The following is a 68891-nucleotide window of genomic DNA, read 5'->3' as shown; positions in this document are numbered from 1 at the left end:
AACACAGCCAGATTCAGATACACATCATGGGATTAGCAGCGTTCAGTGAGTCCTGCGGTCGCTTTGATTGTCCTGAAGCATTTCAGGTTTTTGTGACAGCCAGCAGCAGAAGTTAATGTGGGATAATTTTCATATTTTAACCCACCACGATGCCTTCTGCCTTCTAGACTCATGACAACAGGGAGCATTTGGCCATGATGGAAAGGATCCTGGGTCCAGTTCCTTCAAGGATGATTCGCAAAACCAGGCAAGTGAACAGATCAAACACATCCGACCAACATAAACGTGCATGTTCAGGTTGAGCGCACGCTAAAACGCTACTCTCGTTTTTCATAATAAACAGGAAGCAGAAGTATTTCTACCGCGGCCGCCTGGATTGGGATGAGAGCTCTTCGTCAGGAAAATACGTCAGAGAAAACTGCAAACCTTTACGGGTAAGTGGGAGGAAATGACTTTTTATTAGATTCGAATTTCAGCCTCGGTACTGATGCCCGTTTCTGTTTGTGCTCCCGTCAGCGGTACCTGCTGTCAGAGGCGGAGGATCACCACCAGCTGTTCGACCTCATCGAAAGCATGTTGGAGTACGAGCCCTCCAAGAGGCTGGCCCTGGCCGACTCCCTCAAACACCCGTTTTTTGAGAACTTGGGCTCCAGTGAGGCGGCAGGCAGCAAGAACTGGGAGGGGAACCGGGACATCAGCCGGTGACCCACAGACTTTAAAGACTGAACCACGGGAGAGCAGTCGCAGCAACTGAGCTAGCAAATAAACTGGGACTTTAGAGATATTATTTTTTTGTTATTTGTCGTTAAAGCATGGACTTCCTACCTTCCTGCTCCTCCGCCCTGCCCCTTCCACGTTCACCTCTGCAGTCACGTGAGGCATGTTTTTTGCACCATAGAGACCAAAACACCCAGTTAAAGGCTGGAAAAGACTCACAAATCTTTTCTAGCAGCCACAGCCGGTTAAAAAAAAAAAACAGGCCGAGAAAAAGAAAATCTTAAACAGAAGATTGTTTGTTTTTTTTTTTAAACCCAAAGTAGCCCTCTATGCAGCTCCCGTCTTCCTTTAGACTTGTGAACACCTTCTCGCCCTTCCATCGAAGAAAATAAAATCCCTCCAAGGAAACGAACAGTCCCACAGTCGTCAGATACAACTCGATTTTGGAGCTGAAACCTCTTCCAGTCCACAGAAAGGGTAAAAAGAAGATTAGAGCTGTATATTCAGAGCAAGTTCTCACCCTCATACTTTTAACTACGGGGAGCTGTAAGATATGAAAGTGAAATATTGCGTTTCCGTGGAAACTCCTGAGTATCTCCAGCATTGACACTTGTCTCAAGTTTTGTTACGTTAAGTGAGCACCTGCGTTGCATTTCTTTTTTTTCTTTATTTTATGCCCTTAAAAAGAATTTGCCCTGAATGAAAACCGACCTGGCTGACGGTTTCGCTCTTCTCACCAGCGAGATGACGGCGATGGACACTCCACCCACGCAGGCTTCTCTGTAGCCTGACTCACCGATAAATATATTTGTTTCTGATGTTATGCAATGTTTTCTAAGTGTGAGAGTGTGTGTGTGTGTGTAGGGACGGGGTGGGTGACACGTTCATGTTTTGCTTGTTGGTTCAGTTGCGCATTAGCCGTGGGATAATTCTCATACGTGTAAAAACTTAAAACTGCCTTTTCCACGTTTGACGTCAGAAGTCTCTAAATCGAGGTTAAGCACACCTGCTGCTGTTGATGGTATTTATTTTGAGTTTCAATAGGTCATCGCTCCCAATCCCTTCCTGTTTGTGACTTTTTTTGTATGAAATGAAAGCATATAAAACTGTATATATGTATTATTGTGTAGAATTAAAGTCCTTTTTGCCAAAGGTTAATAGTGCTTTCAGTAGCGTTTGGGTAGATGACAGGAGGCGTCCTGTCTTTAAATACTTCTGCTGTTTCAGCTCTTAATAATTGAATGTGTCAAAAGGCTCCTTTTAAATGTGGCCTTGTTTAAGTTATTCTTTAACTCTTTAAAGGTCACATGCATTTTAGTTTGTTTTTCTAAGCTGGAACCGGTTTGAGGAACATGAATTTATTTTACAGTTTCATATTTCTGGGCTTCCCAAGTTAGATTTTTCCCTCAGGCTAAACTTTTTTTTTTTTCCTTTAGATCATTCTGTGCTCACCGCTGGTATCCGGTTGTTTTCGTTGGAAACTAATTTCTATTTTATTCCCTCCCAAAACCAAGCTCAGCTGTCACACCAGCTCCCAGAGACGATCTGCTGCGACAGGTGTCCTGGTGCGCCCGCCGTCACGCGAGCTTCCCCCCCATCTGTTGGTAATGTTCCGGTTCGCTCTCCTCGTCCCTTCCGCTTTAGGCCGAGCGTTGCTGCGGAGACCACCCCCCTCTCCCCGCCACGCTTGTTTACATCTCTGACAAAATTAGAGCTCTGCTAAATACTTGGCTTTGTACTAAAAATAACGCAGAACCTCCTCTGCTCTGTATGAACGGGTTAGTTTAGTTGGTAACGCTGGTTTAGAACTAAACGATAACTAGTAGCTAAAGTTCGGCAAAGCTGACAATCATATTAATACAGACAAGATTCATGCAGAGGATTTAAATGTTGGAATATTCACTTTATTTTATACAACTGTAGACTTTTGTTTCTGCAGACGTTTCTAAGCAGAATTTGTGGACTGACAAAAAAGCAAAAATCTCTCAGGGTTTGATTCATCCCAGTTGGGTTTTTTTGTGAATGAATGTCAGCGAGTCATTCATCTCTGTGACTCCAACACTTCATGTCTTCTTTTAGGAGGAGAAGAACAAAGAAATCCTCTCTGCGTCATCGAAGCGTCACACTTCCACCTCGGAGTCGTTCCTCGCTCCATCTGTCAGACTTCCGCTGACATTGTTTCGCCAAATAATCCCATCCCAGTGCTCCTTATTCAAACGACGGCAAAAAAAAAAAATTCCATTTTAAGTGAGAATGAGAGTAAAACGCCCCGAATACAACCCAAGCTTTCTGATCTGAAGTACTCAGCCGTGAAGTTAAATCGTAGATTCTTTCAGCGGCTGAATGTGAACACACGGGTCAGATCTGTCTGTGACTGATAATGAGATAAACGTCTTGTAATTCTTCAGGTAATCCTATTTGAAGGCCAGCTGGGTCATCGGTCGAGTCCTCTTAAGTGGAGCCAGAGAGATGTTTTAACAAACAGAAAGACTGGGAGCGACACGGAGGAAGCAGAGAGCCACATCTACCTCACAGGTCGGCCTCCTTTCCTACAAATTAAAGGTAAATTACTCATAAAATGTCAACATATTGAAGGTTACTGTAATGGTGTTTTTTTTTTTTGTTTTTTTTTTGTTTTTTTTCAGATTACGACAAATAAACGCCTGTTTGTCCAACACCAAACCAGCGGGCTGACCTGCGTGACCCCACATGCCGACTCTGCCCTGAAAGCAAAGGCAAACGTTGTCTGTCGAAGCTGCGAGGATCGTTCTGGAGATGGACTCCCTCCTGTCTCTGGGTGCTCCTCTGAAGCAGTTCACCAGCTGCATGTCTGCCACCAAAACCTCCACCAAGAGGAGCCAGTCGGGCCGCAGGTGCAGCTTCACCCGCAGGAAGAGCGTCGGCAGGAGGAGGAGCCTTCCCTGCAACAGCCAGAAAGTCCCCGACTCCTGGCTGCGAGTGTATCAGGATGAACTGAAGAGAGAAAGGTACTCCAAGTTTCACCCATTTCAATCCATTTGAACACCTCTGAAATAAGTATTTAACTATTTTCTGATACATTTTTGTTCCAGCGGGGTATAAAAATCCCATTAAATGTTTTGTTCTCTGAGTATTTTGGGATTGTAAATGTATTTAAAGACACCAGGGTGGCTGTGGTTGGAGCAAAAACACGTTTGATTCACTGGTAACTCTAAATTGCCCCTGAGTGTGAATGGTTGTTTGTCTCGATGTGGTCCTGCCCAGGGTGGATTAAAAGTTACCAGTTAGTGACTTCTGCTCGGACAGGCCAGGCTTAATAAGGATCAGGCTGTTTGTCACATGAATAAGCTGTTTGCCCATGTGCCACCCCCTGACGGTGCTCTGTGCCGTTTGCCAAAGGAAACGTCAGCAAGCCAACCTCGCCAAGAAGAATGCAGAAAGGACCGTGAGGACACACTTCAGGAGCCACCACTGCCTTCCACGGGTGAGCGAACCGTTCAGATAAGGCCGTGATTTGGGTTTTTGTTTCCTTTTTGTCACGATTATCCCCCCGCTTTCTGTCTGCAGCACACCACCGCTGCCAGGAAACCAGCACCGGCGAAGGACGAGTCCTTCTTCGGAGCCTTTCAGGGCCTGAGTCTGGACGGACTGATGGGAGGCGCCGCCGGATCTCCTGCCGTCTCCGCTCCGTCTGCAGGCGGAGGAGGAGATCCGTGCAAAGTCATGTGACGTGTTCTCAGAGACCTGGATAAAAGTGAACTAAAAATGACTGTAAGGTGTGACTGCTTTATTCTTCCTTTAGCTACTATTATCTGTTTTTGTACACTTCTATCTCAGGACTGTCTGTATTGAATTGTTTGCCAATTAATCGCAACTCTTTGTTTTTAATGGTTCAAACTGTATCACTTTGTGTTCAAACACCCAAGGAGCTTTAAACCCACAGAAGCTAAAGCCAGTGAAAGATTTTATTTTTAACAGACAATATAAACGGTAAACACAGAGTTTGGTGTTTTTATTTGAATACATTTGATATGCCGAGTTAAAGAGGTGTCCATACATGAAATACTGAGCTTGCATTCATGCAGTCGACTCAAAAACAAGCTGGCGTTATCCTGCTCTCACTGCATATTTGGTTTGAAACCAGTCACTGTGTTGGAGAAAGACTCATGCCACATACCTTCAGATACCGCCTGTTCAACAAACGTTACACTCAGCCCTGTAGATCGCAGCAGATTAGGCTCGCCAAGACCAAGCTTTATTAAATAAAAAATAAAAGACAGACCCCACATTTCTCAGTTACAACAGTGGAAGATGCATCGCCTTTTTTCTTACACAAAGGGAACGCCGCTGGCTCCAGACCACAGATATGTACATTAGAAAATGAAGTACAAAACTATGTTTTTCAGGGAAAGTAACCTGTCATACGTGTCCCGGTGACTGACAATTACACATCTGACTACAAACAACAAGGTGAGGGTACACGGAAAATGGATTTTTTTTATTTCTCGACACTTTCTCAGCATCATTCTCTCTGCTCCATCTTAACTTTGGGGGGCTTAAGGAAGGACCTGCTCTTCTTCTCCTTGGTCTTGCCTTTGGACTGGAAGGTCCTCCAACTGTCCACCCGCCCGTCTCGCGATTCCTGCAGCACGTTGCAGCACAATAATCAATGATTAAAAGGAGCCGAGGAAGCAGATATTGTCTTTAAGCGAACACACTGAAGGAAAGTCTCACCTCAAAGTTTTTCTGCCATTCTCTCTCCCGCTTTGCCTTTTCTGCAGCTTCAATTTCCTCTTCTCTTGCCCGTTTCCTAATTTAAAAAACGAGTTCATGACATTCAGAATAAAAAAGAAGCTTTAAGTGTTACTAAAACGTGAGTCTGGGGCAAAAGCAATTAGGTTGTAATGACATGGTTATCTACCTTTCATGCATTTCCTTTGCTTCCCTTTCCTTCCTCTTGATTTCGAGCTCTGCGAACAGCTTCATGGTCTGTTTATAAACTGCTTGTTTAAACTGGAGGAAAAGAAAAAACAAACCCTGTAATTCAAGCTGATCAAAGATATCAACATAATGCAATCTCGACTGGATTTGTGGCACTTGTTTTAAAAATGTTAAGGATCACAATAAAATGTCTTTTTGACAAACTCACTACTTCTGGATCATCCTCCTCCACATCCTGTGATTTCCCGTCCTTCTTCAGCTGTTTCTTCTTCTGCTTTACCTGAAACCAACAGACAAAAATCATGGAGATTAACTGAATTAATTAACATTGAGACCCCCCCCTTCATATTTACAAGTAAAGTTCCAGCACACCAACCATATGCTCCACATATTCCTTTCCTGCTTGGACCACGTCTACGGCTCTCTTCTTCTGCTCTGGTTCCAGCAGAAGTTTGTAGGCTTTGTCCACAACTAAAACATGAATAATACTGAATCATGTCGATGGAAAACACACAGACACACCTGCAGCTCCTTGCAAAGCTGAAACTATTACATTCAGGCTTACAAAAGACTTTTAAAAATCTACAAAATTAGTATTTCTACCTTCAAAGGCTTTCTGTGCTCTTTCAGGGTCACCTTGATTTTTGTCTGGATGGACTAAAATGGACAGCTGGATGGTAAAAAACATAAGATTTATTTAAGCTAAAGCTAATATAAATATAAGTAAACTTGTTTAGTGAGAAAGCTAACACATCTTTGTTCCTCACCGCTCGAAATCTTTTCTTCAGTTCATCGTCTGTTGCTTCTGGATCAATCTGAAGTACCTGAAAATTAAATGAATCCCTGAATTAATCTGTTGTTTTCTTACAGGTACCAACAACATTAGTATAAATAAAAACACTAAGGTTGTTGGAAGTATTATGAACATAACTTTAAATAAGATAGTGAAAATATAAGTTCAGACAAGACAGTCAGTCATATTGATTTAGTAAAAACAGCAGAGTTTTAGGTTTTGAAACTCAGTTTTATGTGATCACGTTGCTTTTCTTTTAACACTGAGACAGTCAAAGTTTGAGTGTGGAGGAAAAAAAGCTACAATCACATCATTTTCTCCGCTTTTGCTCGATCCCATGATGCTTAGAACTGAGTTAGGATAACCACGAGTCTTGATTGAACTAGAATACATGAAAAAACAAAAACAAACGTTCTGCGTTAACGTATTTATTAGCACCTGCACTCACTTATTGGTCTGTCAGCAAAACATCTCATGAGCTGCTGAACAGATTTTAAAGAAACTGATCATTGGATACACCTCGACAAGGGATTTTGGACAAGCTTTTGGAGCCAACCTGATCCAAAATGGCTGCCACAGCCAATTCAACTCAGTTCTGTTTATATATATATAGTGCCGGTTCACAACTAAAACAGTCTCAGTGGCTTATAAAATAAAACAAACACTAGTTAGTAAAACGTTTCTATCTAAGGAAGGATCTACTTATCAATCTAACAGAGCTTAGTCAACACAAAAATGTCTTTTTTATAGATATTAAGCCTAAAACTGCACTGACAGTAGCTGAGTCAAACCCAACACCTAATCCAAATGCTAACAGATTGTGCAACATTGTAGTTTAAATTGTATCCATTCAAGCGATCATGCATCCCTATAAGAAAAGCTTTAAATAGGTAAACAGTCAAAATGTTTGAGCGTTACAGCCACCATCTAAAGCAGCTATTGTCTCTTTTTCACTGAAGCTGTTTGACTTTAATATCTCACCTGATTATACAAACTTTGTTGCTGTATGCTATTTTATGTTTACTTGAGACCTTGTGCCTAAATATGGTTACCTATGTGATTAAAAGGTAAAATAAAAAAGGTTCGAGATTAGACGTTTAATGCCTTCAAATATCAAACAAAAAAACAAGTTTTACTTGGATTTAGTTACCTCAAAGGGGTTGAGATTAAAGTATGATGATCCAGGTCTGAGCAGTCTGTCAATCTGCTGCTTGGAGGTTAAAACCGAGTCTCTTTTCTCTATCTGCTTCACCTGAGGTATAAAAGCAAACAAAGTGTTACACAAAGCCACCTCCTCCGGGAACAGAACAAGAATGACTGTCCAGTTTGTGGAAACTGAAAGGTGTGCTCCATCTTTTCCTGGGACCTCGTTAGTTTAAAGTAGGACCTGTGCTGCTGCAGGAATGGCTCACAGCACCCGAATAAAAGCAGCTATTTTAGACACTGTTTAAGCAACCCGTAGCTACATTACAGGAGAAGAATGGCAGGCAAGTTCTGGGAGTTTCGAGGGCGCAAACAAAAACTAAGACTGCAGCCAAACATCTCCCACGTTAGCATGTACTCATTAGCTGCAGGCCTCGTATTTCATGACCGAGGTGGGGACCCGCTGGATATTTTAGGCAGCTTTAGTGTCGCAGCCGAGGCGTCGAAAAATCAAATAAAAAATCTGGGTCAAATTCTGCCTCACCTCCGTGTAAAAGTTTAGAAATAATTCATCCGACACAGTCTGAGTGGAAGACTCTCCTCCGGCGGCCGCCATCTTCGAACGGGTTTACATGTGACGTCACGAGTCACGTGACCGCGCCTCCCCTAGCGTCACGGAGCCGCTTCGCTCCGCAATAAAATAAATATTGCGTTACAAAACAAAAAGGAAAAACAATAAAAATAGGCTCTATGAATAAACGAAAACGAAGACACCTCTAACTTTTCGACACAGCGTTTAACACAAAGCTAAAACCTCCAGGAAAAAAACCATCTGAGCGCTTTAATTCACTGCAGCTGTTGTGTAAATGAACAAAAACAAAAACCTTGATGTGTCACCTATTTGAGTGTTTGCTTGCTCAGAATCCTAAAAACTAATTTTAGCCTTTCACTGTGAATGTATAAGGAATTCACTGGTTATTGTCCAAGCTGCACGGCCTGCACATTTCCATCTCTAACCTGAAACATTTATGCATCCTTAATGAGTCATTAGTTCTTACATTGAGAACCTTTACTTTAGTTTATTGTGTTATCTGCATTTCCAGGCGTTCTGCTGGTGAGGCGTGCAGCGAAGGCCCCATTTACTCCTTCCTAATAAACTGACCACAACTCAGACTACTTTAAAAACAAACAAAAATAAAAAATTCAACATAAAATATCCCAAAGGTCCATGTTGAAATTAAATGAATTTGCACAAATTGACATTTATTTGGGTAATAAATGCTGTACATTCAAAAACTTGGATATTTCTCCTCCTTTTCTTGGAGTACATCTTGAAGCGGGATAAGGAAAGAGAAGCTGGGCGCCACGCGTCCTTTTCCTCCTAAATAATAAAAACAAAACAGAATATTCAAACTGTTGTGATTCACTCACCCATCCTCTTTTTATTTTTTGTTTAATGTCATATGTTAAAAATCAAAACAATCAATATGTTGATTAAAGCTTAAATTTCGTACCCATGTTGTGCCGTCGACAGGAAAGCCGGCTGGACCTCAGCGACGATAGGTCCACTCTGGGGAGTCTGAAAACCTGCAGCGGATCCGGTCTGCACCCCTCTGAAATACCTGGAACTAAAGAAAAATGGCCACAGAGACAAACACAAGTAGATAATTCTGTTTCATCATGAACATCAAACCCACATTATCCGAATAATAGATGCTACAGCGTTAAACATGAGATTATTTTGAAAAAAGAAAAGAAAAAAAACAATCTATTTACAGAACTCACTTGCTCTGGGAAAGTAAATTTGTGACATCCAACATTATGGTTTTGTTAATAAACTGTATCTTTCTGTGCATTAGTTGATAATAAAGCCTTACCAATCAGTCCCTTCCAACTCTGAACTCATTCACACGGATGTGGGGCAGCTCCTTTACTGCCTGGTGACAAGAGGCAACATATAAAAACAGTTCTGACATGAGAAACTGTTGAAGGACACTGAAGCACGTCAAGAAGCTTTTTCTGCTGGGTTTCTGTTCGGTTCCTACGTCCCAGTTTCACCTGCGGAGTAACGCAGGCCTCATACTGCCATCTTGTGGTTTTAAAAACCAAAGACATCTGCGCTGAGGTGGGGCCATTGTTTGAAAAAAAAAAACAGCCAATTTCAGAAACATTTTGTTCTGATCTCTCACCAAAATGTGCCGGAATTTGAAACGCGTCCCTTGAGGTTCACGCAGGACTAAAAGATTACGTCCCTCCCCGCTCCTAACGTGGACACTAAATGCAGCGCAGAATAAAAGAGACAATAAATTACCAGCAGTGCTACCTCTAGTGGCACATGAGGGGATATCCCCCGTTCTCCTCCAGCGCTCCGTTCACAGATCATGTGTGCAGCTGACGTGATTTTTGGTGCAGTGAGCAGAGACGTGCAGCAGGAGTTTGCACGGTTTCAGATTTAGTTTGCTTACAAAAATCTGTGACTGATTTTTATGCATTCTTAAAAAAAAGAGCCATTTGATTCCTAAAATTGTGTGTGACCAGTTCTGCTTTTAAGTAAGTTTCTGTTTTGTAGGGGGGGTGAATGATCCATCAAATATGTGCTTTAAATGACCCACACATTTAGGAAATTGCATGATTCTTCTGTCAATTCTCACGCCTCGTCTTCTTCAGTGAATGGAAAGGATAAATCACTCCCCTAACACAAAAACCTTCTGTCACAGGAGAGTTTATAAGTAGGGGAAAAGATAACAAAAGCACAAAGTGTTACGTATTTCAGTGATTACATGTAACTACAGGAGAGGAGACAGTACTCTGTGCAAGGCTAGCTCACCCTTGAGTACCGTTCAGGTGAGTTCCTCATTCTAGTGGTGCCGCGGTCTTTGCTCCTCCACCTGGGCAGGTTGGAATAAGAGGATAAACACATGAAACAAAAAAAAACAAACAACACCATGATGCCAACAGGTCAAGTTTAAAGACTGCTCTACTCTGTTAGGCCCTTCCTTGCTAAGGGTTTAAGCACATTTGTAAGAATTTTAACCCTTTGGATGGACAGATCCTCGACGTCTTCAAAAGCAGAGAAAAAGACGGTTGAAGCGACATGCCGATTTTGGAAGCAACAAAATTAAAAGTTGAAACAGCTCAGCATACAAACAAGAGACCTATTTCAAGTCAAACGTGTCGCCTGTTTGAGCGATTTTATGGGTCTCTTTAAAGTTCAAGTGACATCTCACCATTTTCCAAACTTGTTCTTGATTTTAAATTTCGTGTGACGGAGTGAAACATTCTGCAGATGTCAGCCCATCTCAGACAAAACTGCATCTACATGAAAGTTGTGAGTTTAAAAAATAAGGAACTCAACAAAAAACAGACTGGAGTCTTATGCACTGATATAATCTTGCCTGAGTAAATCAGGTTTATGCTCTTGGTCGTGATTAGCTAAGATTATTCAGTGAAAACAGGCTGAGATTTACTCAGAAGCTCTACAGACAAATGGGAACAATCTTGGGGAATGGTAAGTATGGTCTTTTTTATTATTGGAGGTATTCATGAAACATTCTGTGTGGCTGGATTCACGGCACTGAGCGCACACCGGAGAGTAAAGGGTTAAAATCCAGTTTGAGCACTGTATCATCCATCTTTGGCTCTCTTGTCCCATTTTCTGTCGAATTTCAGTCTTTTGCGGTTTTCCTTTGAGGGGAAAAAATTTGGCTTAGGTGGGGGGAAAAAGATGAGAGAATTGAGGTTATGAATCAAATCACACTGAATTTGAGTATTGGACAGTCGACTGATGCTCAGCTGAGTTTTATTGAAACTGAACAAACGTAAAAGTTATAAATACAAATAACATCAGAGAACAAACTGCTATGGCTCTTAAGGTAAGCCAAACCAAATTCTACTGGGCAGGTTTAATGAAAACAAGGAAGTTATGGTATCAGTTAAAAAAAAAAAAAGAAACACAATTTGTCTACCTCTAGAAATGCTAGGCATACACTTCGAACATTACAAAACTTTGATTTTATTCCTTCTTGTGGATTCTTTTCTCCACCATTGCAAAAAAGAAAAAAATGAAGTATGAAGCTCTAACCATATGCATTTATTTACAGGCAAGTTCCTAAGCAACTACGAGAAACCACAAATTAAGGGAGTACAATAAAGGGAGGGGAAGATGGGGACATGGACAAAAAAACTTTCTGCAAGGCCATATGCACTATCTGATGTCCTCTCAAATTTTTGAAAATGTCCACTTTGTTTGTCTTTTTCTTTTAGTGAATGTTCATTGTTGACTTTAAAATAACCAGGAACAAAAAGTAACAATAAAAGTGTTTTTGTATTTTTTTTTTCCTTTTTTTAAACACACGTCCCAATGTAACTGTAGGAGGAAGAAATGATTCACCACAACAGTTACGTTCATTTCTTCAGCCAAAAGGATTTCCAGCCAATCATCTTGAGCCAATTCTACAGTCTGTCCATATTTTTCTGGGATACATACAGATTTTTTTTTTCACAAGAGATGAAGAATAAAAAGTCAATCAAAAAATTGTGGCCAATCTCATGTTTTTTTTTTTCTTTGTATTGTTGTTTTCCTCTTTTTTTGTTGTTGTTGCCAAATACCTTTTGGTGCATCTACTTCCACTGTTGCCCATAAGAATCCTGTGAAAACTCCATGGTGTCATTACTGTAACCATAGTTACCGGAATAGTCGGCCCCCTGCTGCAGGGGCTGCTGGGCGATGGGCTGGGACCCCCAGTTCTGTTGGTTGTTGGTCTGGCGGCGCTTGGAGTCTGGCTGGTTAAACACGTCTGCCTTCCTCTTTCCGCCGACGTTCCCCCCGCGATTGCCCCTGGCACCGCGAGGACCACGGCCCCTCTGGGGCTGGAAAGGGGTTCCCCGGCCTCCCCGAGCACCTCGCGGACCACCAAGGGGCGGCCCTCTTTGGGCAAAGCCGCCTCGGCCTCGTGCTGGCGGAGCCCCGCGTGCTCTAGGTGGTGGAGGCCCACCCCTACTGGGGCGAGTACCACGGCTCCTCATGCTGTACACATCTTCATAGCCGTAGTAAGGGTCCTCATAGCCACCACGGTAGTCATGATAGTCGTAGCCATAATAGTCATCATAGTAGTCCTCATAGCCATAGTAATCTGGTGGATAGGCATAGCCCCCTCGGCCACCACGCCCCCTTCCTCGGCCTGGTGGCGGCATGCGAGGAGGTGGGTAGTAGTAGTAGTCGTCATACCTACAAAGAAGAGGAGTTTTACGCACTTGATGCTTTTCATAGGGATCAGTCAAGCAACTGACCAATTACGTGGCTCTGTCTGACTCACCCGCCACTTCTGGTCGTCTGCCGGGCTGCTTGGCGCTCTTTCCTTTTCTTGTCCGGGGGCTTTGCCAAAACTATTTCAATTTCCTCTCCTCCGAGCTCCTTTCCATTCATCTCATCCATAGCCTGACGACGAAGATGAATTTATTACCTCAAGCACAGAAAATCCTCACAAACAAAAAGAAAGTGCGTCAACCACATCGCGGACACCAACCTTTACAGCAGCATCTCTATCTTCAAAATGGACGAAAGCGTAGTCTTTTAACTTTTTCACTCGTTCCAGCTTTCCAAACTGAGAGAAGGTCTTCTCGAGAAGCTCTTCGGTCACAGCGGTAGCCAGCTTTCTTACAAAGAGCACCTTGACCTATGACCACAAGAAGCACTTTAATCACAAAGAACAGAGGCCTGGGTAACTGTTTTTTATATAATTATTTTTAAGACTACATGTGGATTACAAACCTTGGCCATGACTTCTGGGTCTGGTTCAGCGACAGGGTCAGCCCACTCCACTGTAACAGGGTTCCCCCACACTTTAACCTTCCCGCTCATGAGGCGGCGACGGGCCTGTGCTGCAGACTTGTGGTCCTCATACTCCAGGAAACAAAAACCACGGTTCTTCTTCTTGTCATCTGGCTGGTGATACAATATCACGTCTTGCAGACCCTCTGTAACATAAAATAACAATAAAATTAAATGCCAGCTACATTTATTAAAAATGACTACCTCCTATTTAAGGAGGAGTTTCCACAGAAAACCCATCACTGTGCTCCTGAAACGAACCTGTCACTTTGCCGAAGTCTTCCAGTATACTTTCTCTTGTCTTGTTCTTTGGAATTGATCCAACAAATAAGCGATTGTTTGCAACAGATATACAAACCCCCAGGTACTTGCCAGGGCGGATTTCATGGTTATCACACTGAAAACACAACAGAAAAGGTAAAAAAAAAAAAAATAAATAACATAGCTAAGAGTTTCACATAATACATTTTGAAGTTAAATAAATAATTTTCAAAAGTTGTGAAAATAGTTTCAAATAATAAATAAAGTTGCATTTTAACTTTACGAAGGTCAGGCAACACAATAATAATAAAAAAAAACTCGATATGCATTATTGTAATGATGAAAATTGCAGTGGCGTTGTGACTTGGAAGGCAAAACTACTCACGAGCTTCACAGCCTTTTGTGCATCATCCTTATTGCAGTACGTGATGAAAGCATAACCTCTGTTTTGACCAGACAGAGGGTCCATCATTAACCTGAGGTCCCAGATAGGTCCGGCAGACTCAAAGAGAGGCACAAGTTCATCTTCATACAAATCCCTTGGGATTTTTCCAACAAACACCTGAACGAAACAAGAGAAAGACCATTTCAAGATTGCTTTATTTTTGACACGTGTCGTGTAATGTTTGTAGATCTGCTCTATAATGGAAATGATATCATGCTTAAATACACACCACTTTGTAATAGACTCCTACCTCAGTTCCGATCCCTGGTTGTGAGCCTGTATATATGCTCTCAGGTGGGGGGCCTCCATATTTCCGCTGCCCTGTAGTCACGTCCAAAGTGTATCCTGTCCTCTCCAACAAAGCCTAACAAACACATAAAAAAAAAAAAAAACTAAACTGCAGCTGCAGAGCCTAGTATGACTCCCCAGTGTGCCCAGAAAGTGACAGTCTACCTTGATTTTTGACTCATCTGGGCCCTTGGTGGATTCCTGCACCTTGTTTCCTTGTTTTTCTCTTTGCCTGTACGTCTTCATGACTCCGCAAAGGAAAGCACTTTTGTTCTACAACAACAAACAAACAAGATAAATTACACGCACCATTTCTCAGCAACAATAAATTCAGCTGAAGCAAAAATCCATGTGGATACCTGCACATGAGATAGGTCACTCTCTTTGAATTGCTGCAGCACAGTGAGCGCTCCCTCTTCGTTGAACTCTCGCAGAGCGTCAATAGCCCTCTCATCCAGGTCAACATAGGCCACCAAACCTGCGATAAAGAGACGCATTAATGAACAATTAAACTACTGCAGGAAACTGTTTCTTCCTTTGGGTTCAGACTTGAAGAACAATCGGTTACCACTTACCTGTCTGGAAGATGTTATCTAGACTTTCGGCCACTTTTTGAGGCAGCCCGGCATCAATGAGTGTTTGGTAGTTTTCTGTGTGTGTTGTAGTTACATCCATGGGCTCTTCTTCCTCCTTCACCGGAGCCGAACTACCATTCACCTCAGCGGCAGCCATTCTTCTGTAAAAACAGCAAAAACAATAAAGTCAAAATAGAAAACATATTTTCAGTCTACAGCATTAATTTTCAGCTCTCCTTTAAAACTGCAAGGGATCATAACATTAGCTTGCATTTCAACTTCTAAACCAATCTTATTGCAAACTAAAAAGTTTGTCAAAATGGACCTCCTGCTATAGGTCTGCAGTTTATTATTTCAGATATTAAAAAGCATCTGTAAAGGTGGGATTCTGTGCATGTGGAAAAGTACTGCAAATACTGCTTAATAATAAACAAGGAGGTATTTAGTCCATGTTGAGGTAATTTAACCCGGTTTTCTTAAAAAAATCCAGTCCCGCCCCCCTCACATGCAGCCCGCTAACTCGTCATTTGAATACATTTCTAATATTTGGAATACGCACAGGCTTTTACCAAGCAAGTAGAAATAAACACTTATAGAAAACGCAGCATTTGTTTACGATTTCAGACCACGGGCGCCCAATAAATCGTGTTTTAATTATGGAGAAAACGGCGCTACCAGTTAGCTAGCATGCTAACGCTCGGAGCCTGTGCGTAGGCCTCGCCGTGCCGACAAACACATTTTAACGTAAAAAAAACCGCATAAAACGGTCCAAAATAAATAGTTAGCGAGACTCACCAGCGAGATTCGGGAAACCAACCGCGGCGTTTCTTGGGGCGTGCAATTATCAATCCGTCGTGCGTACGAAAAAAAGGCCTCACAAAGAAGGAGTGTTTATATCAAGACCACGAGACAGTTTTTTTCCAGACAACCAGCGGTCTCGTCGGCTCGCCCCGAACAACGCAACCGCTCGGGAAACATCGCGTGAACTCGGCGGAAAACGAGAACTCCGTGAAGGGCAACGGGTGCGTCTCTCGACAAGCTAACAGGGAGTCCCCCACTCCTCCTCCTCTTGTGGCGCGATAAAAAAGACACAAGACACGTACAGGAGGGCGTAAACCCTATCAAATAACGACAAAACAAAAAAAGAAATGTTAATGAACGACGACGCAAAACCTTTGCATTGTGCGGCTGATTAGTCCCAGACTATCTTTGCAGCACTGTCTGTCTTTTTATGACTTGTTTTTCTCAATTAATTTCATTTTTATGTTTTAATTCATAGTTAGAAATGGATTTAGAGTATTGAAGTAAGAATGGCCACTGTCCGAAACAAAACAACAACAACAAAAAAAAGTTTATGCTAAAAGCAGTTGCAGCTGCTGGAGTTATTCTCAGTTTTGGCCCATTTTCTCTAATCTAAAAGACATTTGATTAGATAATTTGGATACCAATTTAATTCCCACCTTTTCTCCAACAATAACCGTTTTACATTTAAAGGAGTAATTAAGAAGAAATGGCTCGTTCCCAGCAGTTCAGAAGATGCAAATGCAACCACCGAAACTGAATTTTGACCGTTTTAGCCTGATTAAATTTACATTTTTGTTCTGCAAACTCAAAGCATGCTGAATAAACACCAGCCAGTTTCACAATGCTGGAAGAGGAATCACTTTATTGTTTCATTATCATGAGGTCAAAATCTCATGATGTTTAAGACCTGCTTTGACAAGCTTAAAAAAAGCGTGATAATCATGGAGTTGTTTACAAGCGGTTCCACTCGGGGAAATGAACGACAGCGGGCGTCTCCGCCTCAGTCATCGTGCGAGAGCTTTCTGATCTTGCCCTTGTGGCGGTCGATCTCCTTCTGTAGACGCTCAATCTCCTTTTTGTGGTGGTCGATCTCTTCAGAGTGATGTTTCCTCAGTGCCTCCAGCTGTTCCCTCTCCTTCTGCCTGCAGTCGAACACAAAGCAAAGAGAGTCAAAAGAGTCACGAGAGGCACGCCTCAAAGGCTCCAGCATACTTGAGACGTTTGTTTTCGCACCCAGAACTCCCGTAAAGCTCCTCCTGCGGGGTTAAAACAGGTTTCTTCCCACCGACTTCTCAACCCTCCCGTCCTCGTACAGATTTTCGCTTCCCTCACCGCGACAAGGCGTGTTTAATAAACAGACTGAGACAAATATGACGGCGCAAATTATCGAGGGAACGTGTCCCGACGCTGCCCGGCCGAGGTGCACTTCCTCCCGGTCACCACAGCCACGAAGAGCCGCCAGTGTCTCTGCGGTTCAGAGGTTTAAGTTTTGCTGGATCAGTCGTAAAGACGGCTGGATTTTCTAACAGCCTCCAACTGCTTCTCAGTGCAGAAGCAAGATGGCTCCATTAAAGCTCATAAACACGCCCACAACAACTTCGGACCAATCGCACAGCTCGACGCAAACCCCTGTGAGGAAAAAGCTCAACCAGGGCCCTTGTGTCAAAAAGCGGCAGGCGAAGCTCCTACGAGAACAAAACCGACGCCATTTATGTCACGCGACCACGTGAACGAGCGTCGCCTTCGTGACGTCTCCTGGAGGACGACAGCAGCGTTTTTGATTTCACGTCCCACTTCTCACCTGAAGTACCGCTCCTCCTCCGCCGCTTCTCGCTTTCCGAACGCACCTCCTGCTGACCTCACGTAGCCTCCTCCACCTCCACCTTTCCCCGCTCCCTTTCCCAGCTCACCGAGCTGGAATACAGAGAAAATACTGAAATTTAATACAATTTTCCACAACAGAGGCTCAAAATGTGCAGCTTCGTTTACAAGTCTTTTATCAGTAAAGTTAGGGCTGCTATGAAAGTGCTTTAGCTTTTTCCACGTAAGAAATAATCCATACATGAACACAAAATGAATTATTTTGATGTATATAATGTATTTTATTATGACAACATAGTGAACACTTAAGGTATATTTTAAGAGTCATGTAAATACCATCTATAAACACTCAGAAATATTTTTACTGTTGCACATTAATGCTTCATCCAAGAGTCCTGATCTTCTCTGAAAACCATCCAAGTTTCAGATCAGAATCTGAAACTTGGATTCTTGGATAACAACCAAATCCAGATGGATTAGATTAATCCTGAGTTTCTCTCATTGCGTCACTTAAATAAACACCTAACTTTCCTTGAAGAAATGCATATCACCCGCTGCCTTTCATTAACCTTTTTAACACCATGATAATAGATATATTTATTAAAACACCTGGTCTTTCTTGTCTAGTTTTGTCAATAATTGTGTCAAAAAATGTCCTATGTGTAAATAATTTACACCCTTTTTCCAGGAGAAGAAGAACTTTTAAAATCTGTCAAATCTGTTACCATTCTTATGTAATTAAAAACCTTAAAAACTGTGTTATAAGAAGAAAAGGACAAAAACAGAACTGGATTTTCTTCCTTTTTTTTGCATTATGAATGATTAAGTTGCACAAAGTAGCGAGGAGTTGTAGTAATTTCAAATACACATGAGCTGTCACCGGTGATACTTGTGGTTTTAAAACTAGGATCATCTTATCTCACATGATCCGTTAGCACCGAGCTGAGGATGACTCTCAGCTACTACCACATTAAACTTTAGCTCAATATCTGTAAAACCAGCTGAATTATAGCCTTTGTTGTGTTGGCTAAGGTCAGTTAGCTTGAACGTGGCTGACTCAGTTGTAGACGTTCTTACAGTCTGGGAGTTTCATTAAAATGCATCCACTGATTCACAGGATATTTTGCTAACAACACAGACACGGGCAAAAACACCTTCAGCATCTGGAAATAATACGAATAAATCAGAGTAAAATTAAAAAGTGGGAAACAAATACGATTTAGAAATTTCTGCTCACCACAAGCCAATTTGAAGATATTCCCTAATAAATGATCATTTTAACTTATTTCACTTCATGTTTTCTTTGCTCAGATGAGATATTCAGGTAAATCAACAAAACATAGTAAAAATGTAAATGAAACTAAACTTCATAGCCTTTTTTAGACTGAATGCAACTGAACTGCAGAGCTGTCGGTGGTAAGCATTTAAAAATAAACCAAAGATACGCTCCATTTTCAAAACACCACAAAACCCGCGTCGTCCTGCTCAGGCAGTTCACTTTTACTCCACTTTGCCCTGTGTGTGTGTCTGGGTGGACACCTCATGTGTTGCTTTCACACAAGGTCAAAGTTCAACTTTGTTGTCGTACACACCTTTACTTTCCACTCCTTAACAAGAGAACTTTATTTTTGCTCACATTCAGCTACCGATTAAACAAATCTACTTGGTCAAATTAGCTGTCGCAAAATTCAGAGCTCGTCTTTACTACGATAATTACAGTAATAGCCACACATGAATTTCCCCACAATGTCTGAGCTTTTTAAGCAGATCAAATTTCTTCAAATGTGATATAAATTTGTTCATTGCAAAGACTTTGGGGTAGAGAAAATGTCAAAGAAAGACTTGGAAATCTGTGTAAATTCAGCTGGCAACTGAACAAGCCTTCCTCCTGCAAGAGAATGTTTAATGGGCCATTCAGTGTGTGTGTGTGTGTGTGTGTGTGAGAGAGAGAGAGAGAGAGATGGGGGAGGGGCTGGTGCAATGTGTGTCAAAGGAAAGAGGTCGATTTAAAGCCATGCACACAAAAATAAAAACAAATATGGCAAAACAAATAAACCTGAAGTAAAGCTGCAGCAAACAGTCGATTATTCAGGCAAAAAAAGCAACTTTTAGTTTAAAATGTACGTTTTTCCCCAAAAGACTTTGTAAAACTGGTAACAAATATATCCTTCAATGAATATAGTGTGAAAAAGTGAACTTTTAGTAAACTTCTGAATTAAAAAACAACACCTTTCTATGTTTTTAAACTCAGAATCATGATCAACATGCTTAATTGATTTCCTAATTTAGCCGATTTAAAAACATGGCTGCAGGGCTGTAACAATGAAGCTGCAAACAGTCGACTCAGCAGGGGTTTTTTTGTTCAACATTACGTGTCACAGATCAATTCAAAGCTAAATGCTAACACCAAAAGAAAAAAAAAAAAAGAATAAAAAAGTCCCCAGTCCTGCAGGTTTACCTGATCGGATGACATCCTGATCTGAGAGACGATGCACCTCCTCAGGTTTCCCGTCAGGAAAACTTTCGCCATGTCCCGTCCGATGCTTCGAAACCTACCGACACAGACGGGTAAACTTGCAAATGTCTCTTGTAGTCCAACCCGTGCGTCAAAAAGCGGAAATTTGTAAGCTGTGGTCTAAAATGGGGGCGTGGAGAAAAACTGTGGCGCACATGTCGACTCGGTGCTGCCACCCCGCGGTGAGGAGAGGAACTGCACCATCCATGTGCTGGGTCTCAATTAAAACCACTTTAGATGTAGTTTTATTTTCCTTTTATTACACTTTTATTTACAAAATTTGCTTTGCTATTACGTTTTAATTTTTTATAATTACAATAGAGTTATTAAGCACAAAAAACACATCAAAGACTTTTTTAGTAATTTAAAAAACTGAAAATATACAACGTTTCTCTTTTTTAACTTTAGTTTTTTAAATGTTCACTTTTGTGCTACTCCCAGAATTTTCTGTAAAATACTGTCAGCTATATAGCTGACCTTATCTCTTGCACAGTAGGCTTCAGCTCCCTGCGACCTGGAAACGAGAAGCCGGTGAACAAAATTAAAAGATCTTAAATGATCTCCTCGAGACAACTTATCTCTCTTTTCTTGTTCAGATGATCTATAATGCGTAGTCACAGAAAGACTGAATGTTGCCATTGTGTAATGCTCATCCTGATTGTTCTAAAGCTTCAACGTTTAATTTCCGAAACACAAGTTATGTATTGTAGAAACTTTCCATTTCTTTTAGCCTACCCGCTGTGTGCTCAGTGTAATTTTAAGGCTGCATTTCCCTACAATTAGCCTCAATTACTGTGCACAGGAAGGAATCTTTTTGCCAGTCATTAAAAATGACAAACTGATGCACTCAAGCACGTCTATTTTCATAATGATTGCGCAAGCTGTGTTTAATTTTTATGGTTACGCATTCTTCTGTTCCCCGCACAGATTAAATTTGACGTCCACCTTTTAGTTTCAATCATCAAAAACAGACATTCAAGAATTCTTTCACCTTTACAACTAATTATTCTGCTTCAGGAACATTTGGTGGTTTGAAACTACTCTTTTTTTTGTTTGTTTGTTTGTTTTTGTTTATTTTTTACGCAGATACAGAGCTCACATAAGCGTGGAAAATGTGTTTTTTGTTATCGATGACAGGTTCGTACCTCTGTCTGATGCGGTTGCACTGACGTTTGAAGCAATACAAATTATTTACAGCGGGTGCTCTGATCTCTCAAGTGCTGGATGAGACGCATTCAGCAGCACAAAGGGAGGCTTTGCACGGTGAAGATCGTAGGTGGGTGTTCGGTACAGATGAGTCATATTGGAGTTCCGTTGATGAAGAGCCCCCCCTAAAAGCCTGACAAAGCCCGTCCCTGCACAGTGCTGCATGAGCTCATCCCGGATGAGCCCCATGCTATCGTCTGAATCCTGCACAGGTGAGGGTCAATAAGTGAGCGTTGGCGTGGGGCTTCTGCGATGACGTGCTGCGTTGTGTCGAGCTATTAAACCCGGCAATGGCCCTGATGATGTGGAAGTGCTCGCTGCTTGGCTGTTCTGTGCAGCATCCTCGGTCTGTAAACCCAGAGGGGAGAAACACATCGATTTAACAACTTGTAACCGAAAAGCGAACAACTGTGGTCTTGAGAAATAATTCCAGCTGTTACTTGCTTTTCCAGGATAAGCTTAATATTCAAGAGGGATATTTTAATATCGCCGGGGTTCATTTTCTCACCAGCAACAGGAAGTAGCCAAGATAAGGCAGTACCAGTGATGCAACAAATGGTGGCAGTGTGCACTCACAACTTTAGGCTAAACTACTCATCAAACATCAGTTAGTTAGGCTTTGAATACATCTGCAAATCTCATAAAACAAGATTTAGTTCATCAATAATATCACAGCATTGAAATTCAACAGGCATCGTTTACATATTCAGCCATGTTTAACTGAAACACTTCCAAACACAATAAAACAATATAAGGCCTGAAAATGTCCCAGAAGGACAAACATTGCTGACAAAATCCCAGCTTTCCTCATTAACCGGGGCTTTAAAGTCACGTACAACGACCGTCCTCTGCTGCATTGAAGCAAATCAAGAGCCGCTCTCTTCTTGTTTCAAACGGGGAGGGAAAGTCTCCCAGTTTACAGATTGGTAAATGCAGCAGTGCAGCAGCATTTACTGGCTAAAAGGCTGCAATGTCTGCAGATGTAATCAAATCTGCTGCGGCAAAAAGAGAGAAATATCTCCATGAACACAACGTGCATGCAATCATCTCCCACTGCCAAAAAAGTGAAGGTGAACAATTATGTTTTTGCAAATGTCTGTCTGTTAGCAAAATATTTCATGAGCCGCTGGATAGATTTAATGAAACTTATAGGAAACAATCAGCTGTAGGTACATCTAGAACTGATTAACTTTTGGAGCCAATTCAATTCAAAGTGGCCGCCACAGCCAGTTGACCTTAAAAAACACAGAAATTACTATAATTCAATTGATTTTAAAGCTATTGACCTAGAATCTGGTGTGGTAGTAGCCGAGACTGATCCCAAACACATATTCTGAGCTCTAATGGCCTGCACAAGATCTTAGTTTACCATTTAGCCATTAACTATTTGGGCTTAAGTCTGTTTGTCTGTTAGCAAAATATCTCACAAACCACTCGACAGATTTCAATGAAACTTTCAGGAAACAATCATTGGACGTACCTTGAGCAATTGATTGACTTTTGGAGCCAACCTAATTGAAGATGGCTGCCACAACCAACCGAACTTAGAAAATACAAAAAATGGCTGCAACTCTGTCAACTTTATGCATATTGTGCTCACATTTGGCGTTGTTGTAGCTGAGAGTCATTCACAACCCGTACTCCGAGCGCTACTTGTTGTGGAGGATTTTTGTTTAAGACTTTACCATCAACTATTGGTGTCAGCCTTGTTTGTCTGTTAGCAAAATATCTCACGAACCACTGGACGTAATTTAATACAACTTGCAGAATGTAATCACTGGATGTGCATCTATAACCGATTCACTTCCGGAGTCGCTCCAATTCAAGATGACAGCCCCAGTTATCAATGTTAGCCAGCACAAAAATGGCTGTAAGTCCGTCAGTTTTACAGATCTCGAGCTAAGGTTTGATGTGGTAGTAGCTGAGAGTCATTTACAACACGTGCTCACATGAAGTTGTGTTTCCAGGTTTAATCGAAACAGCGACAACTCTTTCTTTTCTCAGTACGAGATGATCTCAGTCTGAAACACAGGGATGAAAGGAGGCGAGTAATCTGCATTCCTCCAAGGATTTCTAAGCCTTTAATTTAAATATGCTTACATTTGAACATCCGATAACCTGCTGAGGGCATGCTGGATTGTGTCTGAATTTGTTTTGCGATTGGTAAAAATATCAGCTAGCTGTAACCTTATTTTGAAGTCTGTATTTTGTGCAGCTTTTCTCTTTTTTTGTGCTCAGTTTTCTTATGGTCATATATGGAGTTCCGGTCCATGAGATGCACAGCAGCCAGTAAATGCTTTCAAAGCCGCTCACCTCAGTGTGCTGCAACAGGAAACAGTTTTTCTTTTTTTTTTTTGTCAACAGAACCTGAGCAAAGACACAGTAAGGTCATACAGATATTATGTGCTGCAAAGCTGCTTTATGAAAACTTCAGCTTCCAAATCTCTGCCTGCAAGGGCATTTATTTAAACTGCTTCTTTTCACCACCTTGAATTCGTTTGTATTGTAAATTCATTTGCATATACACGTCTTCGTTAACGGTCTTCACTGCTGCAGGCTTTAAAGAGTCATGTTTAGATGTCATCCATTAGCCTGGACATCAATAATTTCACGAACCAGCCGTCCAATTATTATTGTACCTGCAGGACATGCAGATATCTTTGCACATACTGAAAAGAAAACTGCACCGTGTCGGTCTGGAGTGTCTGGAACGCAATCCTTTTCTACAAAAGCCTCAAAACTTACAAAGCCTGTTTGTACCCCTCCTGGAATATAAATGTATGAAGCGGTACGGAATGTAAAAGACCTGAATTTAAACAATTAAGTCAAGTTTAAATAATTGCTCTAAACCTCAGTTTGATGTAAAAGCTTCAACATTCTGTAAAGAATCAACCCTGAGTAGTGTTTTGACGTCTTGGTTTTTCTTTCGTGCGTTCAGCTCTTCTCAATTTCCCAGGGTCTGCTGGAGCTGAGACGCGCTGTTGTTAATAGCCCTCATGGGCTGCCTGGATGCTGCACTGTTGCCATGGCAACCACCGGGCTTGATAAAGGGGTCTGTATTCTTTGTGTTCTCTGCACACAAGGTCTTTTGTCGAAGTCACAGCGTCACATTTTACCCGCTGGATTCACAGGCAGCTTGACAATGACTCAAACAGGACTTTACCGTTCTGATTGAAGCGTGCGGGCTGGACTCCAATAATCCTGTTAATTATTGTGAAACAGTGGGGAGATGTCCAAGCACAAACTTGCATTGTTGCGCTAATCACATTAGCATTATAATGTGAACTGTTACACTTAAATAAAGCAGCTTGTTTTTATTCTACAACAACATTTGTAGTGCTTTTTTTTTAGCTGTAGTGTTAAAACAGTAGCATGCTTTCGGTTAAAGATGAGCAATGAACAACTGCAAACACGCATCTTCAGAAATATTCAAACAAAAACCATCAGACAAAAAGTTATGGTGTCATGCTCAATTTATGCTGTTGGGGACATGAAGTTTAGGAATCGCCACCAACTCACCCATCATAGCTAAATCTGTACGACAAATGGTGTCTTTTATTACAGTGGATGTAAACATCTGGTTTCCTTTGTCATATTATGTAAACATACATATTTTTATAGTTCTTTATTCCACAATAACAAACTTTTTTATTGAAGTACATAAAAAATAAGTTATTTTTAATTTTGAAGGTTTATTTATTATGAAAAGGGTCAAAATGGGTCATTTGAGTAAAAGTTTCATTGACTTCTGGTGTAACAAACTGAACAAGAGAATCAGGTTCGAACCCCGGAGGAAACTCCTTTCTGTAAAATGCTAAATGCAGATCAATCGTAGGCACAAGACTTTTCCTTTCTAGTAAAATGTATCAATTTAATAATAATAATAATAATAATAATAATAATAATAATAATAATAATAATAATAATAATAATAATAATAATAATAATAATAATAATAAATCCTTCTCCCTAAGCTAGCTTAGCTGGACTGAACCAACTCAATGGCAAAGAGGGGAGGTCTAAAATTGATCGATTTTTATGACTATTTAGTTTGTAACTAAAATAGTAAAAGTTAAATCGATTAACATTGCATGCGTTTTTCTGATTGCTGGGAGTCATATCATTTTGATTTTTAAGACAAAAAGTCGGGGAGCAAAAACGCAAGCTTACACCCCCACTTTACAAAACGGCGGATAAGCTGCTCCATTGATTACGTCAGCCCACACACCGTAATTAATATAATAAATAATACAATGTAATATAAAATAATCTAATATATATATATATATATATATATATATATATATATATATATTACCTAACTGTGAAAACGAATTAACTATCCTGCCCCCAATAAATATTTTCAAAAAACGAACTTAATTTCACTTAAGCCACATTTGTAGGCGGATCCTTATTTGCCTTTAGTCCTTTGATGTGATGACGTCACAAACAAAACATCCCTTCTATCATTTCATTTAAAAATTCATTAGTGTTTCACTGCACACACGCGCGCACACCTGTGAGAGGTGAAAATGAATTTTCTTGTCCAACAAACCATCCAGATGATTAAAGTTGTCGTGGACAAATTGATCAAAATGACAGAGAACAGACAAACCGGAGATGTGGAGATCACAAAAGATGAACGCCATCTTCAATCTGTGGACCCCAAAGTTACATCTTCAGGAGATTTAAAGTCTGAGAAAGCCCAAAACGTCAAGGTCTTCAACCGCAAACCAAGGGGCAAACTTCCTTTGGTCAGGTATTCTGTAAAATACCGTCATGGGAGAAAAATCAAAGTCAAGGTGGGTACGTTACCGGTCATCCCAGAGGAAGACACCTCTGAGATACCAGAATCAGAACTTACAAATGTAGATAAAAATATGTCTGAGCGAGAAATAAATATTTTGGAGGTTGATCAGTTCATTGCTGAAGAGGACAAATCAGAACGTAAAAAGTCAGAAAAAATTAAGAATGATCTCAGGGAGGTGGACGAGTTCATCTCAGAGGAGGAAGAAGTGCTCAGGGAGGTGGACGAGTTCATCTCAGAGGAGGGAGGAGAGCTCAGGGAGGTGGACAGCACATTCACAGAAAATTTTACCTCAGAGGAAAAGCTGTTAGAACGCCAAATGGTTGAGAATTTTACCTCTCAGGAACCAGAATCAGCATTAATGGGGGATGAAAAGTTAGTCGGAGAAGAACAGGGATGTGAAATCACACAGGTGGAGAAATTTGTACCCGAAGAACAAGAGAAATATGAACTAACACAGGTAGAGAAATCTGAGCCTGAGAAACCACAGAAAGTTCCCTTCGTGGGTCTCCTGTTCTTCAGGAGGCCAGCTCAGCAGATGTCCTCACAAAGCAGAAAAAAAAAGAGATCCTCTACAAAAAACGGATCCGCTTGATTATTGAAGAGAATATCGCAATAGCTCTTAAAAATAGTAATAGGCCGCCTCCCAAAAACTTAAAATCCGTCAACAAACGCCTCTTTAATAAAATCTGGGCCAAACTTCAGGGACAGGACCTTGACATCTCGCTCAAAGACTGTGAGAAACTCAGTGGGAACATTTTCAAAAGTTTCTGTAAAGAGATGGGTTTTCAGGAACAATTTGGCTTAATATTGATATCTATAAAAGACACCGAACAATTCTTTGTCGACGCATTTGTGAAGAAAGTCACAAAGAAACCCAGCAGAATCAAAGTGTTCTTTGCTTCAGTGGGCAAAGCTATCTGCAAGCCCTTCAAGAAACTCCACAACCTTCTGAAGAACATCTGACGTGGTTGTTGAGAACCTATTAGGCTCCACACCACCTCCAGAACCACCCCGATCCAGGGTGATGTGGTTCTGTTCTGCACGGATGTAACGTTGTTCCCACTGTCGCCTCACAGCAGGTGCTGGCTTCGACCCGGACCGGTTCTGTCTGTGTGGCTTTTTTACGTTTTTCTCCGGTTTCCTCCCACATAACATCAAAAAAAAAAAAAAATACACAGAAGGTTAATTATCTAAATTGGTCCCTTGATGAACTACATTTAATAAACTTTTTACAAATCAAAATAAATATTGAATAGAATTGAACCTGATTTTGACTTCAGATCTCCTTTATCTCACAGTGACGGGTTTTTATGAATATTTAGACATTTAAGGAAAAATCACATGAATTTCTAACGTTATGTGAAAACTGAACATGTAGAAAACAATAAAGCAATACATGAAGCAGGCGAAAAACATGCGACTGCATGGGTTTTACACATTTTCATGGTAATCGTGTGTAAAAGGTGCCTTTACACATGAACTTCCAAATGCAACACACACACACACACACACTTTTATTTCATAAGCTGATGAAGAGGTTTTATTAAACTATCCATGAACTGAAACTTCAGATAAAAGGTTTAAAATGTAGAAGAAATTAAAGCCCTGGCGCTGCCTTCCATGACACCTTTCTCATTTAGTGAGAAATGATGTTATGAGTCATGGCTGCTTTAGGTCAGAGCTCAGACTGTGTGTTGGGATGTCTCTCAGCTACTACCACCTCAGCTTTGAGCTCAGTATCTGTAATGTTGCTTAGCTGTAAGCAGCCATCTTGAATCGGTTTGAATACGTATTTCGATAGGTTGCCAACGAGTCGATTCATTAAAGATGCATGAGCAGCAACAACCGATAAGATACGGTTCAATATGTGAAACTGATCACCATAACGTCATTTACAAGGTTTAACGAAAACATCTATAACTCAACATACTGAGAGTCAATGCAGGATAACACAACCAAACAAAAGAATCTGTTAGTTATTGAGGCTAACTATTTACTGCCTGATTAAAAAATGGCCGCTCACAAAGAGGTCTTGTTTTAAAACCTAAAAACTTTCTTAAAACATCATTTACTTTTAATAAATGACACTAAAATGAGTCTGAGCAGATTAGAAGCCAAGCCTCTTAAAACAAGGTAAAGGATTTGAAGAATGTTCTTTGAATTACACATCAGAGTGGCTCAGGTCTATCTGGAGGATCACTGCTCTGTACAATTTAGGTTTCAGTCATGCAAACAGGTTTTCTGGTGTGAAATACTCATGTTGTTGGTTGTCTGAAGGAGCTTTACATGAACGTCTGGCAGAACTGAGTCCAGTTTGTAGGATGCCACAAATTTTCTTCAATGTGCTTAAGATCAGGTCTTTGTAATTGCCACTTTAAAAAAATGACAATGTTGTCCTTAAGCCGCTTTGCAAATAATCTGACAGCTTTGACTCACTGCTCACTGAAAGGATCCATTTGCAATGGCTGTGGTATTTGCTAAAATTGTTCTTTAAATGCCTTCCTAGCGACGTGTTAAGGACACGTTTGTCTTGCAGGAGGCAGAATTATGACTCTCTGGACTTTGAATGAATGCCTCAGTGATGGATGATTAATTTCTACTCCTAAAACAGACTGCAATAAACATATCTGAACCACATATAAAAATGGAGGCGTTGGCTGTGGCAATTGGACTAAAACAAGTCCCATACTTTACAATAAGGCTTCAGAAGATTGAATCAGCTTCTGAGAATACAGGAAATAATACGTCTCCTTTAGGGATACAGCCCTGGTGGGTTCAGCTATGTTCCTTTTTGTCTTTAAGGGTTTTACCTCATTTTCAACTTCCCTGGGCTGGCTTTAGACTCTCTTCAGGTGATTTTTATGGTATAAAATGTCACTTTCAATTGCGTGACTAATAATCCCAAAGATTGTCATTAGTCTCCATCAGTCCAGTCAGCCCATGGGGTTAGTGTAGCAGGAAACGACTCTCGAGAAAGTTATGACGCACGTGCACAGTTGCAACCCACCTCACCTGGCTGCTTGCCATTCAGATGTAAAAGATCCATATAAAAGGAGGCCTATTTTTCATTGCACACCACTGTTTTATTTCTTCCAATCAGGAGGGAAAGAACAGGGAAATGAGAAGGCGTGCATCCAAAAGAAACAGATACAGAGAGTGAATGTATAAATATTTATTTTTAAAAGACCACTTTTCATAATAATGTCTGCTTCCTGTGCTGATTCCAGGAGTCTTCTGTGATTGCCTTAAACATGCAGAAAGTTTCTGCTCTCAGAAAGCCACATATTAGCGACTGGAGCAGCTTCAAGTCTGAAAGAGATGAGCATGAAGTGAGCTGAAGGACCGTCTGAAGAACTGATGCTTTGTGTCTCAGTGACAGTTTGAATCCAACACAGTTTTGCAACAAACCAAAGAGTAGCTTCCCGTGAGCTGACATTAAATTGTAGCTATTAAATTGTCAGATATAGGCTGAGATCAACTGCTCAAAAGTCCTAATTCATATTTTGCTTCAAAGAACCCAAATGTCCTGCTTTTGCTCAATAGTTCTTCAGGCTCTCTGATTTTTTTGTATTAGGACTTTGGCTGCTTTTGCACTTGTTTTCATCCCAGAACCTGACCATTGTTAAATAACAGTTTTCTCTTTTTTTGTGCTTGTTTTGTAAGCCACTTAACTCTGACTCACGAGTTGTTCAGACAAAAAGGCTCCTAAACTGATTAACTCATGTTGTGTCGACACATAACAGGCAACTTATCACAGTACCAATATTAAATGGGATCTTTAGGCAACTTTTTTTTACCAACAGGCAATCTGTTCTCATGTTTTTAAATACATTTATAAAAAATAACTCAGTTTAACACATAAAATAGTATGTTAGCACCAACAAGGTGATTCTGAAAGAGCTAGTAGCTGAAAACTGGTCTTACAGGCGATCATTCAAGTGTGATGCATCTCTGATAGCAACCATTACAATCAAAGAGCTTCTTCTGCCCCTTCGTTCAGTAAATAAAATGAGTCCAGAGCTGGACTTGCTGGGAGATCTTTTCCGACTATTGTCTCAAGGTTTGAAATAAAGATAACACAACTCATTAAGTGTTATCCTAATATTTAATGTATAAAAATCTATTGTTTATTGCACTGTAAACCTGAAAATCTATTATACATTTTTTATATTTATTGGTATTTTTACATGTTAGGACAAAAATAATCATATTCATGTAAAGAAGGAGAACTAAACTATGTAGGCCTGTCCTTTCTTTATTTGTGATAAAATTAAATAAGGAAACAATGTTGAAACAATAAAGCATACAGTTCAATTAAATACATAAATTTGTCCATTTTGTGGGATATTTAGCAAGTAATTGTAACATTGATTTTTTAAATAAAAACATAACCTCAGTTTACTTCAAATTTGATTATGTTTTTATCTAAAGTAAGATTTTTTCGTTCTAATAATTATTGTTTCCAAGTCATCTTGCCATATTTTTGCAGATCCCCCTCATTCAGTGGCTTGCAATCTGCACTGTGTTTGCAAAACTGCACTTGCTTTAAAGGTATTTTAAAAGATTTTTGGTTTTCTGGTAGATTTAAGCCACAGATCACACTTTGTGGCTGGAAGTTAAATCAGTGAAGTGACTTTCACTCCTAATATTATTGGTATCATTCAAATAGTTGCAAAAAAATGGACCGTAAAACTGCAAACACGAGTCTTTTCTGTTATAGTTATAGAAATCAAAGCTTCTTTATTGTTTCTGTATTTTGTCCTTTTGTTCCTCTGTATGCTGGATGTTCAGTAACAGTCACTTGAAGGCTAAAATTCATCGGTTTGCTTCACCATTATTGTTGTTTTTTTAATGATAGCATTTTTAATGTTTGCCTTCTTGAACACTGTAGAGCCTGTTTTGGCAGCAGAACAGTCTTAGGATGTCATGAGCTCGTTTTTATAATTATTATCTTCTGAAAACTTGAATAATTATCTTAACTTCAACTAAACTCTCATCCCACGTCTCTTCTTATAGTGTTTAATTTCCTAAAGCTTCTCATCTTTTCCCGTCTCGATCATTAGTATCTGACGTTTCCATGGCAACTTCCCTCAATTAAGAGGCAGCTTTAATCTCGCTGTTATCCAGCAAGGTGTTAATTGAAACTGGATTTTACACTGAGTGGGGGTCGAGATGGGAATTATAGGTTGTTTCTGTTTAAGATTGATGTTAGACGAGCCTCAGGGTGTTACTCTGTGTTTTTTCTTTTACACGAACAAGCTTGCACAAAGAAGAAATGCAGATATATGCGTATAATTATTGTGACTTTAGATCAGATCTGGCTCTTTAGATGAGAGAATCTGTATTTTTACATATAGAGGATGAGAGAAAACATGTCTGCTTTTATTTATATTTGTCAGCCACACCTGAAAGGTGAAGGTGGATGATCATTTTTTTGCCTTTATCCATGTGTGTGCGTTTGTGAGCGTGTCTGTTGGCGAAATATCTCACAAAATTTAATTAAACTTGCAGAAAATAATCACTGGATGTACACCTACACCTGGTTAACTTTTAGAGTCAGCCCAAATCAAGATGGCTGCCACAGCCAACTGACCTTCTTAAACCCAAAATGGCTATAACCCAGCCAATTTTACAGATATTGTGCTAAAATTTAGTGTGGTAGTAGGTGAGAGTCATTTACAACTCATACTCTAAGTGCCACTCATTGCGTAAGACCTTTGCTCAAAATTGTTGTATTATCTGTTGGAATTAATCCTGTTTGTCTGTTAGCAAAATATTTGGGAGGATTTAAATGAAACTTTCTGTCAGGTCGAGGTGGAAAGCTTGCGGTGAACCCAATACACAGACTCACCGTAAAATAAGAACTGATTCTTTAATAAACAAAACAAGAGAAAGGAAAGGCTGACCTGGCAGCAAGAACAAACAAACACATGGGCAAAAACGTGGCAAGGAAAAAGAACATAAAGACAAGAACTGCACAACAGAAAGAATGAACTGGCGAGGAAGTGGAGAAAGTGACCAGGTTTTAAAGATGGGTAATCAGGGGAAGTGAGCACAGGTGAGTGATTAGAAAACCTGGGACAGGTGTGGATGGGGGTGGCATGCAAACAGGTGATAACCTGAGGAGAAGTGAACGATGACAGGAGAACCAAAACACAAAGAGCAAATCAGAACTGAGACCAAACAAAACGGAAAGACGACAAAATAAAATAAGAAACAAATAAACCCAAACTGAAACATAAAAGAACACATAACCCCTGAAAACAGAAAAACAAAGCACCAAGACTCAAAGCCAAAACAAAAACACTTGAATTCATGACACTGATTGGATGGATCTACAAATCATTAACTTTTGAAGTTAGTCCAATTCAACATAGCTTCCCCAGCTAATTGACATTGGCCAACCTAAATATGGCCATTACTCAGTCAATTTAACAGATATTCATCTGAAATGTGATGTGGTAGTCATTAGGAGTCATTCATAACAAAAACCTGGGACTCACAACATCTCATAACATTGCATGAGATTGTGCTGAAATGTTATTTTCAAGGTTTGACCAAAATGGCGACAACTCTGAGACGATCTGAGTCTAAAATGAGGAAATAAAATGAAAGGGAGCAGGCGATCTGCATTCCTTCAAGGAATGCTGGTCCATTTATTTTTATATTTGTCTCTAGCAGGTACCTTTACCTTATAAGGGGGATGTTATATTTCACTACAAACCAGAATGTAGACATAAATAATTTATGAGCAAAAATGAGCCATGCCTTTTCTGCTTTAAACTCCCCTGTTAGCCAGCCAGTTCTTTCCCTCACTGATTGCAACGTTCAGCAGCTCATGACATGAAAGAAATAGAAACGAGGGGGTCACAGCGGCGCATGGAAACTAAAAAAAAAAAAAAAATTATCTCCAGTTTTAGTTCCCTGAATCACCACCATCATCATCATCATCATCATTAGCAGGCTGCACAGATATTCACAGCGATGGGTTGGGGTGAGAGAATAAATTAGCAGAAAATGTTTAAATAAGCAAAAAAAAAAAGAAAGAAGAAAATTATGTATTCAGAAGAAAATGGTGCACATCGTGTGATGCAGCAGCACACAGTGAAACACAGAATAGGAGGTAAAGCACCATTTGCGCTGCGGCTGGCCTGCTCTCCAGGTGACCTCAGAAAATGAGCAGCGCTGCACAAATGGATCATGTTAATCTCTTTTTATGCTTGTGCCTTGCAGCTAAATTATGGTGCACCGGTCGAATTAAAACAAAGAACGAGAACTGATTAGGGAGAGAACAGAAAGCAGGGAGGCAATATTGAAGATGAAGTATAGGCGCAGCTAAATTCGAGGTGTTAAGCCTTTCCTATTTTTAAATATGCTTCTGTCAAATTTTGTTTTCTCATTACTCAACCTAACACATCTTTTTTTTCCTTTACTTAATGATGATTTGCCCCCCTTAAAAAGATGGAAATAGAACGCTTTTATCATCGTAGAAGATTGGTTTTCTGTGAACCTGCAAATCACATCTATATTTAGGGAGTGAACTGTTTGCCTGAGGCTTTAATGTTAAGTTTCAAAATGTTGTCTTTGCTTCCACCAACTGCTGCATCTTCTGATCACTTCTGTCACTTATTTTTATTTTTAGATGCTGTTTTTTAGTCAAGGTGCTCGCTTGACTCCAAAACAGAAGTTGCTCCGTTGATCATAAAGCCTGTCAAAAAAACGATCGCAAGCGTTCACATTATGTAATATAGATTTGTTTTTATTAGAAAGAAGTCACATTCATTTTTGTGCTGTGAAAACTGTACATTTACACGGATAAAACGGAACATAGAAAACAATGTCTCGACGTGAAAATACAATCGGGTGTTCAGTACAAGTAACTCAAGTCAGGTTTTTTGGGGGTTCAGGACAGAGGAAGTTGAAACGGTCAGGGGAATTGGCTGGTAGAGTGCTGAGTTACAGTAACACACTGTTACAGAAGACATGAGGTTCTATTACCCATCGCAGTACAGCTGAGAGTAATAACAAATATCCTGAAGCACATTTAGAAGATAATATCATTCACTCAATATAATGTTTGTAGTAGAAGTACAATAATCTACCGGTCACAGAGAGCTCCAAATATGGAGTCTTGTGCAAACAAATCTCTAACCAATAAATTCCTTTGATTTTCTAATACAGATTTGTCATACAATATTCTCATAAAGCATCGATGTGCTCTGTAAATATATGGAAGATGGTATAAAAGTTTTGAAATATCGGTAGGAAAAAACTCTGCCTAAATCATAGTATCAGTCTTGCTTGAGCATCAAGCGCCCATCATATTGCACTATTTCACGCTGATGGCGGAAAACACAAATGTGTTGAAGGTTTTCGAGGACCCGGGTCAGTGCCAGGAGCCTCTGCTCAGTCCAAGAGTCCTGCAAGGCTGAGAAACAAAAAAGGGCGATGATGAAAGGCCTCGCTGATCTCCAGTAAATCCGCATGTACGACATGGAAGAGCCTGCATCTTGTGCCAGTTCCAGCCAGCGTTTCCCAGAATGCACTGCTCTTCCCGTGCGAGAGTCTGTGTTCATTCCTGGTGCTGGTGTTTTGGTATCAAAGCTGAATACTGTTGAAACCAGGAAATGTTGATTAGCTAACCACCTCCTCCATCACCACTCCGCATGTTTGTCCCGATGCAGTCCATATGGGCTCACAACACATTATGGATGCATTGAATCCTTTTAGTTTTTGGAGAATTATGTTCTAGGTAACAGCACACAAACAATAAATCTTGTGCCTCAAAGTAATGAAAAGATAAAAACAAAAAAGAAACTCTAGTCCTAATAATGAAAACTATAGTGGCAATAATTGTTGGAATAATAATAATAATAACCACGGTGTTAAAAAAACAGTGAGAAGCACTATCATCGTAATGAAGATCGTCCTCCAGAAGAGGAGTTATAATCTCAACAGAGTTTTATTTTTCTGCTCTGGAGTGACGATTTCATCTGAAAAGCAAATTCAGCAAACACACAAAATAAAATAACAGATGTGATAAAATAATCCACTGTACAAAAAAAAAAAAAAAGAAGAAGTGTGTGCCCATCTATCAAAGTGCACAATACTGGAGCATAACATGTGTCCCTTTTCCTTCCTGCCTTGTCTTGTTTTGGAAGGTAACTTTAGCTGTAAGGCGAGCAGCCAAGAGTTCAGGCTGGCCCTCCCAAGAAGCAGGGAGGACGCAGTGTTTCATTGTCATTAAACATTTTCTCCAAAGTTGATTTGAAGGAAGAAAAGAAGCACAGACATGTCGAGCACATCTTCTGAAACCCAGGCTGCAGGGTTCAAGAAACTCCCAGCGAAGCATTAATGGAGCCACAGACAGTCCCGGTCCATGGACGCCACTGATCGCTCCACTAACCCTTTTGACCTTCAGAGCACTCTGATAAGAGTCCACACCGAGAAGCTACATTAAACATCCCGTTTGCATTCAGCCCCACTCCTCCATCATTCCTTCTCTCCCCACCTTCTCGCTCAGGTTGAGGTTTTGAAGATAATGATTTGAGGACCTACTCTCCACCCTTTTTTGGCTCCTCTACTCTATCCATAAAGGATCCCATGCCCAAACCAAAAAAGGTGACTGAGGTGAAATTAGGCGGCTTCTCCAGCCCCCTTCCTCCCCCTCAGACTTCTGTTTGCAGGTCAATAATGTCCTGCCCCACCAGGGGGATGGTAGTGCTCGTCTTCTCCCACTCCACAGAGTGCAGCTCCAGAGGCGAGGCAGCTAGGGGCTCCAGGTCTTTACGCACCCATGCAGGGGGTGACTGAGGTATTCCCCGGACTCCTTCCCATGGCCTCTCCATTGGAGCCTGCTGTTTGTCCTGTTGGAATACAAACAAAAGGCAATTAAGGACTGGTGTCTCTCATTAGCCCTGAGCAAATTTCTGATTGAATCAAAAATGAAGTGAGCGTCATTAAAGGTGATGAGAATAATTTAGCTATTTGGATTAATTACTTTTCCTTGAGGCATATATATACTATCTAATGGTGTGTCTTTTTTTGAGAAGTAAATTCTGAGAGTGAGGTTGAATATAAACACTCACGCTGTGGTTTGTTTTGTCACTTCCTCCAGAAGACACACTCCATCTCACAGACTGAAGAAGGAAGAAAATACATTTTTATTCAAATGACCTCAAGGTACCAACAATCCTAGTTCAATACACTGTTGCACCTTATTTTTTTTTTTGGTCATTTTTACTTTGTGTAATCTTTTTTATAGTACTATTGCCTCTGTATTTCTTTTTTTATTATCTCAAAATGTTTAGCATCTCTGGAAAATAAATGTTGGTGGGAATAGATGATGAATCTATTATGACAGATTGTTACCTTGCTGTCAGAAGCAGGAGACTCTCTGTCCTTCTCAGCATGATGCATCTTCCTATTAAGGTCCTGGAACATGTTCTGGTGGCGTTTCTTGGTGTGCATTATTTTCTATAGAAGACAGAGAAGCATTTTTTTTAAATTAGTGGTTGCTGAGATGCACATAAAACACGTCACAGGTTTGTTGAAATACAGTATTTTCACAAAAAGTAAGTCAATAATATTCACCTCAAAGTCCAACTCAGCGTAACGGGATTTCTGTCGCTGCAAGCAAGAAGAGAGACAAAAAAAAATTTTGTTTAGATTTAGATTCATGTTAGGAACATATTGGAAGAATGCATAAAATAAGTGCATCTCTTCTTACCTCCAAGGAGCTCATGGACAGAGTGGAGATGGTCTCGCTTTTAGACATCATTGAGTTCATGGACTCGAAGGTGTTCTCCAAGCTGCTGTGGGTGATGTGAGATTCGCTGGACATGTTGTGGATGTTCTGGATTGGCGAGTCTCTCTCAGAGTAGGACACGCTGACCTGGTCGGGAGGGATCGACGACATCCCGAAGGCGGCCTGGGGCTCGGCGAAGGGCCCGCCGAGGTGCATGAGTCTGGCCTGGGGCAGCTGATCCACGCTGATGTTATATTTTGTTGGGTCGTCTTTGGGCTTGGACCTCAGGGTGGATGTGGTGTTGGGCATGACAACATAGCCGCTGCCGTCAGAGAGGCTGCCCTCGGCCTGAGCCAGGGCGAGGTCCGCGTCCAGCTGCTTGAAGAGCTCCCCCTCGCAGACGTACACAGGTTTCCCGCAGGACGGGTCGACTCCTCCTGCCAGCCGGCTTTTCTCTCTCTTCAGGGTCAGCGTGTGGCTGGAGTACTCAGGAACCGCCTGCATGTGGCTGCCCTTGGATGGCAGGGTGTGGAAGTTGGAGCCCATGGGAAGGGGCAGCTGAGGAGGAGGCATCTTTTCCTCAGATGAGCTTTTCATTCCTTTGAGGAAAAAAATATAAAAGAGGGTTAAAAATATTTAAAGAACCATGCCTTCTTTAACAAAACAGATCAATAAATATATGATGTTTTATCTAAAAAGATGTTTAAGTGCAAGGCTTACATAAATTGAAATGCAAATTAAATAAGAATGGTTAGAGGCAAGAGAGGAAAGTCTGTAAAAGGGGCTTACCTTGTCTGCTTGAGTCTCCATCCTTTTCATTATCAGACTGCATATAAAAGAACAAAAACATTCCATTAGGGCCTAATGCATGCATATATCCATTTAGGAATAAATACAAGAGGCACTCAAGACATTAAAAAGGCAATCAGCCAAAAAGATTTACCATATGCTGGGGGTGACCATTGTGAAGAGAACTGCCAGAGTCTCCATTTCCATCGTCCTTGCGGTCAACTACTCTGCACTTCACTGCCTCCTGAACCTAATGGATACACAAAGAATTCAGAAAACTGTTAGCCATGTTCTGGTTCAAGTAACCTGAAAACAACCAAATCAGCCACCCTTGTAATTCTCATTCCTTCGATTAGGTAGGCTTTCTTACCTCTCTACGCAGGATGCAGTGCACCATGACGATGATGAAACCCTCCAGAGAGTCGAAGACAGCAAAGAGGATCTGAAAGAGGGCAGAGCGGCGGTCCGTGATGGCCAGGACAGCAGACATCCAGGTGAGGGCCAGGAGGGGCAGAACCACGCAGGAGCTCCACAGTGATGCCCTGCAGGGTGAAAAAAAAACACACACCGGGTCAGTCAAAACCGCTGTTTGTTCGATTATCTGGCTCAGTGATCAAAGCACATGATCGATAAGCCTGTAACGTGATAAACATAACACCCAAATGTGCAGCAAAGTTCAATAAGACCTACCCAGCTCTCTCCTTCAGTTTCACATCAGTGATGCCGTCCTTGGATACAAGCTTGTTGAACACGAGGATACCAATCACCATATTTACCTGTTTAAAGAAAAAATATATATTGATGAGATAATGTAATGATGGGTTTAAAATCAGACAATGTAACCTGAGAGACTGAAAAGTCAAAATAAGAATACGAACCAGAACGACAGCGGCAGCAGGACCAACGAAGGAGTAGAGGAGTCCACCCTCAAGGGACAGCCAGCAACTAAGAGAAGGAATAACACCATTAGTGCTTGAGCTAAAGAGAAAAGGTTTTCAAATTAAATAGAAAAAGAAGAGGCAAATGAAAAATATGAGACTGAACTTACTAGTTGACGGTGCCGTATCCTTGAGCTTTGGTGAAACCAACAGAAACGGCCACTACCAGTGCAGGAAGACCTGCAAAAACAGAAAAATACGCATTAAAATCTGAGCCCACAGGATAAAAAGCAGTGAAGAAAACTCTGCAACTAAAAAGATGTGTTTGAAATGTTGGCTCCTTACCCCAGCCTAGGCACAAGAAGCGCTTGCGGATGATGCGGTTGCGCAGACGACCAGTGACAGCCATGTAGGACTGCCAAGCTTCAGTCAGCACCCAGCAGAAGGAGGAGAGGAAAAAGAAATGGAGGAGAGCAGCTACAAGAGTGCACACCACCTGTGGGATCCAAGACAAAACAGATAGAGAGGTAAGATAAGAAACCATCGAGAGTTTGAGAAAAGTTTTATTAGACCAACGTTTGGGTTGACCAGGAGAGGACCTTACCTTGTTGCGAGCCTGGGTTTGTCCGATAAGAATGAGGGCATTTGAGCATATAATGGAGAGGCAGAAGTTGATGAGGATGACAGAGCGCTCTGAGCGAATGTACCTGAAGATTTAAAACAAAAAAGAGAGAGATGAGAACAGGGCTGAGCAGAACGACGAGGGAGAAACCACAGACCGTAATGTTAGAGGCTGATACAGCTGGACTTTGCTCGTAGGGTTACTTACTTCCACACGGAGACGTAGATGATGATGAGGAGCAGCAAGGTGAGAGAAGAGACCCCACAGCCAACGATGAGAGTCACGGATGGGAGCAGTGCCTTGTCCATGATCTGCAGAGGGAAGACAAGACCAAACATGCCTCTTAGTGATGATTATAAACACAGACATAGACAGTCATACAAAAAGCAAACCAGCAAAGAGAATCACACACACACACACATCATAAAGAATAGGGAGCCTCTGGATGTGTGCTATCTGGGATAGCAGGCAGCTCCCTGAAGGCAAACAGCTGAATGGCACAATCAGGCCACAGCTCAGGCAAGGTGAGCCCAAGGTGAACATGTCAAAAAGATGGAATGGCTAACTAACAAATGATTACTGCTTCCATTTGCGGGGCTTTTGAGTCGGCAAACGAGGAAACGCTGCTGTTTTTCAGTCCTTTATTTGATCTGCAACAGCGAGCTTCTAATCACTACCAGCCATATTGCGCGCCTTTCTATTATTTTTTCCCTTCCAGTTTGCAATTTTCTCACTATTTTGGTGTGTTTGTGCCAAGCAGCAGCTTGTTGTTGATCCCCGGAGGGGAGAAAAACAGGTGGGCTATTATCACCTGTGCATTAATCTGCCACCATCAGCCCTTCTGATCTCTTGACAGCAGTTTAGCGCCTGCTGTTGCCAGCAGCGGTGACTGTCCCATGTTTCAAACAGCCCTGGCACCAAACTTCAGGTGGATTAAACACGGGAGGGGGGTTGTTTCACTGCCTGTCGTCCCCGCTGCTCATTCACCCCGAAGGCCAGTGGGTCACTCCGGTGCACACGGATCTCAGCTCCCTGGGACTTCACAACATGGCTCACACACCTACAAGCCACCAGCAGGCAATTGCTGGTTTGTAATCCACGAGTGTGTCATACCTACTCTTCCAGGCTTTAATGAGCCTTTGGGTTATTCTAACACCTCTGATCCAGTTGTCATCACTTCAAAGTGTGAGCTGGATGACAAATCATTAGGCCTCCCTCATCGACAAATACTTTAATTATATTCCTGATATTTTGAAAAGCTGAACAGATGGAAAACCAGACATGTGTCTTCGAAAGGTGTGTAAGAAACACCCTTTAAGGTGTCAAATTAGCACGGCTTGAAGGGCTTAAAATAGAAACATCTTTCATTTGATTTATGATGGTGGTATATTTTTTGTGTTGCAGAACACTAACGTTCTGTTCTTGTATAGCTAAGCCTGTGGAAGTCTAATTTAGCGTGGCAAATGTGTTTCAAAATCCAGTTTAGAAGCTCCCCCAAACAGATGGCAGATAACAGAGTGATAAGTTGCCTTTTTGCCTCAGTTTGTGAAGAATCTGGGGTATAACACAGTTGATACAGACTGTCCTGTTCCCTTTCCTCTTAGTCTCTGTATCTGGGTCAAATCTTGCTCCCTTGGTCACTAAGTAAAATTTAGATCATTGCTTGGACCTATATGTGAAACCTGTCCTTGACCAGATCCTATATTCTCATTAAAAAGAAGTAAAATAAAAAAGTGTGTGGGCCTTTTATGTTTAATTATAGTTCTTTACATTTAAATTAACAAGAGTCAGGGGCAATAGTGCGTTGATGTTATGAGGAAAGAGCGCTAACACACTGCAGCGTCTGATGCCTTTAATCTTGCATCTCCTTTCCGTCTCTGCCTTCATAACTCTCGCTCGTGTTTCTCGAGGTGGAAGACGTTGCCGAAAATGTCCACAGCCTACATCAAAGGACGGATGGAGAGGCAAGTGGGAGGGAAGAAGGGGAGGAACCGCCAGTGCATGACCAGACGTCTGTCTCTCATTGGCCTGCCTCTTTGGCATTTTAAGTCCTGCTGCTGTGGCCGGAGAGGAAGGAGGAGAAGAAGGAGGCGGGTGGGAGTTGGAAGGGGAGGGGGATGTATGTATGTAATTGAGAATTCAGAGATATTGGCAGAAGGAATGATTGGCTCAGCTGCCTTTTTTTACTGTCGCTGGAGGTTGAGAGGAGTGTGTGTGTGTGTGCAGCCTATGACAAATAAAGGAGGCGGTGTTCAGTGACAACAGCAAGACAAATCAAATCTGGGATGTAAACAAGTTGGAGCATGAACAACTAATAAAACAGGGATTTATTGGCAGAAAAACACTGCAGTACAGTTCTTTGCTCCTATTTACTCACTGAAATGAACTAAAAAGGGAATGTGTGTGTGTGTGTGTGTGTGTTGCAGGGGGATGGGGGGAGTGCATTTTATTAGGTTTTAGTAGTTGGATAGATTTCTCCCTTTGTGTTTAGGGCGGTGGACTGAATGTTTCTTAGCCCTCGGGATCTCACTTATTAAAAAAGATCACAGCAGCAGAGCTGGTGCTACAGATGCGGTTACCATGGCAACTGGACAACCATCAGCTTTCGAGGCTGCACAACTCTATAGGGGGAAAAAATAGATGTTTTTTTTCCCCCCTCTGCTGTTTTTGCGCATAAAACGAAGCGATGCATAATGATCGATTATGGTGATCAGCACACAAAGCATGCCCTCCAAAATAATCTACCTTCAAATATTCATAAACAGGTGCACGAGCAGATATATAAAACACGCCTTGGAGCATAATAAATTTAGATATGTTTTTGTCCAGGTTTTAAAAAAAAAATCTTGCAAAAACGAGCGATTTTGTCGGTTTGCAATAACACAGTTAATTACAGGCTGTCATACGTCGAATGATCAATCCTGCTGCAAAGAACGACATGTCGATACGAAACCGCTTAATCTGAGAGCAGAAATCCAATTTCTGCACATCAACGTGTTGCTCGGCTTTCGGATTCCTGAGGCAGGTCAGAAAATCTGCCGTCAGCGGAGACAAAGGGAGCGCTGCTGCAAAGCCCTCAAAAAAACAACAACAACATCATGTCCTCACCGCACAGCATTCACGCGCAGGAAACAGTCAACATGCACAAGAACGTGGGCTTAAAAAACAAACAAACAAACAAACAAAGAGGGGGGGGGGGATGACTTACCGAGTCGAAGTTGACGCGCGCTAAAATGGCGAAGGTGGAGAGGCTGTCACACACGCATTTGGTTCGGAATGAATGAACGGGCACCGCTCTGCAGCTCCGAGCAGACCAAGACCCGAGAAGAGAGGAACTGCACAGGGAAGGAGAGGAGAGGAGAGGAGAGGAGAGGAGAGGGAGGGGGGGGGGGAAGAAAGGCAGCGAAGAGTTAGGAGAGGAGACATCTGACAAATCTGGGCAAAATGTGTCTTTATGGAAAAATAATAATAAATATATGTGATGGAAAAAAATCTTAAGCCAGAGAATGATGAGGATGAATGTGCACAATCAAGATGATAACTTGCTAAAAGGGTTTTAAAAATGTAAGGAAAAATGGCATGTTATGCAACTTCATGGGCTAATTTGCATCTTGTGCATGTAAATAATAAGCATGTTTGCCATAATTAATAGCGATGGATCAGTCCAAAAGTCACCCGTAGTTAAAACCCGTATAACTTTTGGTTTTGTGCGTCTTTGTTTTTGCCAAAGACCATCTCAGGAGAGACGTAGAACAACATGTCCCTTTCGTGGAACAGAAGGTGGAGATCATAACCCTTTTAGAGGAGGGCTGCATGTGTGGCAGCGGATGCAACACGAGGAGCATCCTCAGGGCCTGATGGAACTTTTAAATTTAAGGTGGCATCACAGACAGCAGGTGCAGGCTGGTTCAGAGTGTCATGGGGGGGGATAGGTGCAGAGCAAAATCATCCTGACACTTCATCAGAGTGGTATCAAACCAGGCCTGGCTGCACTGTGAGATTCTTAAATGCTGTATTAGAATCTCAAAGCAGGCTTTGACAGGCATGCATGATTGTTTGCTTTTCAGAAGATGCTGCAGATTATTTTATCTGTAACAATCTGGATGCAGACCAGAGATGCAGAAGCCATTAAATAGTGGCACACAAGTATGCAAATCTATCAAAATGCAAATGGGAATTTTGAGGGAGGGCCAGTGAACTCAGAGCTGACAGATCCAGGCCACCTGATTAGAAATATAAATTAAGATTTGATTTATTTGTAGTGCTTCAGGAAACTGAAGCAAAGTGAAGGTGCACTGCAGCTGTCATTTTTTAAGTCTGCCTTGCTGTAAGTGTGTCAGACAGCTGATTGAAGCATCTGGCTGAGGGGTCAACATGAATGAGCTGTGATTTTCTTTTGTCCCCCTTGTGGTAAATGATTGACGTGAAAAATAAATGACAAAAAAAAAGAAAAAGAGATTGCTCTCTTCCTGCTAAGTGTGGGACTTTGGAGGGCTAAATGCTTCACAAATTGTGACAGATGCCTGACTGAAAAGCCTGACAAAGGTAAACACCAGATTAACAAGCACGAGCGATGGTCAGGTGTGAATTTGAGACGGAAAAACACCCGTCAACACTTACGTTTCGCTTTCGTCCCATGAGAGGCAGGTTTCATTGACTGTGCCCTGCAAAGGAGAGGCAGATGGAGAAGTCAGTGTGAGGATTCTCTGCAGAAAAGGGAAACACGTAGGCTGGGACACCTTACTACCAACGTGTGAGATGCAACAGCTTGCTAGCGGCCACATACCCACATTTATCACCCCTCTCCCTTGTAAGGCATTCATGAAACTAAAAACGGCAGTTGTAGAGTCTAATTATTGCGTTCTCATCATCATTATCATCATCGAGTGACCATTTGCTTGCGCTGTGATCTTTGCCGAGTTTCAACCGCCACAAGTAAAAGTCACAGTGTCACAGCAAATGTCAGCAAAATGTCAGGCTCTGTGCACCGTGGTGCGCAAACACCCGCAGGGAGGGGCTGATATTTTGCATACATTAGTTTGCGTAAGCATTAAAAACTCACGTTGTGGAGATGGGGGAACTCGATCTCGACGGGGGATGACAGAAGAGTCGGGGAGGGTTTGACAATTACTGTCACCACCTTGGAGTTAAGTAAGGTGCTGTTGCTGTAGAAAAAAAGAAAAAAGTGCAATGTCAATAATCAGCCTCAGAGTCCTGCAAGAGCAAGCACCATCTTGTGAATAGAAAATATGTATTTTTTGGAACACCACTTTCACAGATATAAAAGCAGGAAAACTCTATTACCTCTGGAAGGGCATAATTGAGGCAAGGTTTCTGTAGAGGACGATGCCGGTCACAAAAGCATCATTGCCATCTGAAAAACAGAGTTTCACCTTAGACTCTAATTCCTATTACAGCTCATTGGTTCGTCTCTTTAAAAATGTCACATTTGTTTAACCTTACCAGACTGTTTCAGAGACAGAGCATCACGGGACACAGAGATCTTCTCCTCGGAGGTCCTGACCCAATCCAGCATGCCTCTCCAGCCCTTCACAGGGAAGGTGAAGTTGGAGCTCGTGGTTGTTGGGCGCTTGTGGATGCTCAGAACTGAGAGGCACAGAGGGGTGACAGATGGGAGGTTTAGTCAGTAAAACAGCACTCAGAAATGCAATGTTTTCCAAACTGTAATGGACGAATAATTGTCTAAACTGTCTGATAGTTTCATGCGTTGTGCAGCTGAGAGAACGTCACCTTTACTGAGAGAAAACAGCCGCACAACTCACGAGCTGTTCAGTGTGACGTTTACATTTCACACCCAATTATTCTTACAATATCCGACAGATTAATAAGTTTGTGTCAAAGCCATATGGCACGTCTGTTATGCCAAATAGACTCGCAAAACATCCTGAGATGGAGCAAGTAGCGCGGCGGATGGAGTCGGCAGTCTGTCAGAATGATAACTGATGCGTTCAGCTGCTGCTTATGCAGGACTCAGATTAAGATTGATGGACTCTCCGGCTGAAGAAAGGACAAATCATTCTGACTTGACATGAGCAGGGAGCGACTTGGCGGGGGGAATCGGAGCTCACCTAAATTCTCAGTGACTTCGTAGATGTCCTGAAAGCCGCTCATTTGCATACCGATCATGTTCACAAAGTCCTCGACAAGGCGGAGGAACTCTTTGATGTTGGCACCCATCTGGAAGAGAAAAGAATCCGTAAAGGAGGAGAGTTAAAAATATGGAGAGGAGCACTTGTTTATTTGTGCACTATAGCATTGATTTTTAATAATTATTTATGGCTCATATGTGGATGGTTTATCACTGAACAATTCCACCTATTTATTCTTTCAATACGCTCGACAGCGGACTGTGAAAAGAGGAGAAAAATCCCACTTCTTGCTGCTATGCAACCTCAGAACTTCCTTACGGCCATAAATGGGCAGGCTGTTGATTCATACTAGGGTGTTTTTTCTGTTCTGTCTCCTTTTCAGAGTAAGGGAGGGCTGCCTGACTTGCGTCTCTCTGACGCAGAACTGCAGCGATGTGGGCGCAAGGTGTGTGCTTGCATGTGATGTTCTGTCTGTGTTTCTATACAACAGCCATCAGTATGTAGGATGGCATGGAGACTCACAGATTGCAGAGTGGGAGTAGTGATTTTCCCTGATTCAGAGATGCAGTGGCCTTGGTAACTCACCCTCTTGATTTCAGTTTGTGCACAAATATGTGTTTATTCGCTACTGTAGGAGTTTTCTATTTTTTTCAACTCTTTTTTTTTTAGTCTCGTCTTTCTTGCGAAGCTTGATGAGTTTCAACAAGAACAGTGAAAGAACGTCATTAGAGTGCGAAGGACATTTGTCAACAGGTGGCCAAACGAGACCAAGTTCAGTTCAGTCTCATGAAAAGTGACCTATTTAGATACTTTTGTACAGTTTGTGATAACTTTTTTCTTGTATTTATCCTCATTCCATATACATAACATTACCAAAAACTACTTATTTTTCTCTTTTGCTCTCATAAACCCTCACATTCACACCCTCTTATCACGTACCAGTTGTGCCTCTTCCCATTTGTCACGATGTTCCTCCTTCAGTAAGTTGCTGATGGTCTGGACATAGTTCTGCAGATTATGGAATAAAGAATCAAAGGTGTGAGAAGATACAAAATCTACCCTGATTAAAGGTTATTTTTATTTATCAGAGATGATAATAAACCATGTCTAGTAGTTCGATCTTACCTCGACATCAGCGTTGCTTAGCCTCAGCCTGGTTCCCTTGTACAGCTCAGTGGTGTTCTTCAGGATTTCCATGACAGCCAAGAGGTCACCGCTGTATACGGCCTTTTCATCAGAAGAGAATCTCAAGCGTGAAATCACTTCAGCGACGCCATCGATGCTTTGCCCCATCTGCGCTTTGGAGATGTAGTCCTTTGACTGCAGACACAGAGGCGCAAGGGTTAGTCTGAACTTTTGACTGCACACAACTTTCAACAGATTCAGCCTTGTAATTGTGTTTTTCAGGACTTACCAGCATCTGAATGTTCTCGTAGTTCTTTGAGACACACTGAGTGTAAGTTGGGTTCTCCCAGGAGGCGAGACCTACAGCATCAAGGGTGCAGCGGCGTAGAATCAGACCTGTTGATGTGGAAAAGTGGTTACTCTTTGTGGACAGAGCCGAAAAACACCAAGCAGAACCGGTCAGTTTCCAGGCTGTCACTGTACCTGAGGCGTCGGCGGGGCAGGCGACTGCAGCCACATCTCCAGCAGGGGTCTTCTTCCACACAACATCACCGGTGTTCTGCTCAGCACAGATCTCATGGGGCTCTGAAGAATTAAAGTAATCAGATGCGGAGTGATGGATGAGTTTTCTGTTTGATTTTATACTGAGGCTGTATTTTTAACGAGCTTTCACTTATTTATTGTGTTGGAGCCACTAACCAGGGCATCTTTTCTCATTGCAGCGCTTCTGCTCCTTTGTTTCACCGGGGCAGGGTTCTCCTCCAAAGAAAGGGCCCTCGCAGACTCTCTGTCTCTGCTGGATGCCTCCACCACAAGTCTTACTGCAGCTGCCCCATGAGCTCCATGAATGCCAGGTTCCATTAACTACAGGTGGAAAATATTTAACATCAATAACTCAGCACTGTTTGGCAGATTTATTTCTCTTGTATATGGAAACTCAACCAAGGGATCGTTTTTATTTTCTTACCAGGGCAATCTTTCAGGAAGCAGTTTGCTGTCTCTTTCCAGCTGCCGTGGCACTCGGAGCCCCCATAAGATGGTCCGTTGCACTCCCTTGTTCTCTGTCTGGTGCCATTGGAGCAAGAAGCAGAGCATGAAGTCCAGGCAGACCACTCATTCCAGGATCCGTCCACTAGAGGGAAGCAGAGGAGCGTACACACCAAAGAGTTACGGCCAGTGCAAGGACAAGACAGACCCTCAGGCTGCAGACATCATGACAAACTCACTGCTGCCATTTCACATGACCTACTTAGACTGAGTTTAAGTGAAACGGAAAGTTGGAGCTCAGTTATCTGCCCTTCAACCATGACTGTATGTGCATCTCAGCCTCTGAGATCAACTCTTCTTAAAACTAGAACTAAGTTCAAGCCCTTATGGTCATTGATTGGGGATTTAAGTGCACTTGATTTGGCTAAGCACTTTCATAATAAAGAGGTCAGTCATTTCAGTCATATTATGGTATTAATTATTGAATAAAACACTATATCTGGGTTATTTCAATGAAAGACAAATAAATATAATGGATAAGGAATATTATCAGACTGCTAAAAGTCTGGAAATATTAAAGAATATAAATAGAAAATCAATTTGTTGCTATAAAAATCTTAGATGAAAGATGGTTTTAAAAAGGAGCAAAAGTTTAGGTTCTTGAAAAAAGATGGTCCAAAGAAAAATTTCTATCACTGCCAAGATTGCCATTAATCATAACTTAATTTCCCGAAGCCTTTCAGGTTATCATGTTTCCAGTAATGAGTTTGCTCCTTTTCTCTCTCAGACAAAATCAGTTTTTTTTTCATGTGGTAAACAGAGACACCTGCTGGGGTCATCACGCCACTGCAACAAGACCAAAATCCGAGTCGCTTGAAATAAAAGCATACGTCTGGTAATGACGACAGTAAGATATGATAAGGGCGAAGTGAGAAACAAATCTAGTGCAACTGTGACTTCAAAGTTTGACATTTCTGCACATGAGTAGGTGGCACAAGAGGCGAAAACTTCTGGGCTGAGTGACCACGAACACAGCGTGAGTCACAGGCAGCTGTTATAAAGCCACTGACTAATACCCACAGGCACTTTTGTTCTGGTGAGTCAGATGTAATTCCAACCTGCCACTGCAGTTGTTATGATGGTGATACAATTAAGCGATTTAATTAGCTCTTATAAATGAATCAGTTAGATGAAGGGTTAAGTGGTCTGTATCTATGGAGTTTAAAATACTGATCTAGTTTACAGAGGCACTTTTAAGAAATGTGCTTTTTTTTTAAATGCACTGACTCAAAATTTGCATCGAAAACTCACCTGGGCAGACAGCAATGTTGCAGAACTTGGTTTGTCTGGTGGGGCCGCGGCAAGGCTCTCCTCCGTTCTGGGGCTGCTTGCATGTGCGGGTACGGTCACGATAACCACGGCCACATGTGGATGAACACAAGCTCCAGGGGGTCCACTCGTCCCAAGCACCATCCACTGCACACAGGCAACACAAAGGGGGCATTATGATTTTTTTCTTTTTTTTTTGTAAACAATGTCAGGAAGTTGTTTGGTAATTTTTAAGGTTCAGGATGCCCATGAGGAATATTTATAACTGTTCACTTTTTGAGAAAAACATTTACATCATTTTGTAGTATTTTCAGCAAATTCTAAACTAGTTAATAGCTGCTTTTTTCCCCCCTCCACAATTCGAAACCCAGTGTGTAAAATCTCACAAATGCTTCAACTTTTTATTATCTACCTTTCTTTTGTGGCTGGTGCTGTATAAGGGGAAATTATTAAGACATAATGGCTCTGCCTCTATTGTGGACTTTGAAAAGACCATGTGTTCCTCTCACATTTTTACCCCCTCCCCCTCTTTGTTGCACTCATGTTACAGAACAGGATTCACACACTCACCAGGGCAGACAACAGTGTTGTTGCAGGGCCTGTTCTCACGCAGGGGTCCGGTGCACTGGGTGGTGAAGGAAGAGGTGGCACAGAGGCGAGTACGGCTCTGCCAGCCCTCCCCACAGGTGACTGAGCATGCACTCCAGGGGGCCCACTCATCTGTCTTAGCATCTGTTGAGAAAATGATCAATTAAAAGGTTATTAGCAGCCACTAAGATTATGAAAATGTGTTCTACTCTATAGTTTTCAATTAAACCCGACATCACAGGTGTTTCCTCACCTGTTTGAGGAGCAACAGCTCCAAGGGTGGAGTCATCAGTGTTATCTCTCTTCAGACCAATAATTGCACGCAGACCCTGGCTCCTGTTTCGCTCTTTGCCTGAGGGAGAATGTGAAAATTACAGTTATTCCATTAAAGACACCTGCAGCCCTGTTTCTAATTTCATGACTTAATTACAGGTGGTGGGAGGAGGGGGGCTTACCAATGCAGGGCTGAGGGTTGCATGCACGCCCTTCCTCTACTGTTCCCTCACACACGCCATCGTCGGGCTGGCAAGATCGGCTGCGCACCTGGACTCCGCCGCCACATTCCTGGCTGCACACGGACCAGCGGCCCCAACCAGCCCAGCCCTCTGCAGGGAAAAAAGACAAGAGGAGAGATGTTTAGCAAGGCTAGAAAGCACAAGAGGTGGAAAAATTTCTAGTAATCGGAAACATTATTAGTGCCTTTGTGCAAAATTGTACTCAATAGCTTGATTCAGCCAATGTTTTCATGCTTAAGAGCAGGATGTGAGTAATAATTTCTTTGCATGTAAAAAAAAGAAGACCAAAAGCGTTTCTTTGTGAACACTTGGGTTGACAGGAGTTTAAACGATTTGTGTGTGTAAGGCTGACTGGCATGTTGCTATGACGACCTCAAGTGCAGCGCTTCGATCTCTGCTGCCAGCTGACTGTGAGGTCTTTGTGTTCTTTTCTGCCTCCTCCCAGATCGAACACAAACATGCTCTCCATCCCAGTCCTCCTTGCCGAGCATCAAACTGAACAAAATGGAGAGCTGGGCCATGTGTGAGGTCCAGGAGGTGATACCACTTAAGACCTAAAGGTGCACTGGCCAACATCTCTAACAACTTTGATTTACTTCTCATTATTTTGTGGAGGTGCAGTGCACATCTTCTTGCTTGCAGACATGGATTGTCACCCTCAGCTGCTAATAAGACACTCTCTCTAAACCCTGTGTGATAACAGGTCTGCAGACAACCTGCAGGGCTGTGGGATCTTGGAAAACATGACCCATTTACTCCACTAAATGACATTACAACACAGTAAATAGTAAACATTTCTTTGTTAACTTTTGTTTTCCTTTTACTTGCTATCAAAAAGTTTTGATAGCTGAGATGAAGCTAAGATGAAAACTTACTGATAATCTCAGCGTCGCGTCCGTTGTCTTTGGGAACAGGTGAGCATTTCTCAACGTAGACACCGCCTCTGTAGCAGCTTCCTGGCTTCCTCTTTGGGGCCTCCCAGCACTGGCAGGGGGTGTTCATGATGCCGCAGGGATAATCGTGGGTGCTGCTTGACAGGCACTTCTCCAGCCACTGGCACAGCATCTGGCAGGCAGGCATGCTAGGGTTCCTCTTCCCCACGACCAGAAACTCAGCCTTGAACTCACTGACACTGTGATCTCCCTCAATGGTCTCCAGGGCGTTTGATGGGGCCACCTTGCGGATCTGCAGGAACTGCTTGCTGGATTCTAGGTAGGTGACAGTGGTTGACGCGTCACACAGTCTGACGACCTCGTCGAAGCTCTCCATACCCAGGTAGGTGCGAGAGGTCTCGATGAAGGAGTCAAACTGGAAGGTCTTGATCTGGCGGGGCACGCAGGAGTCGGTGGGCTTGGTGATCTTCATGTAGACAGTGTAGCGGCGAGGATCGGGATTCTGAAGGGTCCAGGAGCAAGGTGACGAGTGCAGGGTGGTCGTGGAGGAGAACACGCCAAAAAAGCGACTCTGCTCCAGGGTGGCACAGGTGGCGGAGGCTGGGCCAGAGGGCGTGCAGGAGGTCAAACCGAAGAAGAGCAGGACAAGGGCCACACAGGGGCCGGTAAGAGCTGACCACGCCATTGGGTCGGCTTAGATAGACGATGGTGTTACTGGCTTAATAAGGTTGTTTCTTTTATTTCTTTGTTGCAAGTTACTGCACTTGTTTCAGATCTTTTGATTATCTTCGCAACCCCTCTGAAGATTGTTTTAATACATCAGACACTCTGTCATGGCAGTACAGAGAGGGATCTGTGGGGGGAAAAAAACAACAAAAAAACATGGAAAAATATGTTAGTGTGCTCCGGATATCAGCTAGGAGATCATTTGCCAAATACAATGCATTTTTTAAAATAATATGCATGACATGCATTTTAATTAGACCTATTGTTAAGCTAATATGTATGCAGCAGTGATCAGCGTCAGATCTGTATGGCAGTGCTTCAGGGTGTGTTCAGTGATCTAAAAGGCCCTGTTCCCTGGGAAATAATTGCTGTGGCAGAGCAATTACAGTCTTTCACAGCAAGCTGGCATCTCCAAGCTTTTGCTCTTTCCTCCCACACACCTAACTGTGTGCGTCAGTCTGACGTCCATACAAGCTTCGCCAGTGGCAACGCAGACGCTTAGTAGTGCCATTATTTGTGCAACGTACTCCTCTTATTAAGCAGTAAACAGGAAAAATTGTTCATCTCCGTCCATGGCGAGGGGTGATTACATACCCTGCAGTGGCATGCTCTAAACTGATTTGGGAACATTTTTGGCATTGCATTCCAGGGCACAAATTAAAATGATGTAAAATCTATTTTGCATATTAAAGTGCATGCATACTTGTTAATGCAGAACCTTGCACAAATGCAAAAAACGTCTTCTATTCTTGCACCCTGTGATACTTTGCAGAAAGACTTCATGCAACAGGTCTTATTTTTTTTACTTTTTTCTGTGCTGCTAATCATGCAGATAATCTGCGTCCAGGACACAATAAACATTTTGCCAATAAACCCTCCTCCCATTAAGTGAAGTACTTCTGCACACTCGATGTCTAAATTTCTGCATTTAACTGAACTGACACAGAAAAATAGACATTTCTAGTAGTACCAAAGGGACATGTTGTTGCTCAGCAACACCTTCTGCCTGCAATCACAGTTTGATTTCTGCTTCATCATGTTTTCCTGCTCCATATTTCTTTTATTTATCACTATTTATTTAGCAGAACAATCTTTAAAATATGTGGTAATATAGAAGATATAATCAGGGATTAGATGACATCTTTAATAAGGATTTGTTTTAAATTTCAGACTCTGCAGTAAAAAAGCTTGAATGTGTAGGTAATCAAGTGATGTGTACATATAGCAGCACAACTGATGCCTACACTGGCAGTCGCTGTGAGAAGCACCTGCACTTTTCATGCAGATAACTCATAATTATGTTCCTCACTCCTCTCCCTCCCTGCCTTCCTCGAACCGTTACTTTCGTCTCTCTGTGAGCAATGCAGCAAAGACCTCTGCTTTGTGTCACTGGCTGCCTCTCTCCCGCCCCTCAACAACCGGAAGCTCCATGAATGGGCATCTGATGACGAACTGTGTGAAAAGAAAAGGTCCAGCTGTGGCAGGAGAACTTTCTCTACACAGTCTCTCGCACCCCACCCAACCTGTCTGCCCCCTTCCTCCTGCTTGTCCATTTGCTGTCGTCAATGCCATCTTTTCTTTTTTTCCCTCTTGCAAAGTGGGCAGCCTAAAGAGCGAGGAGTTTGTTGTTATGGAGACAAGGCTTATTTTCTGCAGATCAGCGTGAGAAACACTTTGTATTTGCCATCTGTGACATGTTTTCTGTTTATGCTGAAGTGCAGAGATTTGTAGTTGCTTGTCTCAACACAGTCACAGCAAGCTCACATTAGATGTAAAGGCAAGCAAATACAATGCTGCGTAGTAAGGAAGCATAAAATGTGCAGGCACTTGCAGAGATATGACTGCTGATAAATGCATGCACCTGATCAAGTAATTTTAGTGCTTTCTGAAGCAGAAAGCTGTGAAAAGATTTATGACATAGGATGAAGTAAAGATTATTTTCCTGATATGAGACAATCCAATTGCTATCACCACACCTTTAAAGCTGGTAGCTTAGGTTCTGATTTTCTGATATGACTTATATTTGAGCAAAAGTTGTTTAGGATGATCATTTGATTTTGCAAATGTATAGACTGAAAGACAGATTATCAGTATTTCTTGACGTCCTTTTTCCTGTTGCTGAAGTAAAGCTGAGAAATGCCATTTTTGTGGCAGATTGTTGCTCTTTTCCTGTTCTCAGTGGAGGAACTTGCACACTTGTGCAAGAAGCTGAAATGGTTTGCTGTAAATTTGTGTCAAAGCAGAACAGTTATACCAGACAAATCATTTCAGAGTTTCTTTCACGAAAAGATGAATTCTCAAATATGGGTGTTGACTAAATTGGTAGTGATTCCTTGCATGCATTTTGAGCTGTATGTCCTTTCTTAAAGTAAAAGGAATCAGTTAGGCAAATCAAACACTGACACAATTTTTGCATTACATATCATGGATGATATTAGTCTTCTTAAGCCACACTGAAATCTGTGTTACAGTTTAAACAACAGCAAAGGCAAACCAGAAAGTTCTACACAGCAGCCTGTTGCCACAGTAAAACTTTCTGTTGCCCGGTGGCACAGCCAGATCACAACAATTCTTTTATAGCAGGAACATACATAAGCGACAATGTGGTTGAACAACTTTCAAATCACTCAGATATTTCAAATGTACAATGAGACAAACATTTATAGCAAAACAGGAGCTGAATTGTAGAAAAACGACACCTGAAATCTCAAAACAAGCCAGCGAAGAACAGTTTCAGCACCACGGACAGCGACACAACTTTCAAACAGACAAGTCTGCTGAAGTCAGATGATGGAGGAAAACATCCGGAACATCATTCACCCTCACTTCCAGCACACATTCAGGAGAAAAATCCCTTCTGTCTTACCTTGAAAACACTTCTTTGACGTCTCGTCAGTGGCTCTCTAACCGCTCGTCCGGCTGGACTCGGGGCTAGCAGCTGCTGAGTTGTTTCGGTCTCAAAGTCTGACTCGACTCAAAGTCTTCAGATCTGCGCTTCTGGCCAAAAACTTTCGCAGTTGTTTGAAACCGCTGAAAGGATGCGCCAGGTCCGAGCCTCGACCCACTCCCGGTCGTTTCAAGCGGGTCGATCCCAAGTTTCAGTGCAGTCCACTCTCACAAGCAAAGAAAAAATAAAGCGACTCTAACCAAACTCCAAAGAGTTTACTACCAACTCTGTTTAGCTGCTATATCCAGACGTAACTGGCGTATAGCAGAGCGACAAATTGGTCGAATATTAGGAGCTCCAGCAGCAGACAGTCCGTGAAGAACCGAACGGCGTCTTGTCTTTAGCTTTCTCTCTAGGCTCCAGAATAAATGTTGGTACTTCTACTCCCGGCTTCGGAGTCTTCTTGCTTGTGGTCTTTGCACTGCAAGTGGGTCCAGTCTGAGTGTAGCTTGTGGCCTCCACGCTGAGGTTTATATCCTACCCCGCCCCCCTCCCGGCTCCAAGTTGGAGTCAGTGCGTGGATGGAGTACCGAAGTGAATGAGACAGCAGCACCGAGACGGGAGGGGGAGGAGGGAAGCGAGTGTGTGCGGAGGAGACGCGCGCGTGCGCCTGGAAGTGTGAGAGGGAGTGTGTCAGCGCACATGGAAAACGGAGGGAGGGAGGGCGAATCTGAAGAGGAGGGGAGGGGTCTGAGCAGGGGGGACAGAGACACATGATAATGAACAGCAAACTACGCAGATATCAACGCACAGCCAAAAGGTACCGGAAAGAGGATCAACGGAATAGGTGTGCGAGCGCAGAAACGCATGAATTATCTCCAGATGAATGCGACACATCCTTGTCTGTACGAACACCGCACTGAAACATTTCATTGTGTCAGTAAAACCCTTACATTCGCATTTTATTTTATTTTTCTGTGCGCATTTCTGTTACACAAGGTGTTTCCCCACTCCGTAACAGGGTTTATTAAAGAGCGATTAAAGTAATTAATTGCCCATGTCGGTGTATTTTTTTAACTCATCTGTGCAGAAACAAGTGAACCAATTAAAAAGTACGAGCTGCAGACAGTTCGGTTATGCAAACCCTCTCTCAGAAACACACACTCTCATAGACATGAAGACGTGTGCACACAGGAACAGGCGTCCCTCCCTCCATCCATCCACCCATCCGTCCCCCCCTCCCTCCCCGACTCTCTCTCCGGGGACTGTGGGCGGATCTGGGTAGTTCTCGAAGTGTGAAAGGGATAACCTGACGTGGGTGTCTGACTGTTGGTGTAATGCTGGCTCCATTCCTCCAGCAAAACTCCACGTGTGTGAAAAAAGAGGATATATTAGATTAGAATAAATAAATGACTGTCCAAGCAGCATGAGTCAGGAAGTGTAAAACATGGAATAGGTCGATGGCTGTGATCATCATCATGTCGTGTCCTTCTTTATTCCAAATACTGTTCCACAGTTTACTCAAGATTTGTGGGAGTGAGGAGTCACTTTCATCACATACTTTAAAACACATGACACATGTAATTTCCTTTTCCAAATAGGTACACTTGCAGAAATGTGTTATAAAAGGGAACAATTTGATGATTGAAGAACATGTCTGGATGATAAGTTGAAAAGAAGTTTGTAAGAAGTTGCATTAAATATTGTGAGGAACAATTATTAGTCCATAAAAGCATTTAAATATTGAACTTTGATATCAGCCTACTGAATAGCCATTTGTTTTTAGGTATTTATCCAAAAATAAAATTAATATCAATTGATCTCTTTTATTTAAATTTTCAAGCACAAAAAAGTTGTCAAAAGTGATTTTGTTGGGATTTTCAGAGATGTTTTACAAATTATTCTTTGAACCGTGACTCTCCTTTCTGTGGAAAGCCAACATCCGTCTTTTCCTCCTGCTGTGAGCTACACTTAATAACATTTCAGGCAGTTATGAGAGAAACTGCAGCAGAATTGTGTTTGTTGTTTGGACTGATGTCAGTGAGCAGGTCCATGACGTCTGTATCCTGAGTAAAAAACAACAGCATTTGTATTTTTTTGTTCACACATGCGTATACATGAAATGTGTCACCACTAAACAAAGTCCTGTACATGGCTGCACAATAATACAGTATTACTACGCAGATGACTCCATGACCTGATCCCACACACTTCTGTTCACTAATTTACTGTAGATTCTAGCTAATAAAACCCATTGTTCATAACATACACGCCACATGGTAATTATATCCTTTTTTCAGGAAGTATTAACCTTGTTATTGGCCTGCTTTTATCTGATATTTGCCAGAAGTGAACGCATTTATCTGGTGTGTTATGGAAGTGATGTTTTTACCCTATTTGCAGGGTGACTGGATCAGTCAATGAGCAGATTAAAGAGGAAAAGTAGTGTCACAAACAAAGTCACATCTAATCAGTTACAGAATTGAACAAGTATCCTGAATAACACCTTTATTTCGCTTTGGTAGTTTTGTTTTATCTAGATAGAGTTTCCAAACACAACATGCATCCGTTTTTAGGTCAATCTCATCATTTTACCCCCAACGATCTATTAAACAACCAGCTTGTGAGAAGTTGAGAAGGGTTTATCTCAACAACCTCCCTCCCTCCTTTGCATAACTGAGACGACAGTCACAAAGGGTTCAGGAGAAATAATAAGCTGATGGAAAAACACCAGAGTGTCAGGATAAAAAAACAAAACAAGCAGAAGGTGTCTGTGTTTTCTGTTTACAGCTGAACTGTCCTTACATAAGTTTATTTAACCTCCAGCTGCTGAACCAGAGCTGCTAATCAGTTTCAAATACAACCGTGGATCCGTGTGCATGAACACAGCTAATGTAGGAGTAATTAATGCATCAATGCAACGACTTTCTTCTAAACAACAAAAGAGCAACATGTTGCACTGATGGACATGAACCTTCTGGTTTGTCGGTGCTCTTTTGCAAGGGAGGCGTGGGCCGCTGCAATCACAGTTATATAAACAAATGCCCATATAAGACAATATGGGAGAGAGAAAAAAGGAGTTTTGAGGAATCACCACTGGACCTAAAGACCTCATGCCTCCGCACTGTTTTCCAGGACAGCCCTCTTGAAACACAGGTATTTTGGAGGTAGCACGAAACACTCCAAAAAGGCTTCAAACAGAAGCAGGTCCCCACATGTGAAATATCCCACACACAGGATGTAGGTTTCCCTGCAAAGAGGGTGCTTTTGGATTCTTCCTTTGATCCTGTTGTAAAAGTTGCAGCAGGCCTCATTTATGATTATCTAATATTACAGTAAATAAAATAAGCATTTTCTGCACCATTCTACTTGACCTCTTTAAAATAAACCCTGCATTAGTTATACAAAAAAAAAAGATTTATTTTATTGAACTTTATATATTCATGCTCAGTTTCCTTTTGCATGACCAGTAAGGATTGTAGCTGTGATGCTTTCTGAACCCTAGATGGTACTGTTCTTAGATGAAACTGCTGCAGGCTGTCAGTGGGATACTCACATCTAAGCCTTGTAAGAAGAAAACCTGATTGCTTCATTGCAAATAAATGCTGAACAAAACATAGGCTGAAGAAGAGTCTCATTGCATAGGTGTTTCTCTTTATGCTTGCTTTCAGAAAACAGGCACAGTTTGCATAAATGCAGAGAGCTGCTGAATTGTGCTTGATTTCAACAGAAAGTGTCTCTCGGTCTGATCGCTGCACGTCTTCAAGAGCTCCTGCAGCAATGCTTGCTGCAGATTTTGAAGAATAAACTACACCCAAAGGGGCCTTAGTGTTGATGTCTCATTTATAATACTTGTTCAGGCTGAAGTTTGCCCTCAGATTTGTGGTAATCCACAGAGGAACATCCCACATGCCTTCAACAGGTGTTTGCATAATGAGTTTGCTGTCTGTGTTGTGGAAAAAGCAGATTGCTGAAAATCAAACTGATTGAGATGCCGCTCTTTGTTCATTTTGCAAAGTTGCCCGCTGTATAGTTTCAATATGATTGATGAGAAGGAGAGACACTCAGAATGAGAGATGGGGATATTTTAATACTTTAAACATCTTTTTTTCCTTTTCTGTGAATCAATTTGCACCTTTCCGTCAGTGTGACTCTTTTCATTTTTATTAATACTGAGCAAAAAGTAGGACAGGAACAGCAACAAGGAGAATAGAGAGTTGGAGCTTGTCCAAAGCCAATTACAATGTGCTGTGCCTGCATATCACTGCTCACAAAGCAGGCAATATGCCACCCTGTTAAATGGCTCTAAATCCTCCTGACTGCACAATGAAGATAAACTGCTGCGGTTCAGCCTTTCTCAAATGCACCCGAGTCACCTGGAAGGTAAAAACAAAAACAAAACAACACATTTATGATAAAAGGTGTTGAGAAGAATTGACTAATTGTGGTTTTTAATGAAGGAAGAGTAAAAGCAGTACAACAATCAAACAGCAAATAGTTTTTAAAAACCCCCAAATGTCAGTAAAATAAGACAAAAACGTGCAAATGGCTTTAGACAATAATAAAAGCAGATTTTTTAAACCATTCCAGATGCCTGATTACTGTCTCAACAAGATAAATCTTTGTGAAAATATTTTATTTCTCTAACATCACTTAAGTAAAATTTGAGCTTGAATCAGTTTCATTTTTTTAGTGTAGGCGTCCCCAAATGGAAGCGGGTTGTTCAGTTTCAGCAGAAATAAATGATTATTTTAAAATACATATACTATATGTTTTACTTACGCACATTTTCCCGTGTTTACGGTAAATTATTTTAGGCAGCACAGAGCTTTTCTACAGTTTATGGTAGTTTATTTTTGGTGGTGCAGCTTTTTTAAGCATTTATAGTAAATCTAACATCTGGTCCACGGTTTGTTTTTTTTTGCTTCTCTCTGAGCAGAGAAGCTGGCAGCCCACGGAGAGGTACGGGCCTGAATAGACGACATGGTGAGTGAAGAAACTAGCATAGACACTGGACTGTTACTAAAAAAAAAAAGAGTTTAAAAACATACTGTATAATCTAAACTTTTTTTAAAGAAAAAGTTTTTGAGGTGAAGCTAGCTGGATTTGCTATTTTAGTGTGCAGAAATATACACATTAAGTTTATTTGGTACAGTTTTAGGTTTTATTGGTGAAAATATCAAAAAAGAAAACAAAAGTAGAAGTCATGGTAGATGCATGCATGTGTGAACAATGCTCTCATTTTTCAAATCCTTGCCTTGATGATTTTAAAGGAGTCAAAGTATTTTATTGCAGTTTTTATGCATTTTTAATTTTTGCAAAAAATGTAAGATGTTGCATACTTTATTGAACTTTATGCAACTGAATCCCAAGAAAAAAGGTGTAAAATAAACATGTAAAGATTGTTACATCACGTTAACTTCAATACAAGGACTTCCTGTTTCCTTCCTGCCTCCATTTCCCCCACCTGACCCGCAGCCATCATCCTCCATGTGTGGCTGAAGGAGTCAGTAATAGATTCAGTTTTTACTGGCAGTACAAGCCGCCCTCCTTTTTCACTCCAAAGATAAGAGCCCTCCTGAAAGACGAGAAGAAAGGACTGCATGAAGGGAGTGAATCCAGTCGTAATAGCAGATCTTACATGTGCGAATAGTTTGAACTGTACAAGAAAAATATCAGGTACCCCGTGGATGCAAAAAACACTTATATAATTCTTTGTAAAATTTATTTACAAGAAAAAAAAACCACCCCTTAATAACTACAATGAGAAGGGAGAGAAAATAGTGCTTTTAAAAAGTGTCTTTAAGGAAAGCCATAAAGTTGTTTGTTTTTATTATAAAGTCTTTTCTTTATTATTTCTCTAAAACCAGTTTGCATCAGAAAGAGCCTCTGACAGTAAAAAGCCTCATTTACAAAAGAAATCTTTCTGTTTTCCCTCAAACTCAACGCGTATGACTGACTTTTAAAGAAAGAAATTCTTATTTTGACAGGTTACTTTGATGAGACAACTTGCTGCTACACTCGGCCATTATAGACTCTTACAGGGAGCCATTAGGTTTGACTGTATGAAGGACAGAGACACAGTTTGTGTTTCTGTCCAGATGATGAAAAGCAGAAAAAAAGGCTCAGTTGTTGTTTTCTGGCTGTGCTCGGTTAAGTTTTGCAGACTATTTTGATTTGACTATCTCCACTGCTGTCTGTGTGGTGAACACAGAAAAGAAAACATTAAACTTTACATTAAAAATGCAAATTTGCCCTGTCCTAATCTGCAGTTTTCTTACTACAGCATGTAAAATCAGATGTTTTTCCAAACATTTGATTAAAAAAACTGATGATTTAAGCAAAGGGTCTGTGTATTAACAAGACAAGGAGAACTTTAAGGATCCTACATTCTTAAACAGTGCACACTCAGCAATGCAGACACAAAAAAACAGAGTTTGACTCTTCGTAATCAATGCCCCACTGGGCTCATCAGTTGGTCATAAACTCTGCTGCAGTCTCCAATTTCCGTTTATCGCTGCAGCTCGTGGACATCCTGCGAGGCAGCACAATTGTATCGGTGATCAATTTGAACACCAAGAAACTGAACGATGGAAAGAAATGTTGCCACTTGACTTGAAACAGGAAATAGATTTTTTTTTCACACTCCCCCCCTTCATCCTGCAGAGCTGAATTGGATCCCATCAGCTCATCCAGTTTGTCATTTGGTCCGACTGAGGTCAACAGTTCATGTGTACTTTCAGCTATTTGCAAAAAGTGTCCCTCTTGCTTCACGTTCGTAAGAAAGACGTGATTTGCAGAGAAGAAAACATCCGGTCGAGTGCAGTGGAGGCTTCCCTGCTGTTTGTCACTTTCACTGACAACAAAAACAACAGCAAACACAGTGAGCTAAGAGGACAAACCAAACTGCTCTTAGTCACCATCATGCCTATGAAAGGACCTAGATTCATTAGGCGTTGATGGGGCAGGTGGTGTGAATTTAACAAACACAAGAGAGAAGGAGAGAGATATCTGTGGGCATGTTGCAGGATGACTCACGGTGATTCTGCAGCTCAGAGTGCCAGAGGAAGGCCTCTCCTGAACAGGTTTCTTTTAGATGAAAGCGATTCAGCTGCAGGAAAGACATACATGGTGTTACCTGTTGATGAGCTCTGTGGTGAATCCCAGAGAAGCAGAGAGAGGAGGAGAGCAGGGCTGGCCTTGATGCTGGCAGATTTCTTGTTGAAGAAATAAAAGAGTGACATCAGTTTCTGAAAACCAAGGAGAGAGTGATTTTTTTTTGTTTAAATTTTAAAGAGTGTAAATAATGAGGAAAGCAGGAATGTAATATAAAAGAAAAGCTCCAAGGAGAGGAGAGAGGCTCGTTCAATCTCTGATGTTAGTGTCACGGTCTTTGAGTTTTGTTCTGATTTAATGCTTGGGTTTTATGTGGTGTTTCCTTGAATGCCTTAACAATTTCTGCTTTGTTGCCCAATTTATTGATTAAGTCTCAAACTTGGATGTTTTTCTTCATGCTTTTTATTTATGGTTTTAGATTTTCATCATCTGAGGTGGGGTTTTTTTCCTCCTATTTCAAGTAAAGATCCTATTGTGAGAGTACAAAGTGGAAAACAACAGAGAAAACTAACCAGAAGTTATACAGAAAAGGTTATTAATGATTAAAACTTAGAAGTGGAAATATTAGGTTACTAATCACAAACAAATGCATAGCTCCTGCCTCATTGCATGCCAAAGTTTTAAAAAAAGAAGTGCAATCTGTTAGTGCTTGCAGTATGTGTTGAGGCTGACTCTCAGCTACTACAACACCAAATTGTAGCTCCATATCTGTAAAATTGATTAAATTACAGCCATTTCTGTGTTTGCTGTGGCAGTCATTTTTAATTGGGTTGACCCCAAAACTTAATCAGCTGTAGATGTAAACCCAGTAGTTACTTTCAGATATTTTTGATCAAAATCTGTGCAGTAGTGAAGGAAATATTTTGCTAACAGACAGGCAGGCAAACGCGCACACACGGACAAAAGCAATTGCACGACTGCTGACTTTTCGTGGCGATGGGCAGTAATTAAACAGGAAAGAAAACCGACTGATGTGCACAAGAAAAAAACAAATTTCAAACTGAAACAGGAAGGAAAGACACATAATTCAATTCAGTTCATAAAAAATAACACCCAATATAGTTCTAACTATCCTAAATCAACATTATACCCTAAATATTTCATCTTAAAATGGGAAATTTTGCTTTATTTCAAATTATTTGCACAAGATGAAAAAGTAAAAACGTGTTCTCAGACGAATGAAAGCAGCCCATTTTAAGGATGATATAAATAAAGTGAAACAGGCTAAATATACTACAGAAATACATCACCAAGACTTACATGTGAAACATGAACATTGTTGTTTTTTTCCAACCAACAGACACTAAAATTGGAACGGCGTCCCTCGTGTCTTGGCCGTCTCCCCAAAGGCAGACTACAAGAAAAGAAGTGACATCACAGCTTTTTATTTGCCCTCCGGGGGGATTTATATTTAAGGGAGCTAAATTAGAGCTGAAAAGGTGATGTAACTATAAAAATACACTTCATGTGTTCGATGATGAGTTTTTTTTTTCCTTTCTGTGACAGCCATGTGATACCAGTGCCATTCTGTCTCTTTGCACACAGGCGGCAGAAAGACGAGCTGTTCGGGCTTTAAAAGGGGATTAAAGTCCTTCTGCACCAAAGGAGAGCTTCACACACTTAAATTATGTGGATCTAAACTGTCACACAAAGATTAGTGACAATGTCTTGATTATGGAAAGACCTCTTCAGTGTTTTCTAATGCGTACAGTTCACATCTCACAACCAAATTCGATTTATATCCTTAACAAGCTCAAGTTTTTTCTGCCAAGTTTGAAGAATTAAAAAAAAGAAAACATTGACAGAAGTGTTAATCACAGTGGCTTAATTTATGAGCAAAATACAAACAGGGAACAGACATCTATCATCCCCACAGAATGGGTCTTAAAGCAAATGTTTGACAATTTAGACATGTTTAATTAATTATCTACTGAGATGTAGACAGAAGGATTTCTATCACTTGGTTGGAAACAAGCAACATTTCAATACAACTAATTTCATTACACCTAACTGTACTAACCTTTGCTGTGAACCTAAGGGCTGTCCCAATGCCTGCGCTGATGAAACATCCACATATAAACAGACAAGAAATAAATACACGCACACATTTTCAACAATACAAACACGTCCAGCAAGTCTGATGAACGTCACAATTCCCATTTTAAAAATATGTTCTTAAAAATAGTATAAAAAGGACAAAGAATGATAGTTTTGCCTGACCACTATTACGGTACCAAGGAACAGTTTTGCACGACCCAATCTAAAGTAGTAATTACCTAAATTGATTCATAAACTGTGCTTATTATGCACCCATGACACTGAATTCTTTAATTTATGCTTCACACTTTGTATCTATTGAGTTTTAAAGTAAAAAAACAACAATAAACAAAGTACATATGTGGCTTCTTCCTTTGTGATCTGCATTTTAATTTGACTCTTAGAGAAATTAATTAAATATTGTTCATTAGATAGTAGATTTGTTTATATTTTTCTCCCTAGAATATACGCACAGGTGTAATGAATCACAGCATAATAATAATTTTACTGTCGTAAAGGTCCACCTTTTGTAAAATCTGTTTAATAAATCAGTCTCAGATTTACCAGAATATAAAACTCTCTTAATAAGTGACTAAAAACCAGAATTCAACTATTACTCAAATTTAACAATTTATTGCACAAGTTGAAACTAAATGGTATAAAGTTTAAATATCGAATCACGTAAAATACGACATTTAACCTTTGAACTTATTGTGAATGTTTGTGAATTCTCTTTTTAAAAAATTTTCAACTCATTTTAGACAAAACTTATTACAATTGATAATGAAATCAAGTGCAAAAGACCTAATGTGAAGGATCTAACATCAATTATAAATCTGTGGACACAATTATAATTAAGATAGGACATAAATAAGGTTTAGGACAGGAAAATACTGGATCAGATTCATTTAGACAGGAGGCGGAGTTGGTAAACTGCAAATGAGATCAGAATTGTTTAATTTAATTGAGTAAAACTAAATTTGACAAAGTAACAAATGAAAAGGAATCTTGGGAGGAAATAATGGTGTATTAAATGGTCAGAAACCTTAATAACTTGGCACCAGATCCAATTAAAGCCACACCACAGAAACACATTTTGTCAGAAAACTGCCACGAATATAAAAAGGTGCTGAGATGAAGCAAATTGTGATTGGTTCATTACCAACCATTTAAGGATAATCCCATTGCCTCACATTTTGAAACCCATGGATATTTTCCAAATTTACTAAGATTAAGCTCAAACGTTTTGATTCGAATCCAAATAAATCTGCTTCTGTCTCCACTCAGGTCAGATGTTGTAGGTTAACCTGACTAGCTGCAGATCTGCAGACCTTTCTCTTTGCCTGTACTGTTTCTGCAATACTCTTTTCCAGAAAAGAGGGAGGGTCATGCTTTCACCCTTTCCACTGCATTGCAAAATAAAAAAATAAAAAAATAAAGTAATCTTGCTCATGCATAAGAAAACCTGTGTGAAAGATATGGTAAATATGTGGAAAACGATCCTGAAATTGTGTAACTTCCACACTAATGCAAACACTTCATTTTGCATGCACGAAGCGATGCACACATGTGGAGCAGAGCTGTATGAAGCCGGTGGCTGCAGGTTGAACACTGCAAAGTGCTTTTGGAAAACAGAAAAGAGCTTTTATCAGAGCAGAGACTGAAGCAATGCCCAATCATTGCTGTTGTTCTCTGCTCACATTACTCTCTGTGGAAATGTGACAATGCGAACACCATTACTTGGCTTTAACATTTGCTTTACACAGTTTTTGCAGTGTTTTTTCTTTCTTTCTTCTCTGGTCGCCTCACCGGTCTCTCTCTCCGTCTCTGTCTTGCACACATGTACGGCTGAGGGGAGTGTGGGAGTCTGCACCATGACTCATCTGTTGCACACCTCATCGTTGCCTGACCATATATGGGCTTCCCGGAAATCCATTTTTCTGCTCTTGTCTAGCAGAGAGGAACAGGCTATGCAGAGACAACATGATGAGCTCTTTTCTACTGCGTCTCTTTTCTTCTGCGTTCTCATGGCAAGGTCCTTTGATTCGAGTAGGGCGGATTCTTAATGATCAGAACAAATAATATGTCAGATTTCAAAGAGTTCTTCACAGCCTTGTCCACTCAAAGACCATCTTCACAGTTTTTACGACTGATGAATCAAGCATGGCTTTAAGTTTATAGATGGCATAAATACGACACCTGTCATATATTTTTGTTGTCTATTTCTCCTAAAAATGCACACATTTACAGTTTGCATCTTTGTTCTGCAAAGCTCTGAATCATTAGTCACCAAACCACATAAAAAAACAGGTTGCACACATTTGATAGATCATTTTTTGACTTTGCTGTCTATCTATCATATCTATTTAGGCTCTTTGCTGCACAGGTTGCTGACAGTAAGATGTCCTTCAGATATTTCTAACAGAATGTTGAAATAAAGGTTTTTCCACTTGTTTCTCTGTCTGAAGGTAAATAGGTTTTCTTAGCTTCAATTACGCAAAAGCCTTCGCACAAACGCAATATTTTGGTGACTTGACTCATGGCAGAAAATAAATTAGCACAAAGGTCATGTTGTTCTGTAAACTTTACTTCATCCTTTTGCCCAGAGATAAAAGACTGCATGTCCACAAATACTCTCAATCAAGCAAACATATGCTCCAGTGCACTTTAGATGACATTATTTATATATATATATATATATATATATATATATATATATATATACATATATATATATACTTTGACTTTCTGAAGATTCATCTCTTGCACTTAAGTCCACACATTTTTCAACCATTTTCTGAAGAAACCAAAATCAGACAATGTTTGTATTTCATCTAGTTCAGAAAAACAAAATGTCAAATTACAGACTTTGACCAAATTTAAATCCAAATCTGACTTGAAAAATTAAATTTGCCTTCAGGCATCCCTTTAAAACATAACAAAAAACGTCTCAATGTGTACTTATTCTTGAGTTTTAAAACTTAAACTAGTTCTCCTAAAGATGGCCTTAAAGGTGAGCACAAACACATGCACTGTGTAGATTTATTTATTTTTTTATGTAAGATGGGCTCTCCCAGCAGTCTTTCCTCTCCAAATCTAATATTTTTTCACATGTCCCCCGGTAATGACTGTATCTATGAGACATATTTGTGTTTCTCGTGACTGCTGTGCAGGATATTATGACAGAATGACACCTTTTTCCCTATCTGTGAGGTGTCTCCGCAGGTTTGCCCCAGTTTCTGCAAGTCATCTGTTTCCAGCGCTTTCTAATAAGCACAAACATACAAGCAGCAGGGTCGAGGTGCTGCTGTGACAACCAGCCGAGGAGCAGACAGAACGGTGCAGAGATGCTGCTGAATCGACTGGCAATACAATGAGATAAAATGATGCTGGTCTTCGAATGAAAGCTTCTATGATTATTGCCCTGCATCAATACTTAATTATAGACAGCAGCCCTGCTCAATGATGTTCCACTTAAAAAACAAATGCAAAATCATTTGATGAGGGCCGAATCCAGATTGTTCCATCTGCCTTCTATGGAACTGAAATGCTTTAAACTTCTCAGTATCTCATGTGTTAATTTGTATGTATTTGTGTAAAACAAGTTCTGTCTTCCTGTCATTCTACACAGAAACAAGCAGGAGAGAAATATGACTAAATCCAGTTTGTACACAATAAGCCCGGTCTCCTGTTTCCTCTCTCTTCCAAATTGTTTGGGCCACATTCCAACAGGAATTACCCCCATTCTAGATTGAATTGGCCTTTTCAACTGGGATTAACTCAAACAGGTTTGAAAGGGTTTGGAGGAGTTGTGGAATCAGCTTCATATTTAATTAGCGGAGCTGAAAACCTGACTGCGCTTTCAATTTATTTACAAACAAACAAGAATTAAATTAGAAGTTAATTTGAAGCGGGAATGCAGGTACCCAGGAGGTACAGTTAAACAACTTTGTCGGTTTCAGTTTACAAATTAGATGCAATCTTACTATAGAAACATGCTTTAATTAGGTTTTTTAAAATTATTTTTTAAAACTTTTCCCCCCATTCTCAACACACATGCATATTTGTTAAAACAAAGTATTGCAGGGTAACCATAGGGATGACTGCATTTAGTTTAGTGACCTGCTGACTTTTTGTGATTCAAGTAGCTCAGTCAGTTATATAATAGTTTCAGGGTTATTGGTGCAATCTTTGGCCCCTCCACTTGTGCAGATGGGTTCTCTTGGAAAGTATGATGAACTCTGAGATGCTCCTAACAGCAGACGAACACCTTGCTTCGAAGCTCTTCTGCAACTAATGTGTAATTGTGCGTCTGATGGGCTGAAAGGTAAGACCTTTACAAAGTGCTTTTTGGAACTTAAAAGGCTGAAAGGTGCTTTATAACATAAGGCCGTTTGCCATTTACTGGACGACTCTGCTTGTTCTCCACATATTTATTACAGTATAACTAAAACTGAGACCAAATGAATGACATGTGGGACTGACTGCAAGAAAATAAGACAGCAAGTAATGCTCATGAGAATGCAAAATATGGAAAAATGCAATATCCTGATTTCTCACAAAATGAATTTGAGTTATATACATGTTATACTAAACTAAAATATGTGAAATTATCCTTTAACTGACTGGTGAATGAGTCAACCTGGAAAGCACCACTGACGTTACTTTTCTACTTGAGAAAATGTCAACAAATGTGTGCGAAGAAGGAGCCCAGACACAGCAGGAAGGTGAGAATGAGTAATAAAATATCAGTTAAATGATACAGGAAGTGGATAAAAAAAATCCATGAAGAAAAACACTAAAGTGCTGCCAAGTTATATGTGATTATGGACCTTAGGTGTCCACAGGAAAACAGGACAAGTATGTAACCTGCAACAAAATATAGACCAACACAGTGCGGGTGCGATAATTAACCAATTAGAAGCAGTTACCATTGTGGGTGTAACAAGTTACCGTTGGAAACATTTTTTTTATTAGAAAATGTGCACAACAGGCAGTTTGATTCATTAATGAAATTCCAGTCCACATCCATACATCCAATGTACACAAAAAAACCCAAATAAAACAATCCAAAATGACTCCAAAAACAAAGATTCTCCAAAGAAGTGCGAAGAGTTTCTGAGTCCCTGTCATTCCTTCACTCTGAGCAACTCCCTGGACAACTCAGAGCATTCTTTGAGGTCATTTGATTCATTTGTAACTTGATAGTGTTCAGTAAAGGGATTTTAAACACATTTATGATCATCATTATCAGCAAGATTATGTTGTTGAATGTGTTACAGCTGACAAAACCAGTGTTTGGAATTTTATCCTTAAAAAACACACAAGCAAACGAAAAAAAAAACCCTGAATACTTGTTGTAATACAATGTAGGTGAAGAAGGAACTATTTATTTCCAGTATATTTTGTTCTTT

The 68891-nt window shown here is 41.0% G+C and overlaps 6 protein-coding genes across 15 annotated transcripts in view; 2 read left to right on the top strand and 4 right to left on the bottom strand.

The window, feature by feature from the left end:
* The window catches only part of clk2a (CDC-like kinase 2a), an 8176-nt gene extending 6667 nt beyond the window's left edge, over nucleotides 1–1509 (top strand). For all 4 annotated transcript variants that reach the window (XM_025007300.2, XM_025007293.2, XM_025007302.2 and 1 more), the window contains 3 exons: nucleotides 168–247; nucleotides 344–434; nucleotides 517–1509. In XM_025007300.2, the coding sequence (XP_024863068.1) occupies nucleotides 168–247; nucleotides 344–434; nucleotides 517–705 (360 nt within the window). In that variant the 3' untranslated portion in view covers nucleotides 706–1509. The remainder of the gene's footprint in view (nucleotides 1–167; nucleotides 248–343; nucleotides 435–516) is intronic.
* A 512-nt stretch (nucleotides 1510–2021) lies between these two features.
* On the top strand, nucleotides 2022–4697 carry si:ch211-81a5.8 (uncharacterized protein LOC560648 homolog). Its single transcript, XM_037975617.1, has 4 exons — nucleotides 2022–3252; nucleotides 3363–3704; nucleotides 4096–4180; nucleotides 4264–4697. The coding sequence occupies exons 2-4, from the start codon at nucleotides 3493–3495 to the stop codon at nucleotides 4423–4425; spliced, it is 459 nt and encodes a 152-aa protein (XP_037831545.1). The 5' UTR covers nucleotides 2022–3252; nucleotides 3363–3492; the 3' UTR covers nucleotides 4426–4697.
* Nucleotides 4698–4917: 220 nt separating this feature from the next.
* Nucleotides 4918–8267, bottom strand: dnajc8 (DnaJ (Hsp40) homolog, subfamily C, member 8). The gene is made up of 9 exons (XM_017424065.3): nucleotides 8118–8267; nucleotides 7581–7682; nucleotides 6405–6461; nucleotides 6241–6307; nucleotides 6014–6108; nucleotides 5846–5917; nucleotides 5618–5709; nucleotides 5431–5506; nucleotides 4918–5338 (listed from the first exon to the last, which is right to left on the bottom strand). The coding sequence occupies exons 1-9, from the start codon at nucleotides 8187–8189 to the stop codon at nucleotides 5219–5221; spliced, it is 753 nt and encodes a 250-aa protein (XP_017279554.1). The 5' UTR covers nucleotides 8190–8267; the 3' UTR covers nucleotides 4918–5218.
* A 533-nt stretch (nucleotides 8268–8800) lies between these two features.
* Nucleotides 8801–15963, bottom strand: LOC108241252 (heterogeneous nuclear ribonucleoprotein R). 5 transcript variants are annotated; one of them, XM_017425308.3, is made up of 15 exons: nucleotides 15768–15963; nucleotides 14973–15133; nucleotides 14757–14875; nucleotides 14563–14670; nucleotides 14360–14473; nucleotides 14050–14226; nucleotides 13665–13800; nucleotides 13344–13549; nucleotides 13099–13248; nucleotides 12889–13010; nucleotides 12262–12800; nucleotides 10401–10461; nucleotides 9451–9510; nucleotides 9088–9201; nucleotides 8801–8954 (listed from the first exon to the last, which is right to left on the bottom strand). In XM_017425308.3, exons 2-12 carry the CDS (start codon nucleotides 15127–15129, stop codon nucleotides 10427–10429), a joined length of 1863 nt encoding a protein of 620 aa, XP_017280797.1. In that variant the 5' UTR covers nucleotides 15130–15133; nucleotides 15768–15963; the 3' UTR covers nucleotides 8801–8954; nucleotides 9088–9201; nucleotides 9451–9510; nucleotides 10401–10426. The 5 variants fall into 5 exon arrangements, with proteins under 5 accessions (XP_017280797.1, XP_017280781.1, XP_037831542.1 ...); XM_017425292.3 differs by having other exon boundaries at nucleotides 9451–10461; XM_037975614.1 differs by having other exon boundaries at nucleotides 9088–9510.
* A 655-nt stretch (nucleotides 15964–16618) lies between these two features.
* Nucleotides 16619–20229, bottom strand: atp5if1a (ATP synthase inhibitory factor subunit 1a). The gene is made up of 3 exons (XM_017422163.3): nucleotides 20056–20229; nucleotides 17578–17690; nucleotides 16619–16918 (listed from the first exon to the last, which is right to left on the bottom strand). Exons 1-3 carry the CDS (start codon nucleotides 20125–20127, stop codon nucleotides 16777–16779), a joined length of 327 nt encoding a protein of 108 aa, XP_017277652.1. The 5' UTR covers nucleotides 20128–20229; the 3' UTR covers nucleotides 16619–16776.
* A 13637-nt stretch (nucleotides 20230–33866) lies between these two features.
* Nucleotides 33867–54810, bottom strand: LOC108241545 (adhesion G protein-coupled receptor B1-like). 3 transcript variants are annotated; one of them, XM_017425785.2, is made up of 32 exons: nucleotides 54304–54810; nucleotides 50694–51564; nucleotides 49759–49908; nucleotides 49557–49655; nucleotides 49286–49447; nucleotides 48698–48862; nucleotides 47367–47531; nucleotides 47099–47263; nucleotides 46883–46984; nucleotides 46689–46795; nucleotides 46400–46594; nucleotides 46214–46282; nucleotides 45254–45362; nucleotides 44628–44771; nucleotides 44469–44538; nucleotides 44227–44329; nucleotides 43785–43828; nucleotides 42373–42499; nucleotides 39372–39475; nucleotides 39147–39249; nucleotides 38888–39038; nucleotides 38713–38782; nucleotides 38543–38609; nucleotides 38355–38440; nucleotides 38035–38206; nucleotides 37819–37914; nucleotides 37665–37701; nucleotides 36858–37474; nucleotides 36722–36757; nucleotides 36500–36604; nucleotides 36217–36267; nucleotides 35797–35994 (listed from the first exon to the last, which is right to left on the bottom strand). In XM_017425785.2, exons 2-32 carry the CDS (start codon nucleotides 51394–51396, stop codon nucleotides 35797–35799), a joined length of 4572 nt encoding a protein of 1523 aa, XP_017281274.1. In that variant the 5' UTR covers nucleotides 51397–51564; nucleotides 54304–54810. The 3 variants fall into 3 exon arrangements, with proteins under 3 accessions (XP_017281283.1, XP_024863476.1, XP_017281274.1); XM_017425794.3 differs by lacking the exon at nucleotides 36217–36267 and having other exon boundaries at nucleotides 33867–35994; XM_025007708.2 differs by lacking the exon at nucleotides 54304–54810 and having other exon boundaries at nucleotides 33867–35994; nucleotides 50694–51396.
* Between the last annotated feature and the right edge of the window lie 14081 nt (nucleotides 54811–68891).

This window comes from Kryptolebias marmoratus, linkage group LG5, assembly GCF_001649575.2.
Source record: "Kryptolebias marmoratus isolate JLee-2015 linkage group LG5, ASM164957v2, whole genome shotgun sequence".
NCBI lineage: Eukaryota > Metazoa > Chordata > Actinopteri > Cyprinodontiformes > Rivulidae > Kryptolebias > Kryptolebias marmoratus.
The sequence above is the reverse complement of the archived record's forward strand: the minus strand, read 5'-3'. Positions and strand labels throughout refer to the sequence as shown.

What these genes read in the sequence shown, in the direction of transcription:
- si:ch211-81a5.8 (XM_037975617.1), top strand. Translation starts at nt 3,493, where the DNA reads ATGGACTCCCTCCTGTCTCTGGGTGCTCCTCTGAAGCAGTTCACCAGC. An exon ending in GATGAACTGAAGAGAGAAAG is followed by an intron (nt 3,705 to 4,095) that starts GTACTCCAAGTT and finishes CGTTTGCCAAAG; the next exon opens with GAAACGTCAGCAAGCCAACC. An exon ending in GCCACCACTGCCTTCCACGG is followed by an intron (nt 4,181 to 4,263) that starts GTGAGCGAACCG and finishes TTCTGTCTGCAG; the next exon opens with CACACCACCGCTGCCAGGAA.
- dnajc8 (XM_017424065.3), bottom strand. Translation starts at nt 8,189, where the DNA reads ATGGCGGCCGCCGGAGGAGAGTCTTCCACTCAGACTGTGTCGGATGAA. An exon ending in TTCTAAACTTTTACACGGAG is followed by an intron (nt 7,683 to 8,117) that starts GTGAGGCAGAAT and finishes TTTATACCTCAG; the next exon opens with GTGAAGCAGATAGAGAAAAG. An exon ending in GCAAAGGAAATGCATGAAAG is followed by an intron (nt 5,507 to 5,617) that starts GTAGATAACCAT and finishes TTTTTAAATTAG; the next exon opens with GAAACGGGCAAGAGAAGAGG.
- LOC108241252 (XM_017425276.3), bottom strand. Translation starts at nt 15,129, where the DNA reads ATGGCTGCCGCTGAGGTGAATGGTAGTTCGGCTCCGGTGAAGGAGGAA. An exon ending in AGATAACATCTTCCAGACAG is followed by an intron (nt 14,876 to 14,972) that starts GTAAGTGGTAAC and finishes TCTTTATCGCAG; the next exon opens with GTTTGGTGGCCTATGTTGAC. An exon ending in AACCAGGGATCGGAACTGAG is followed by an intron (nt 14,227 to 14,359) that starts GTAGGAGTCTAT and finishes TGTTTCGTTCAG; the next exon opens with GTGTTTGTTGGAAAAATCCC.
- atp5if1a (XM_017422163.3), bottom strand. Translation starts at nt 20,127, where the DNA reads ATGGCGAAAGTTTTCCTGACGGGAAACCTGAGGAGGTGCATCGTCTCT. An exon ending in TCAGGATGTCATCCGATCAG is followed by an intron (nt 17,691 to 20,055) that starts GTAAACCTGCAG and finishes TCTGTATTCCAG; the next exon opens with CTCGGTGAGCTGGGAAAGGG. An exon ending in GAGGAGGAGCGGTACTTCAG is followed by an intron (nt 16,919 to 17,577) that starts GTGAGAAGTGGG and finishes GTTCGACTGCAG; the next exon opens with GCAGAAGGAGAGGGAACAGC.
- LOC108241545 (XM_017425785.2), bottom strand. Translation starts at nt 51,396, where the DNA reads ATGGCGTGGTCAGCTCTTACCGGCCCCTGTGTGGCCCTTGTCCTGCTC. An exon ending in AGCTGTTGCTCCTCAAACAG is followed by an intron (nt 49,448 to 49,556) that starts GTGAGGAAACAC and finishes TTTTCTCAACAG; the next exon opens with ATGCTAAGACAGATGAGTGG. An exon ending in CAATGAGAAAAGATGCCCTG is followed by an intron (nt 46,985 to 47,098) that starts GTTAGTGGCTCC and finishes TTAATTCTTCAG; the next exon opens with AGCCCCATGAGATCTGTGCT.